This window comes from Colossoma macropomum, unplaced genomic scaffold, assembly GCF_904425465.1.
Source record: "Colossoma macropomum unplaced genomic scaffold, Colossoma_macropomum, whole genome shotgun sequence".
NCBI lineage: Eukaryota > Metazoa > Chordata > Actinopteri > Characiformes > Serrasalmidae > Colossoma > Colossoma macropomum.
In genome coordinates this window covers 3,862,829-3,923,106 of record NW_023494798.1, presented here as the reverse complement: position 1 = coordinate 3,923,106, position 60,278 = coordinate 3,862,829, and the positions used below count along the sequence as shown (strand labels likewise).

At 40.2% G+C, this 60,278-nt stretch overlaps 4 protein-coding genes and 4 pseudogenes across 4 annotated transcripts in view; all 8 read right to left on the bottom strand.

Annotated features, from left to right (window-relative positions):
• Positions 1 to 3,480: 3,480 nt before the first annotated feature.
• LOC118817942 lies at positions 3,481 to 6,530 on the bottom strand (annotated as a pseudogene).
• A 4,924-nt stretch (positions 6,531 to 11,454) lies between these two features.
• Positions 11,455 to 14,602, bottom strand: LOC118817943 (annotated as a pseudogene).
• Positions 14,603 to 19,065: 4,463 nt separating this feature from the next.
• Positions 19,066 to 22,317, bottom strand: LOC118818461 (annotated as a pseudogene).
• Positions 22,318 to 29,081: 6,764 nt separating this feature from the next.
• On the bottom strand, positions 29,082 to 32,539 carry LOC118818460 (annotated as a pseudogene).
• A 4,087-nt stretch (positions 32,540 to 36,626) lies between these two features.
• On the bottom strand, positions 36,627 to 40,010 carry LOC118818459 (extracellular calcium-sensing receptor-like). Its single transcript, XM_036585719.1, has 6 exons — positions 39,904 to 40,010; positions 39,423 to 39,723; positions 38,418 to 39,194; positions 38,009 to 38,233; positions 37,776 to 37,899; positions 36,627 to 37,540 (listed from the first exon to the last, which is right to left on the bottom strand). The coding sequence occupies exons 1-6, from the start codon at positions 40,008 to 40,010 to the stop codon at positions 36,627 to 36,629; spliced, it is 2,448 nt and encodes an 815-aa protein (XP_036441612.1).
• Positions 40,011 to 40,982: 972 nt separating this feature from the next.
• LOC118818458 (extracellular calcium-sensing receptor-like) lies at positions 40,983 to 44,717 on the bottom strand. Its single transcript, XM_036585718.1, has 4 exons — positions 44,274 to 44,717; positions 42,793 to 43,017; positions 41,965 to 42,088; positions 40,983 to 41,851 (listed from the first exon to the last, which is right to left on the bottom strand). The coding sequence occupies exons 1-4, from the start codon at positions 44,715 to 44,717 to the stop codon at positions 40,983 to 40,985; spliced, it is 1,662 nt and encodes a 553-aa protein (XP_036441611.1).
• Positions 44,718 to 50,129: 5,412 nt separating this feature from the next.
• LOC118818129 (extracellular calcium-sensing receptor-like) lies at positions 50,130 to 54,415 on the bottom strand. Its single transcript, XM_036585276.1, has 6 exons — positions 54,180 to 54,415; positions 53,711 to 54,011; positions 52,756 to 53,532; positions 52,403 to 52,627; positions 51,146 to 51,269; positions 50,130 to 51,043 (listed from the first exon to the last, which is right to left on the bottom strand). The coding sequence occupies exons 1-6, from the start codon at positions 54,413 to 54,415 to the stop codon at positions 50,130 to 50,132; spliced, it is 2,577 nt and encodes an 858-aa protein (XP_036441169.1).
• A 2,913-nt stretch (positions 54,416 to 57,328) lies between these two features.
• The window catches only part of LOC118818455 (extracellular calcium-sensing receptor-like), a 6,693-nt gene continuing 3,743 nt past the window's right edge, over positions 57,329 to 60,278 (bottom strand). The window contains exons 4-6 of the mRNA XM_036585716.1: positions 60,194 to 60,278; positions 59,190 to 60,077; positions 57,329 to 57,762 (exon numbers count right to left, since the gene is read on the bottom strand). The exon at positions 60,194 to 60,278 is cut by the window's right edge and continues 39 nt beyond it. Of these exons, the coding sequence (XP_036441609.1) occupies positions 57,329 to 57,762; positions 59,190 to 60,077; positions 60,194 to 60,278 (1,407 nt within the window). The remainder of the gene's footprint in view (positions 57,763 to 59,189; positions 60,078 to 60,193) is intronic.

Here is a 60,278-nt window from a genome sequence, read left to right as displayed (position 1 = left end):
GGTGCTTGATGTTTTTGTCTAAGGGCAGGTGCTAGGGAAGCCAGGACAAAAGGAGTTCCAAACAATGACCATGTCTTTATTAAATTTAGCACCACAATGTGTGCAATATTTACAAGTTACAAGAAAACAGAACAGGACATGTTACGAGGTCTGCAGGACTCTCACAAAGACACTAGTCTGTTCTGCCCATCCCCTCCCAGTCTCAAGCCTCCACTCTAATGTGAAGCTCTACCATTTTCATACAATGAATTCCTGCCAAACCCAAACAGGTTAAACCACTCAGTGGTGCCATATTTTGAGGTAAACACTGTTTCTTCTTTTACAGGTCTTTTGGGAAAGTTGTGGGAAAACCAAAGCCCCCCTTCATGAAAAGCAGGTGGTTTCTACCCCTACCTCATAGCATGACACACTTAATGTATGTGTGCCTTTGTGTATGTATGTGTGTACACTTTATTCATCATTTTTCCCCACATTTCTTTAGTTGCAGGGTTAGATGTATGCATATCCTGTAGCTCAACATGTTTTCATATGTCAGAGTACACGCTATGCACTCTCATATGGTCACTCTCTTTGTAGTGTTTGAACAGTTTGTTCTTCATTTTTTGAGAGCCAGCAGAAAGCACAGTTTTTTCTTTGAGAGTTCATGATATGTGGCATTGTGGCAAACATGCGGTGAACCTGCTGTAACAGTGGTGCTCATTAGGACTACTAAGGACAGTAGGATCGGGAGCCCCTTCGAGCTGCAGGCAGCCTATTGCTCCCTGCTCTTGCAGCCCCCTATGGTCTCTCTTTCTGCCAGCTACAAATGGACAATAATCTGATCAAAGTCATCATTTATTCCAAGAGATAGCTCTTCCCTTCTGATTTCCCACTCTACCAATAATTTGAGGACACCCATCCAGGTACCTGCATGCATACAGACATCAGGTTCGCCTCCACAGTTTGTTAGAGGTTGGTAGACAATGCAGGTCAGTGACATTTCACAATTATCTTCCTTTCTCGCTCCTGTAAGTCAGATGTCAGTGGACGAGGCTGAGAATATAGATAGACCATCAGACCACAATTACATTCTAATCCTGACTGACTATCCCATCTGTTGCCTGGAAACCATCAACTTAAAAAAGACTTCTGAAGAAATTATATGTTATTTTGTCCTACCTGAAGTGGGAACACCAAAGCACCTCTTGTTGATCCAGAGAATGCATTTTATTTAAAGTTCAGGTTTATGAAAACTATCTGCAAACCTTCTTCAGCTAAAATAGTTTTACTGGCACAATGAATGACAAGACAGTAAGGGGTTGAAAAAAGCCCATCTCATCAAACAGCACATAGGCCAAACATGCCAAATAAAACAGTTACATAGCTCTGACCTTAATCCGATTAATTAATTTTGGAATTAATTGGAATGCTGACTGCTAGGCAAGATCTGACCTTGCTACTAGTCTTTATGCTCAATAAAAGCAAATCCAAGCAGCCATGGTCCAAAACCTAGTAGAAAGCCTTCCCAGATGAGCAGAATTGAAACAGCAAACTGCAAAGTTCAACAGCAAATATTGGTTCAAAAAGGATATATATTATATATGCAATGCCTGGGTGTCCACATACTTAAGCCCATCTACTGTAATTATTAAAGTCACTATGCTCGTCATTCCCCTATAGCACTAAAATGACATGAAGACTTGATTTCGAAGAACAAAGCAGCTAGGGGTCAGTAAAGCTCTACATATCTGATGGATATAAAACATCGAATGGAATAACTGTCATTAATGTTTTTCTTGAGAAAAATGTGATAGATAAAAATGTCATGTGAGAAGAGCAACACAACAAAGCATCCACATCTGTGATTTATAATTGTTTGCACACTTTTAAAATAAAAGGGCTTTAAAAAGTAGATTGTTTTGGTTCCCTAAATAATGATGTTTAAAAAAAGAGATTTTGGGCGTGTAAATATAATATTTAAGTTGGTTCTTACTAGAACCTTTACATTATATGGAGGTTCTTTCAACTGCAAAAGAACGCTTCACAATCACACATCTCATTTATTTAAATTGGTTGCTATCTTCAGGGAAGTGGTTTTTGTAAACAATAAATAAATTGTAAGAGTGGATTCTTTTTACTAATGTCATGTATTTATTTGGCTGTCAGGTAAACGTTTTGAGTATAATTTATATATATATATATATATATATATATATATATATATATATATATATATATATATATATAAATGTGCTGTGTATATTCTGGAGTGCATTCCAAAGTTATATGAACAAATGCGTGTGCAGTATTCCTCTGGCTTCTCTCTCACTGACAAGAAATCACAATTTTCCAGTCTTAGGACTGTATATACACTGAACACATCTCTTTCTTGTAGTTATCAGTCTCCTCTGATACTGAAATACTGAACAATGTTTCTTTAAATAATGCATCAAACTACACAAGCGGGCCAAAAACAGAATTATTTATACACATTTCAAGTATGTCAGGGGTGTAAATTGTTATTAATTATAAAAATAAAATTATATTATAAAAATAAAATGATAAAAATGAAACAGCTACCATAGATAGACCTGGTAGACAGAGCTCTATGGCTAATATTTCATCGTGTAGTATTTCATTGTCCTTGTACACTGATTTCAATATTAGCAGTGATGATATTCATGTAATGTAAAATAAATAAATACATTTGATTTCTGTGAGAAACAGTGTGTGTACCCAGTTTTTCTCCTCTTTGATAGTGTGGTTGAGACAGATTCCCTTCCAATGGTTTGTTCTCCCACTTATCATATATGCTTCTTACAACTTTTTTAGCAGCCGCTTATGGACTGTAATTGGACTTTTCAGCTCACTGGATGAGAATAAAAATTACCAGTTCTTTACATAAGTGAATGTAATTAGCTGAATTAAAGTAATTAGAATAGCATTGAGTGATGTGGGAGAGAGAGAGAGGGCAATTCTAGCCGGCAAATCACAGATAGAAGCCTCACATTACTTGTTTAATATCACATGTAATAAGAAATACATTCTTAAAGCAACCATACAGGTTCCATGTTTATATAGAAGTATTACTTGAAAGTGCTAAAAGGCACTTATATTAACAATTATGTTTCATTTGGCTTTGGCCCATTTTTTATCTACAACAAAGTGCTAAGAAGGAATTTAAACTGTTTCAATAAATGTTATATAAGGTCTTGAACCACAGTGCCGCAAGTACAATTTGTGTGAGAATCTCAAGGAGACTTGGAAGGTGCTTTACCCATAAGGTGTTTCTTGGTATTTTGCTCTGGTCTAAACATGATTATGAAACACTTGGGAGCAAAAATGCAAACAATTAAACCAAAGCTTGAAGCCAGAATAGCAAATATCTCTACAGCTACAGTGAACTTTCCAGGAGAGCTGACATAAGCTGGGATAAAGGTGATCCACACTGCACAGAATATGAGCATGCTGAATGTGATGAACTTGGCTTCATTAAAGTTATCAGGCAGCTTCCGTGCTAGAAAAGCCAAAATAAAACATAAAAGAGCCAGAAATCCTATATAACCCAGCACAGCCCAGAATCCTATAGCTGAACCTAATCCACATTCTAAAATAATTCTTTCTTTGTAGTACTTTAGATTTTTAAAAGGAAAAGGAGGAGATATTGTCAACCAAAGAACACAAATTAGGACTTGTATGAGAGTGAAGGTGAGAACACTGAGTCTCTGCTGTGGAGGCCCAAACCATTTCATGGCATTACTGCCTGGAAGTGTAGCTCTGAAGGCCATTAACACCACTATTGTTTTCCCCAGAACACAGGAGATGCAGAGGACGAAGGTGATCCCAAACGCTGTGTGACGCAGCATACAGGACCACTCAGAGGGCTGACCAATGAAAGTGAGTGAACAGAGGAAACAGAGCGCCAATGAGAAGAGCAGCAGGAAGCTCAGCTCTGAGTTGTTGGCTCGGACGATTGGAGAGATTCTGTGTTTGTAGAAGACAGCAGTCACACATACAGATATGAATACCCCAGTGATTGAGAATCCTGTTAGGATGATGCTCAGAGTGTCGTCCCACGAGAGGAACTCCACAGGCTTGGGGAGGCAGCTATCATGCTGGGCATTGGGCCAGAACTCAGGAAGACAGTGTATGCAGTTCAAAGAGTCTGAGAGATTAGAAAAGCATTTTCAGATTCAGAAATTAGAAAATTAGTAATTAAATAAACAAATAAATAAATCATCACTGTCCCCGGTAAAAGTTTCCACTGTATAGTGATACCAAACCTGTCATGTTACTGATCTCTCCTTCTGCACATGGTATACAGTCATAGCAGCAGACTGGCTTTCCTTTCTGCACAGCCTTCCTGGTCCCTGGAGGACAGCTCTCACTGCACACAGACACTGGAACCTGAAAGACATTAGAAAAAGCAAATTATTCATAGTATGTAGTCCATTTATTCACAGGTTACTGTTTTTCTTGCTCTAGTAAAACAATATTTGAAGTGTTGCTGTGTACCTCGGTCTGTCCCCCCAGCCAGCTGATAGCGCTGCTCATACTTATCTCTTGTCCTCTTGGTTTGGATGAGTCATAACGGCCGACTGTGACAAAATCTATAGAGCCATCTTTTTTAACCTGCCAGTTTATGAGCTCATAGACGGCTATAGGATCACCGTTGGAGTCAAATGTGACCTGATAATCATTTTTTGTAGTGAAGTTCACTCTCTTGAGCTGGTTGAGTATCTGGAGTGGTGGAATTTGAAAAATTGCGAAGTGAACTGTAAACTATTATTTAAATACTATTAATGAACATCAATTCAGTATGGTGACTAACTGATTCAAATACTTGACATATATAATTTCAACTTATACAAAAATATTGTGCTTATTTCAAATTCAAAGGCAAGGTAGGGAGCTCTTTTTAAATGTAGTACATTCATACCTGCCATGGGGCGAATTTTGCACTCTTGTCACACTGCGTGTCATTACAGATAACACCGTGGATGGCATGCGCTATGGCATACGTAGCTTTGTATACCATGTTTGTGATGCGCAGCTGCGACGTGTCTGTATATGGGTTCTGCAGCGCGCGGATATCCTCGCTGCCGTCACATTCCCGCGCGCCCTCTGAAAAGCCTTTTAGCTTACAGCTGAACGAGCTCTCCCAAAACTCCGTTAGCAGAGCTGTTTTCGATGCTTGTGCTGGAGAGAGATCCAGAAGAAACTCACGAAGACCTGGAATCACTGAGCGGGGGATGCCAAATCCTATCGCCCCAGCGCACATGTTATATTTTAGAAAGTCTGGATAGGTGATCCAAGTTTCGCTGCCTATCCACTGAAGTGGAGGCGGCGGCTGTCTTGTCAATTCCTCCAACAGAAGCTTTAATTCGCTTTCGTGAATAAACGCTACTATTACCCGGGCTGTTGATCTGCGGATGACGTTTGCCACTCTCTCCAGTTTACTGCGCGGATCTGTTCTGTAAAACACCTCGGAGTACTCCACACAGATGCCCTCCTCCTGCGCAGCCTTTAGAAATGACGCCATTCCATAATTTCCGTAGTCTATATCGCTGCGCACTGCCCCAATCCATGTCCAGCCAAAATGCTTGACCATTCTTGCTAGTGCGGCCGCTTGGTGGTGGTCACTAGGCACGGTCCTGAAGAAGGTAGGATACTGACGCTTATCGCTCAGACATGCGCAGGTTGCGAAATGACTCACCTGTTATTCAGTACAGAAAAGAGGTGAAAACATTATTTAAGATGGCTGTTGGAATTCATGCGTTCATTTTAGGGATTTAATGTGGTTCTTCTATTACAACTAAACGCCTAAAGCACTGAACATAACTAAGTATGTTACACTATCATTGACTATATTTTAAAATCACTGTTCTCTCATAAATAATAACGAGCTAGATATCAATATTACACTAATCGGTGCAGCCTACAATCACCTGTGGAATTCCAAAAAGACCCAGCATTCTGGTCATGCTCATTGAGGGGGAGGAATTAGAATCTCCCACCACAGCAGGAACAGCGGCGGATGTAGATTTTGAACAGGAATCGGTGTCGTTGAAAAATGGTTCCATGCCGTTTGCAAACTGAAATGCAACTTTAATAGCCATCAGTACTGCAGCGCACGAGTCGTATATCTGGTATCCTAACGTGATTCCCGGCAGGAGATCTGTTCTGTTGTTGATCTCGTGGATGGTGAACTCCATGGAACGAGCGAAGCGCAGCTCTCTGAAATCCATACTGTTTAGAAACATAAGATGCGCAAAATTCAAACAAATTGAAAGTTTCTGTTGTTTCAGTTATTATTTGCAACTGTTGGTAATACAAATGAGGTACATGACTGCAAAAGGTGGCAGTTTGATTATTAAGATCACTTTGAAATGCTCTCTGCAACTCTTCACTCCAGACTCATAGACAGACCTCCCTGAGCACTGTGGCTGTAGTGGCTGTGTTGTGTAGGTGTTCTGCTCTGATCTCGTGTAGAAGTGAAAAGAAAAAATCCCTCCTATTATAAAGTCTCCATTCATGTAAAGACTAGGTAACTGAGGCTCGGCCCACAGCCTGCAGCTGACCGGGTCAGCTTTACATGCTGATGGACTGAGCCCAGTTACCCAAAGCATAGATACAAACATCATTAAATTTGAAGTGAACAGCATGATCTGTATTTCCCAGCCCTCTGAAGGCCAGGGTGGCTGCCTTTAAGTAGCCAGCTTGTTATGATGCCCTGTGGGTATGAGCTCAGATTCAGGAGGCGTGGTTATGTCTTGAATGATAACTGCAGGGATGGATATAACTTCTGTTTTTATTTGTCTCTGGTGTATTAAGAGGTGTCATTGAGGCTGAGCTGATGTAACTGCCCCGGCCTCATCATGTTCAGGAATCGCACACGTAGGACCGTTTGTGCAAACCTTGGGCTTGATTTACTCAGCCGCTTTGCTCACTTTGTATTTTCATGCATTTAATATCACTTAATATCACATATAAAAAGAAACACCTTCTGAAAAGATAAGGATTTTAATATAGAAGTGTAATCCGAAATTACTGGAAGGCCTTTTTTATGGAAAATTTAGTTTAATCAGCCTGATACATGATTATTTAGTATCATTTAAATGGTAAAAATGTAAAAAACATATACATATTTACACAATACAATGCAGTTATAATTAAATATATTTATGTACACATAAGCCTAATAATAAATCAGCACTTTTATATAAGCTGCTGAACTACAGTCCTACATGTAGAGTTTGTGTGAAAGTCTCAAAGATGTCAGTAAATTTAAGGTGGAAGTAAATTTAAGATAACCACTGAACATAATTGAAGGTGGCAGTAAATTTAAATATGGAGGGAAATTAAATGCAGCACTGATTTTAAGGTGGCAGTGAATTTAACATATCAGTAAAGTTAAAGTGGCACTAAATTTAAAGTAACACTGAATTTAAAGTAGCAATGCATTTAACGTAGCCACAACTTTAAGAAAGCATTGATTTTAAGGTATTAATGGTATTAAGGGAACTCTGGTTTTAATGTAGGAGTGTATTTAGGGTAGCAAAAAAATTAGGTAGCAATGTAGCAGATGATTTAAAGTGGCACTGATTTTAATGTAACAGTAAATTTCAGATATCAGTGAAATTAAGGTGGTAGTGCATTTAAGGTAGTATGAGATTTAAGGGGGCAAGGAATGTAAAGTATCAGTAAATGTAAGACAGCACTGAATTTTTGTATGATGTTATGACATTGCAGTAGCTGACATAACATTTTAGCATTATATTGACAGGCTGGGGTTCCGTTTCATGAAGAATGTGAACCAGTCAAGCCCTTTCATCTGCTTCTCATCCCTTGTTTGTGGGTGCTTGATGTTTTTGTCTAAGGGCAGGTGCTAGGGAAGCCAGGACAAAAGGAGTTCTAAACAATGACCATGTCTTTATTAAATTTAAAACACCACAATGTGTGCAATATTTACAAGTTACAAGAAAACAGAACAGGACATGTTACGAGGTCTGCAGGACTCTCACAAAGACACTAGTCTGTTCTGCCCATCCCCTCCCAGTCTCAAGCCTCCACTCTAATGTGAAGCTCTACCATTTTCATACAGTGAATTCCTGCCAAACCCAAACAGGTTAAATCACTCAGTGGTGCCATATTTTGAGGTGAACACTGTTTCTTCTTTCACAGGTCTGTTGGGAGAGCTGTGGGAAAACCAAAGCCCCCCTACATGAAAAGCAGGCGGTTTCTACCCTTACTTCATAGCATGACACACTTAATGTATGTGTGCCTTTTTATTTCCTTCCCCAAGGATTCCCAAGATAATTGTACACTTTCTTAATCATTTTTCCCCACATTTCTTTAGTTGCAGGGTTAGATGTATGCATATCCTGTAGCTCAATGTGTTTTCATATGTCAAAGTACACGCTATGCACTCTCATATGGTCGCTCTCTTTGCAGTGTTTGAACAGTTTGTTCTTCATTTTTTGAGAGCCAGCAGAAAGCACAGTTTTTTCTTTGAGAGTTCTTGATATAGCATGTTAAAATCAGACGTCATCACAGTCTCATTGTGGAAAACATGGGGAGACCCCGCTGTAACCGTGGTCATCATTAGGACTACTAAGGACAGTAGGATCGGGAGCCCCTCCGAGCTGCAGGCAGCCTATTGCTCCCTGCTCTTGCAGCCCCCTATGGTCTCTCTTTCTTGGCAGCTACAAATGGACAATAATCTGATCAAAGATCATCATTTATTCCAAGAGGAAGCTCTTCCCTTCTGATTTCCCACTCTATCAATAGTTTGAGGACACCCATCCAGGTACCTGCATGCATACAGTCATCAGATAGGCCTCCACAGTTTGTTAGAGGTTGGTAGACAATGCAGGTCAGTGACATTTCACAATTATCTTCCTTTCTCGCTCCTGTAAGTCAGATGTCAGCAGAGGATGCTGAGAATATAGATAGACCATCAGACCACAATTATATTTTAATTCTGACTGACTATGCCATCTGTTACCTGGAACCCATCAACTTAAATATGCTTCTAATGCAATTATAGCTTACCTTGTCCTACTTGAGGTGGGAACACCAAAGCACCTCTTGTTGATCCAAAGGATGTGTTTTATTTAAAGTTCAGGTTTATAAAAACTATCTGCAAACCTCCTTCAGCTAAAATAGCTTTACTGGCACAATGAATGACCTGGTGGAGTAGTTAAATCATTCCCTGGCACTCCTGTGGAGTTTTACTGGAACATGGGTGTTCATGGGACTTCCTACATCTACATGTGCTTTTTAAGGCACATGAGGTGCACTTTGACCAGTTTTTGTCTATTCAAACCATTATGTATCCAGAACAGCAAAATATTGCCAAAGAGACTTTAAAGAAACTGTTCCCCCCCTCTGAGCTGTCATACATTCAAGACAGTAAGGGGTTGAAAAAAGCTCATCTCATCAAACAGCACATAGGCCCAACATGCCAAGTAAAACAATTAAATAGCTTTGACCTTAACCCAATTAATCAACTTTGGAATTAATTGGAATGCTGACTGCTAGGCAAGATCTGACCTTGCTACTAGTCTTTATGCTCAATAGAATCAAATCCAAGAATCCATGGTCCAAAACCTAGTAGAAAGCCTTCCCAGATGAGCAGAATTTAAACAGCAAACTGCAAAGTTCAACAGCAAATATTGGTTCAAAAAGCGTATATATTATATATGCAATGCCTGTGTGTCCACATACTTAAGCCCATCTACTGTAATGATTAGAGTAATTAAGCTCATCATTCCCCTATAGCACTAAAACAGACATGAAGGCTTGATTTCTATGAACAAAGCAGCTAGGGGTCAGTAAAGCTCTACATATCTAATGGATATAAAACATCAAATGGAATAACTGTCATTATTTTTTTCTTGAGAAAAATGTGATAGATAAAAATGTCATGTGAGAAGAGCAACACAACAAAGCATCCACATTTGTGATTTATAATTGTTTGCACGCTTTTAAAATAAAAGGGCTTTAAAAAGTAGATTGCTTTGGTTCCCTAAATAATGATGTTTAAAAAAGAGATTTTGGGAGTGTAAATCTAATATTTATGATGGTTCTTACTAGAACCTTTACATTGTATGGAGGTTCTTTCGACTATAAAAGAACGCTTCATAATCACACATCTCATTTATTTAAATGGTTTGCTAAAAAAAAAACATCTTCAGGGAAGTGGTTTTTATAAAAAATAATAATAAATAAAATAGCACATTGTAAGAGTGGACTGCATTCTTTTTACTAATGTCATGTATTTATTTGGCTGTCAGGTAAATGTTTTGAGTATAATTTATATATATATATATATATATATATATATATATATATATATATATATATATATATATATATATATACACATCTGCCTTATAGTTCACCGTCTCCTCTGATACTGAAATACTAAACAATGTTTCTTTAAATAATGCATCAAACTACACAAGCGGGCCAAAAACAGAATTATTTCTACACATTTCAAGTATGTCAGGGGTACAAAATGTTTGTTTTTCATTATAAAAATGTGAAACAGCCATAGATAGACCTGGTAGACAGAGCTCTATGTTGAATATTGTATTGTGTAGTATTTCATTGTCCTTGTACACTGATTTCAATATTAGCAGTGATGATATTCATTTAATGTAAAATAAATAAATAAATTTGATTTCTGTGAGAAACAGTGTGTGTACCCAGTTTTTCTCCTCTTTGATAGTGTGGTTGAGACAGATTCCCTTCCAAAGGTTTTTCTCCCACTTATCATATATGCTTCTTACGACTTTTTTAGCAGCCGCTAACGCACTGTAATTGGACTTTTCAACTCAAAGGATGAGAATAAAATTTACCAGTTCTTTTACATAAGTGAATGTAATTAGCTGAATTAAAGTAATTAGAATAGCATTGAGTGATGTGGGAGAGAGAGAGAGGGCAATCCTAGCCAGCAAATCACAGACAGGAGCCTCACATTACTTGTTTAATATCACATGTAATAAGAAATACATTCTTAAAGCAACCATACAGGTTCCATGTTTATATAGAAGTATTACTTAAAAGTGCTAAAAGGCACTTATATTAACAATTATGTTTCATTTGGCTTTGCCCATTTTTATCTACAACAAAGTGCTAAGAAGGAATTTAAACTGTTTCAATAAATTTTATATAAGGTCTTGAACCACAGTGCCGCAAGGACAATTTGTGTGAGAATCTCAAGGAGACTTGGAGGGCAATTTACCCATAAGGTGTTTCTTGGTATTCTGCTCTGGTCTAAACATGATTATGAAACACTTGGGAGCAAAAATGCAAACAATTAAACCAAAGCTTGAAGCCAGAATAGCAAATATCTCTACAGCTACAGTGAACTTTCCAGGAGAGCTGACATAAGCTGGGATAAAGGTAACCCAAACTGCACAGAATATGAGCATGCTGAATGTGATGAACTTGGCTTCATTAAAGTTATCAGGCAGCTTCCGTGCTAGAAAAGCCAAAATAAAACATAAAAGAGCCAGAAATCCTATATAACCCAACACAGCCCAGAAACCTACAGTTGAACCTAATCCACATTCTAAGATAATCCTTTCCTTGTAGTGCTTTAGATTTTTAAAAGGAAAAGGGGGTGAAATTGTCAACCAAAGAACACAAATTAGGACCTGTATGAGAGTGAAAGCAAGAACACTGAGTCTCTGCTGTGGAGGCCCAAACCATTTCATGACATTACTGCCTGGAAGTGTCGCTCTGAAGGCCATTAACACCACTATTGTTTTCCCCAGAACACAGGAGATGCAGAGGACGAAGGTGATCCCAAACGCTGTGTGACGCAGCATACAGGACCACTCAGAGGGCTGACCAATGAAAGTAAGTGAGCAGAGGAAACACAGAGTTAGTGAGAAGAGCAGCAGGAAGCTCAGCTCTGAGTTGTTGGCTCGCACAATGGGGGAGATTCTGTGTTTGTAGAAGACAGCAGCCACACATACAGCTATGAAGGCCCCAGTGATGGAGAATGCTGTCAGAATGATGCTCAGAGTGTCGTCCCAGGACAGGAACTCCACAGGCTTGGGGAGGCAGCTGTCACGCTGACTGTTGGGCCAGAACTCAGGAGGACAGGGTATGCAGTTCAAAGAGTCTGAGAGATTAGACAAACATTCAGAATTTTAAATTAAATAGAACAAAAAGCGGATAATAAAAAACAAACAACTCAAATCCATAAAAAAAGTGAATTTTGTACTATGATACACGACCTGTGATACACAGGAAATGCATATAACCTCATATTAGACAGAACCACAAAGGAGTAAAAAAAAACAAAAAACAAATCATGACTGTCCCCAATAAAACTGCCCACTATATAGTGATACACAACCTGTCTTGTTACTGATCTCTCTTTCTGCACATGGTACACAGTCATAGCAGCAGACTGGCTTTCCTTTCTGCACAGCCTTCCTGGTCCCTGGAGGACAGCTCTCACTGCACACAGACACTGGAACCTGAAAGACATTAGACAAATGGAAATTATTCATAGTATTTATGATCCATTTATGCACAGACTCATTTTTTTGCTCTAGTAAAACAATATTTGAAGTGTTGCTGTGTACCTCGGTCTGTCCCCCCAGCCAGCTGATAGCGCTGCTCATACTTATCTCTTGTCCTCTTGGTTTGGATGAGTCATAACGGCCGACTGTGACAAAATCTATAGAGCCATCTTTTTTTACCTGCCAGTTTATGAGCTCATAGACGGCTATAGGATCACCGTTGGAGTCAAATGTGACCTGATAATCATTTTTTGTAGTGAAGTTCACTCTCTTGAGCTGGTCGAGTATCTGGATTGGTGGAATTTGAAAAATTGCGAAGTGAACTGTAAACTATTATTTAAATACTATTAATGAACATCAATTCAACATGGTGACTAACTGATTCATATACTTGACATATTATTTCAACTTATACAAAAAAATTATATGCTTATTTCAACTTCTAAGGCAAGGTAGGGAGCTTTTTTTAAATGTAGTACTTTCATACCTGCCATGGGGAGAATTTTGCGCTCTTGTCACACTGCGTGTCATTACAGATAACACCGTGGATGGCATGCGCTATGGCATACGTAGCTTTGTATACCATGTTAGTGATGCGCAGCTGCGACGTGTCTGTATATGGATTCTGCAGCGCGCGGATATCCTCGCTGCCGTCACATTCCCGCGCGCCTTCTGAAGAGCCTTTTAGGCTACAGCTGAACGAGCTCTCCCAAAACTCCGTTAGCAGAGGTGATTTCAGTGCTTGTTCTGGAGAGAGATCCAGAAGAAACTCACGAAGACCTGGAATCACTGAGCGGGGGATGCCAAATCCTATCGCCCCAGCGCACATGTTATATTTTCGAAAATCTGGATAGGTGATCCACGCTTCGCTGCCGATCCACTGAAGGGGAGGCGGCGGCTGTCTTGTCAGCTCCTCCAACAGAAGCTTTAATTCGCCTTCGTGAAGAAACGCTACTATTACCCGGGCTGTTGATCTGCGGATGACGTTTGCCACTCTCTCCAGTTTACTGCGCGGATCTGTTCTGTAAAACACCTCGGAGTACTCCACACAGATGCCCTCCTCCTGCGCAGCCTTTAGAAACGACGCCATTCCATAATTTCCGTAGTCTATATCGCTGCGCACTGCCCCAATCCATGTCCAGCCAAAATGCTTGACCATTCTTGCTAGTGCGGCTGCTTGGTGGTGGTCACTAGGTATGGCCCTGAAGAAGGCAGGATACTGACGCTTATCGCTCAGACATGCGCAGGTTGCGTAGTGACTCACCTGTTATTCAGTATAGAAAAGGGGTGAAAACATTATTTAAGATGGCTGTTTGAAGGATTTAATGTAGTTCTTCTACTACTAAACGCCTAAAGCACTGGACATAACTAAGTATGTTACACTATCATTGACTATATTTTGAAATCACTGTCCTCTCATAAATAATAACGAACTAGATTTTAATACTACACTAATCGGTGCAGCCTACAGTCACCTGTGGAATTCCAAAAAGACCCAGCATTCTGGTCATGCTCATTGAGGGGGAGGAATTAGAATCTCCCACGACAGCAGGAACAGCGGCGGCTGTAGATTTTGAACAGGAATCAGTATCATTGTAAAATGGTTCCATGCCGTTTGCAAACTGAAATGCAACTTTAACAGCCATCGGTACTTCCGCGCACGAGTCGTATATCTGGTATCCTAACGTGATTCCCGGCAGGAGATCCGTTCTGTTGTTGATCTCTTGGATGGTGAACTCCATGGCACGAGCGAAGCGCAGCTCTCTGAATTCCATACTGTTAAGAAACATAAGATACACAAAATTCAAACAAAATGAAAGTTTCTGTTGTTTCAGTTTGTATTTGCAACTGTCGGTAATACAAATAAGGTACATGACTGCAAAAGGTGGCAGTTTGATTATAAAGATCACTTTGAAATGCTCTCTGCAACTCTTCACTCCACACTCATACACAGACCTCCCTGAGCACTGCGGCTGTAGTGGCTGTGTGGTGTAGGTGTTCTGATCTGATCTCGTGTAGAAATGAAAAGAAAAAATCCCTCCTATTATAAAGTCTCCGTTCATGTAAAGACTAGGTAACTGAGGCTCGGCCCACAGCCTGCAGCTGACCGGGTCAGCTTTACATGCTGATGGACTGAGCCCAGTTACCCAAAGCATAGATACAAACATCATTGAAGGGAACCACATGATCTGTATTGCCCAGCCCTCTGAAGGCCAGGGTTGCTGCCTTTAAGTAGACACCTTGTTATGATGCCCTGTGGGTATGAGCTCAGATTCAGGAGGCGTGGTTATGTCTTGAATAATAACTGCAGGGATGGATATAACTTCTGTTTTTATTTGTCTCTGGTGTATTAAGAGGCGTCATTGAGGCTGAGCTGACGTAACTCCCCCGGCCTCATCATATTCAGGAATCGCGCACTTAGGACCGTTTGCGAAAAACATGGGCTTCATTTACTCAGCCGCTTTGCTCACTTTGAATTTTAATGCATTTGTCTTGGTAATATCCAAAAGCTGTATTAGGTTCAGTCTTCAATACAAACAAACGTGATTACATGCAAAGTAAGATTAGTATCAAATAAATAAAAATGACATCGTGAAGTATGTAATCATTGGCCGTTGAGAATCATGAGGTGGAGCGCAAAACGAGGGAATTCGGTCTTCTCTTCAGACTCTGAACTTAATATCACATATAAAAAGAAATACCTTCTCTAAGGATAAGGATTTTAATATAGAAGTGTAATCCGAAATTACTGGAAGGCACTTTTTATGGAAAAAAAAATAGTTTAATCAGCCTGATAGATGAATATTAAGTATCATTTAAGTGGTCCATGTGAAAAATCTATACACATTTACACAATACAATGCATTCTAATTAAGTATATTTATGAGTGAAGCTATTCCGTGCACATAAGCCTAGTAATAAATCAGCACTTTTATATAAGGTGCTGAACTACAGCGCTACATGTAGAGTTTGTGTGAAAGTCTCAAAGATGTCAGTAAATTCGAGGTGGCAGTAAATTTAAGATAACAACTGAACATAACTGAAGGTGGCAGTAAATTTAAATGTGGAGGGAAATTGAAGGTAGCACTGCATTTTAAGGTGGCAGTGAATTTAACATATCAGTAAATTTAAAGTGGCACTAAATTTAAGGTAACACTGAATTTAAAGTAGCAATGCATTTAAGGTAGCCACAACTTTAAGAAAGCATTGATTTTAAGGTATTAATGATATTAAGGGAACTCTGGTTTTAATGTTGCAGTGTATTTAGGGTAGCAACAATTTAGGTAACAAGGTAGCAGATGATTTAAAGTGGCACTGAATTTAATGTAACAGTAAATGTCAGATATCAGTAAAATAAAGGTGGCAGTGCATTTAAGGTAGCAGGTGATTTAAGGTGGCAAGGAATGTAAGGTATCAGTAAACTTAAGGCAGCATTGAATTTAAGGTGGCAGTGGATTCAAGGTAGCAACAAATTTAAGGTATCAGTAAATTTATTGTGTAAGGGGATTAAAGGTGTCAATAAATTTGAACTTGCAGTGAATTTAAGGAAGCAGTGGATTGAAGATTCCAGTGTATTTGATAACATAGGAGCCACTTTGCAACATCTTAGCAACAACCTGGAACACCATAGATCTGCATAGCGACATCTAAGCAACACTTTAGCACCGATCAGCGGTCTTTAATGTTTTGAAGCAATTAGCTGGCTTTTTCAAGCCAACTTACAGTTCATTCACAATCTTTCCCTTTCTAGTTATATTTATTCTACGCTCACAAAAAATATTTTTTTTTCCTGTCCCACAGTTTTTGAGCTATAATTACAAAACGTTGCAGGATCATAAGACATTTACCTGATTAGGTTGCTTGTGCTTTTCTTACCAATCCAATGTACAGTTTTCGTAAAACGACTGTTCAAAGATGATATTTTTCCCATTGCCAATAAATTGTCAGAATCTTCGGGACATTTAAATCTAACTGCCACAAATAATGTCACAATGCACATCTCACACAGACAGTCATACACAGTACACACAGACTCACATGCTTACAGCCTAATCCACAGCAATATCAACATGAATAATGTATTTAAGGTGGAACTGAATTTAAGAAAGCACTGAATTTAATGTGGCTGTGAATTTAATGTATCAGTGAATTTACAATGGCAGTGAATTTAAGGTAGCATTGCATTTAAAGTGGCAATATATTTTATGTATCTGTAAATTTAAGGTGGCAGGCGATGTAAGTTATAAAATGAAATAGTAATTTGATATTTAGTTTTGAGTATTTTGGTCTCTTCTCATCCAAAGAGTGAGAGGAGTCTGGTCTTATGTGGCTGGAAAATAGTTTTTGGCAAAAATAACTATCAAGTGAACAAAATTTCAGGTAGGGTCTTTGGCAGCACACACAATACTGATGATTAGGTTTAGGTGTTTAACTTGTGTGCTGTGTTGATTTTCATCTCATCTGTCTGATTTTAACCTAATAATGATGTCATCTTCTGTGGGCACAAGTTGTGCCTGTGGTTAAAGTATGTTTCATACTGAAGTGTGTTGTTGATTATTGAAGTGAAGGATTGTGTGTGTTTATGTGAATCCAGCATTCTGGTTGATGTCAGTTGACACAATCTTGCTATTGTTTTCTATCAGAGCTGAAGCTTTGGGAAAGACCAGTAATGAGTTTGAGCACATGTTGACTGCACTACTGTCAGCATTTTGTATAGCATGATGTTATGACATTGCAGTAGCTGACATAACATTTTAGCATTATATTGACAGACCATTTTCATACAGTGAATTCCTGCCAAACCCAAACAGGTTAAACCATTCAGTGGTGCCATATTTTGAGGTAAACTCTTTCTTCTTTTACAGGTCTGTTGGGAGAGCTGTGGGAAAACCAAAGCCCCCCTTCATGAAAAGCAGGTGGTTTCTACCCTTACTTCATAGCATGACACTTAATGTATGTGTGCCTTTTTATTTCCTTCCCCGAGGATTCCAAAGATAAGTGTAGACTTTATTCATCACACTTCTTTAGATGCAGGGTTAGATGTATGCATATCCTGTAGCTCAAAGTGTTTTCATATGTCAAAGTACACGCTATGCACTCTGATATGGTCACTCTCTTTGCAGTGTTTGACCAGTTTGTTCTTCATTTTTTGAAAGCCAGCAGAAATTCAATGATTTGAATGGCTGAGTGAATATTTTTGGCAATATAGTGTAGATGGGAAACCTGGGTGTCCACAGACTTAAGCTCATCTACTGTAATTATTGAAGTACTTATGCTTATCATTCCCCTATAGCACTAAAATGACATGAAGGCTTGTTTTCCATAAACAAAGCAGCCAGGGGTCAGTCATGCTCTACATATCTAAAAGAGATAAAACATAAAATAAATAACTGTTATTAATTTTTCTTGAGAACAATGTAATAGATAAAAATGTCATGTGAGAGGAGCAACATCAGAAAGCAAAAAATTTCACACATTCACACATGGTTCTTTTAAATAATGCATCAAACTACACAAGTGGGCCAAAAACAGAATTATTTATACACATTTCAAGTATGTCAGGGGTGTAAATAGTTTGTTATTCATTATAAAAATGAGAAGCAGCCACCATAGATAGACCTGGTAGACAGAGCTCTATGGCTAATATTTCATTGTGTAGTATTTCATTGTCCTTGTGCACTGATTTCAATATTAGCAGTGATGATATTCATATAATGTAAAATGAAAAAAATCCATTTAATTTCTGTGAGAAACAGTGTGTGTACCCAGTTGTTCTCCTTTTTGATAGTGTGGTTGAGGCTAATTCCCTTCCAATAGCTTGTTCTCCCACTTATCATATATGTTTCTTTGGAATTTTAGCAGCCGCTTATGCACCATAATTGGACTTTTCAACTCACAGGATGAAAATAAAAATTGCCAGTTCTTTTACATGAGTGAATGTAATTAGCTGAATTAGCAAATCACAGATAGGAGCCTCCCATTACTTGTTTAATATCACATGTAATGAGAAATACATTCTTAAAACAAGCATACAGGTTCCATGTTTATATAGAAGTATTACTTAAAAGGGCTATAAGGCACTTATATTAAAAATTTTGTTTCATTTGGCTTTGCACATTATTATCTACCATCAATTAAGTGCTAAAAAGGAATTTAAACTGCTTAAATAAAAAAATCTATTAAGAAAGTTGTGATTTATAATAATGTTATAAAACTTATCATGAATCAGGAAATTTATAAAAGCTCTTCAACGACAGTGCTGCAAGTACAATTTCTTGAGAAGTGAAAATCTCAAGGAGACTTGAAGGGTGTTTTACTCATAAGGTGTTTCTTGGTATTCTGCTCTGGCCTAAACATGATTATGAAACACTTGGGAGCAAAAATGCAAATAATCAAACCAAAGCTTGAGGCCAGAATAGCAAATATCTCTACAGCTACAGTGAACTTTCCAGGAGAGCTGACATAAGCTGGGATAAAGGTAACCCAGACTGCACAGAATATGAGCATGCTGAATGTGATGAACTTGGCTTCATTAAAGTTATCAGGCAGCTTCCGAGCTAGAAAAGCCAAAATAAAACACAAAAGAGCCAGAAAACCTATATAACCAAGCACAGCCCAGAAGCCTGTGAGTGAACCGAATCCACATTCCAGTATTATCCTTTCTTTATATTGTTTTAGATTTTTGAAGGGGAGAGGAGGAGATATTGTCAACCAAAGAACACAAATTAGGACCTGTATGAGAGTGAAAACAAGAACACTGAGTCTCTGCTGTGGAGGCCCAAACCATTTCATGGCATTACTGCCTGGAAGTGTAGCTCTGAAGGCCATTAACACCACTAGCGTTTTCCCCAGAACACAGGAGATGCAGAGGACGAAGGTGATCCCAAACGCTGTGTGGCGCAGCATACAGGACCACTCAGAGGGCTGACCAATGAAAGTAAGTGAGCAGAGGAAACACAGAGTCAGTGAGAAGAGCAGCAGGAAGCTCAGCTCTGAGTTGTTGGCTCGGACGATGGGGGAGATTCTGTGTTTATAGAAGACAGCAGCCACATATACAGCTATGAAGGCCCCAGTGATGGAGAATGCTGTCAGAATGATGCTCAGAGTGTCGTCCCAGGACAAGAACTCCACAGGCTTGGGGAGGCAGCGATCATGCTGGGCGTTGGGCCAGAACTCAGGAGGACAGTGTATGCAGTTCAAAGAGTCTGAGAGATTAGAAAAACATATTCAGAATCTTAAATTAAATAGAACAAAAAGCAGATAATAAAAAACAAACAAACAAGCAACTCAAATCTATAACAAAAGTGAATTTTGTACTATGATAAACAACCTGTGATACACAGAAAATGCATATAACCTTATATTAGACAGAACCACAAGGGAGTAAAAAACAAAAAACAAAAAAAAACAAAACAAATCATCACTCTCCCCAGTAAAAGTTTCCACTCTATTGTGATGCACAACCTGTGTTGTTACTGATCTCTCCTTCTGCACATGGTATACAGTCATAGCAGCAGACTGGCTTTCCTTTCTGCACAGCCTTCCTGGTCCCTGGAGGACAGCTCTCACTGCACACAGACACTGGAACCTGAAAGACATTAGACAAAAGGAAATTATTCATAGTATGTAGTCCATTTATGCACAGGTTACTCTTTTTCTTGCTCTAGTAAAACAATATTTGAAGTGTTGCTGTGTACCTCGGTCTGTCCCCCCAGCCAGCTGATAGCGCTGCTCATACTTATCTCTTGTCCTCTTGGTTTGGATGAGTCATAACGGCCGACTGTGACAAAATCTATAGAGCCATCTTTTTTTACCTGCCAGTTTATGAGCTCATAGACGGCTATAGGATCACCGTTGGAGTCAAATGTGACCTGATAATCATTTTTTGTAGTGAAGTTCACTCTCTTGAGCTGGTCGAGTATCTGGAGTGGTGGAATTTGAAAAATTGCGAAGGGAACTGTGAACTATTATTTAAATACTATTAATGAGCATCAATTCAATATGGTGACTAACCGATATCATATATTATACAAAAAAAAGATATTGTGCTTATTTCAACTTCTAAAGCAAGGTAGGGAGCTCTTTTTAAATGTAGTACTTTCATACCTGCCATGAGGCGAATTTTGCGCTCTTGTCGCACTGCGTGTCATTGCAGATTACACCGTGGATGGCATGCGCTATGGCATACGTAGCTTTGTATACCATGTTAGTGATGCGCAGCTGCGAAGTGTCTGTATATGGGTTCTGCAGCGCGCGGATATCCTCGCTGCCGTTACATTTCCGTGCGCCCCCTGAGGAGCCTTTTAGGCTACAGCTGAACGAGCTCTCCCAAAACTCCGTCAGCAGAGCTGTTTTCGATGCTTGTTCTGGAGAGAGATCCAGAAGAAACTCACGAAGACCTGGAATCACTGAGCGGGGGATGCCAAATCCTATCGCCCCAGCGCACATGTTAAATTTTCGAAAATCTGGATGGGTGATCCACGTCTCGCTGCCTATCCACTGAATGGGAGGCGGCGGCTGTCTTGTCAGCTCCTCCAACAGAAGGTTCATTTCGCCTTCGTGAAGAAACGCTACTATTACCCGGGCTGTTGATCTGCGGATGACGTTTGCCACTCTCTCCAGTTTACTGCGCGGATCTGTTCTGTAGTAAGACTCGGAGTACTCCACACAGATGCCCTCCTCCTGCGCAGCCTTTAGAAATGACGCCATTCCATTATTTCCGTAGTCTGTGTCGCTGCGCACTGCCCCAATCCATGTCCAACCAAAATGCTTGACTAGTCTTGCTAGTGCGGCCGCTTGGTGGTGGTCACTAGGTATGGTCCTGAAGAAGGCAGGATACTGACGCTTATCGCTCAGACATGCGCAGGTTGCGTAGTGACTCACCTGTTATTCAGTATAGAAAAGAGGTGAAAACATTATTTAAGACGGCTGTTTGAATTCATGCATTCATTTTAGGGATTTAATGTGGTTCTTCTACTACTAAACGCCTAAAGCACTGGACATAACTAAGTATGTTACACTATCATTGGCTACATTTTAAAATCACTGTCCTCTCATAAATAATAACGAGCTAGATTTTAATACTACACTGTTCGGTCTAGCCTACAGTCACCTCTGGAATTCCAAAAAGACCCAGCATTCTGGTCATGCTCATTGAGGGGGAGGAATTAGACTCTCCCACCACAGCCAGAACAGCAGCGGCTGTAGATTTTGAACAGGAATCAGTATCATTGAAAAATGGTTCCATGCCGTTTACAAACTGAAATGCAACTTTAATAGCCATCGGTACTTCCGCGCACGAGTCGTATATCTGGTATCCTAACGTGATTCCCGGCAGGAGATCTGTTCTGTTGTTGATCTCTTGGATGGTGAACTCCATGGAACGAGCGAAGCGCAGATCTCTGAAATCCATACTGTTTAGAAACAAAAGATACACAAAATTCAAACAAAATGAGAGTTTCTGTTGTTTCAGTTATTATTTGCAACTGTCACTAATACAAATGAGGTACATGACTGCAAAAGGTGGCAGTTTGATTATTAAGATCACTTTGAAATGCTCTCTGCAACTCTTCACTCCACACTCATAGACAGACCTCCCTGTGCACTGCGGCTGTAGTGGCTGTGTGGTGTAGGTGTTCTGCTCTGATCTCGTGTAGAAATGAAAAGAAAAAATCCCTCCTATTATAAAGTCTCCATTCATGTAAAGACTAGGTAACTGAGGCTGAGCCCACAGCCTGCAGCTGACCGGGTCAGCTTTACATGCTGATGGACTGAGACCAGTTACCCAAAGCATAGATACAAACATTAAATTTGAAGTGAGCCGCATGCTCTCTATTTCCCAGCCCTCTGAAGCCCAGGGTGGCTGCCTTTAAGTAGCCACCTTATTATGATGCCCTGAGGGCATGTGCTTAGATTCAGGAGGCGTGGTTATGTCTTGAATAATTAATGCAGGGGTGGACATAACTGCGTCATTTAATAGCAATATCAAATAAATACAACATCATGAAGTATGTAATCATTGGCAGTTGACAATCATGAGGTGGAGCGCGAAACGGGGGATTTCTGTTCAGACTCTGAACTTAATATCACATATAAAAAGAAATACCTTCTCAAAAGATAAGGATTTTAATATAGAAGTGCAATCTGAAATTACTGGAAGGCCTTTTTTCGTGGAAAAATTAGTTTGCTCACCATGATACATGATTATTAAGTATCATTTAAGTGGTACATGTGAAAAACCTATACACATTTGCACAATACAATGCAGTTTAATTAAATATATTTGTTAATGAGGCTATTATGTACACATAAGCCTAATAATAAATCAGCACTTTTATATAAGGTGCTGAACTACAGCGCTACATGTAGAGTTTGTGTGAAAGTCTCAAAGCATGTCAGTAAATTCAAGGTGGCAGTAAATTTAATGTGGAGAGAAACTGAAGGTAGCACTGATTTTAAGGTGGTAGTGAATTTAACATATCAGTAAACTTAAGGTGGCACTACATTTAAGGTAACACTGAATTTAAAATAGCAGTGCATTTAAGGTAGCCACAACTTTAAGAAAGAATTGATTTTAAGGTATTAGTGGTATTAAGGGAGCACTGGTTTTACGGTAGAAGTGTATTTAGGGCAGCAACAATTTAAGGTAGCAGTGCATTTAAAGTGGCACTGAATTTAAGGTAACAGTATATTTCAGATACCAGTAAAATTAAGGTGGCAGTGCATTTAAAAGTAGCATGAGATTTAAGGTAGCAATGAATTTAAGGTTTCAGTAAACTTAAAGTAACGGTCAATATAAGCCAGCATTTAATTTAAGGTGGCAGTGGATTCAAGGTAGCAACAAGGTTAAATTATCAGTAAATTTACGGTGCAAGAGGACTAAGGATATCAATAAATTTGAGGTGGCAGTGAAATTTAAGGAAGCAGTGGATTTAAGATTCCAGTGTATTTGATTACATAGGAGCCACTTTGCAACACCTTAGCAACAACCTGGAACACCATAGATCTGCACTAGCGACATCTAAGCAACACTTTAGCACCGATCAGCGGTCTTTAATGTTTTGAAGCAATTAGCTGGCTTTTTCAAGCCAACTTATAGTTCATTCACAATTTTTCCCTTTCTAGTTACATTTATTCTACGCTCAATAAATGCATTTTTTCCTGTCCCATACTTTTTTAACCTAGAACTACAAAACGTTGCAGGATCATAAGACCTTTACCTGATTAGGTTGCTTGTGCTTTTCTTAGCAATCGAATGTGTGGTTTTCGTAAAACAGCTGTTCAAAGATATATTTTTTTCCCATTGCCAATAAATTGTCAGAATGTTCGGGACATTCAAATCTAACTGCCACAAATGATGTCACAATGCACATTTCTCACACAGACAGTCATACACAGTACACACAGACTCACACGCTTACAGCCGAATCCACAGCAATATCAACACGAATAATGTATTCAAGGTGGAACTGCATTTAAGAAAGCACTGAATTTAATGTGGCTGTGAATTTAAGGTATCAGTAATTTTAAAATGTCAGTGGATTTAAGGTAGCATTGTATTTATAATAATATTATAAATATATAAATATAAATATTATAAATAAATATTAATATTTTTTATGTATCTGTAAATTTAAGGTGGCAGGCGATATAAGGTATAAAATGAAATAGTAATTTGATATTTAGTTTTGAGTATTTTGGTCTCAACCAAAGAGTGAGAGGAGTCTGGTCTTATGTGGCTGGAAATGAGTTTTTTGGCAAAAATAACCATCAAGTGAACAAAATTTCAGGTAGGGTCTTTGGCAGCACATACAATACTGATGATTAGGTTTAGGTGTTTAACTTGTGTGCTGTGTTGATTTTCATCTCATCTGTCTGATTTTAACCTAATAATGATGTCATCTTCTGTGGGCACAAGTTGTGCCTGTGGTGAAAGCACATTTCATACTGAAGTGTGTTGTTGATTATTGAAGTGAAGGATTGTGTGTGTTTATGTGAATCCAGCATTCTGGTTGATGTCAGTTGACACAATCTTGCTATTGTTTTCTATCAGAGCTGAAGCTTTGGGAAAGACTAGTAATGAGTTTGAGCACATGTTGACTGCACTACTGTCAGCATTTTGTATGGCATTATGTTATGACATTGCAGTAGCTGACATAAGATGCATTATATTGACAGGCTGGGGTTCCATTTCAGAATGTGAACCAGTCAAGCCCTTTCATCTGCTTCTCATCCCTTGTTTGTGGGTGCTTGATGTTTTTGTCTAAGGGCAGGTGCTAGGGAAGCCAGGACAAAAGGAGTTCTAAACAATGACCATGTCTTTATTAAATTAAAAAAAAAAAAGCACCACAATGTGTGCAATATTTACAAGTTACAAGAAAACAAAACAAAAAATGTTACGAGGTCTGCAGGACTCTCACAAAGACACTAGTCTGTTCTGCCCATCCCCTCCCAGTCTCAAGCCTCCACTCTAATGTGAAGCTCTACCATTTTCATACAATGAATTCCTGCCAAACCCAAACAGGTTAAACCATTCAGTGGTGCCATATTTTGAGGTAAACACTGTTTTTTCTTTTACAGGTCTGTTTGGGAGAGCTGTGGGAAAACCAAAGCCCCCCTTCATGAAAAGCAGGTGGTTTCTACCCCTACCTCATAGCATGACACACTTAATGTATGTGTGCCTTTTTTTTTCTTTCCCCGAGGATTTCAAAGATAAGTGTACACTTTATTCATCATTTTTCCCCACACTTCTTTAGATGCAGGGTTAGATGTATGCATATCCTGTAGCTCAATGTGTTTTCATATGTCAAAGTACACGCTGTGCACTCTGATATGGTCACTCTCTTTGCAGTGTTTGAACAGTTTGTTCTTCATTTTTTGAGAGCCAGCAGAAAGCACAGTTTTTTCTTTGAGAGTTCATGATATAGCATGTTAAAATCAGACGTCATCACAGTCTCATTGTGGCAAACATGGGGTGGACCTGCTGTAACCGTGGTCCTCATTAAGATTACTAAGGACAGTAGCATTGGGAGCCCCTCCGAGGTGCAGGCAGCCTATTGCTCCCTGCTCTTGCAGCCCCCTATGGTCTCTCTTTCTTGGCAGCTACAATTGGACATAATCTGATCAAAGTCATCATTTATTCCAAGATGAACTTCTTCCCTTCTGATTTCCCACTCTATCAATAGTTTGAGGACACCCATCCAGGTACCTGCATGCATACAGTCATCAGGTAGGCCTCCACAGTTTGTTAGAGGTTGGTAGACAATGCAGGTCAGTGACATTTCACAATTATCTTCCTTTCTCACTCCTGTAAGTCAAATGTCAGCGGAGGATGCTGAGAATATGGATATACCATCAGACCACAATTATATTCTAATCCTGACTGACTATGCCATCTGTTACCTGGAACCCATCAACTTAAAAAAGGCTTCTAGAGCAATTATACCTTATCTTGTACTACTTGAAGTCGGAACACCAAAGCACCTCTTGTTGATCCAAAGGATGCATTTTATTTAAAGTTCTGCAAACCTCCTTCAGCTAAAATAGCTTTACTGGTACAACTAATGACCTGGTGAGCAGTTAAATCATTCCCTGGCACTCCTGTGGAGTTTTACTGGAACATGAGTGTTCATGGGACTTCCTACATCTATGTCTGCTTTTTAAGGCACATGAGGTGCTCTTTGACCAGTTTTGTCTATTCAAACTATCATGTATCCAGAACATATCATCAAACAGCACATATGCCCAACAATCCAAATAAAACACTTACATAGCTCTGACCTCAACCCCATTAATCAAATTTTGGAATTAATTGGAATGCTGACTGCTAGGCAAGTTCTGACCTTGCTACTAGTCTTTATGCTCAACAAAAGCAAATGCAAGCACCCATGGTCCAAAACCTACTAGAAAGCCTTCCCAGATGAGTGAAAACAATTTTGCCAACAGCGAAGTTCAACAGCAAATATTGGTTCAAAAAGCATATATACACTATATTGCCAAAAGTATTCACTCGTCTGCCTTCACAAGCATGTGAACTTGTTTGACATCCCATTCTTAATCCATAGGGTCTAATATGATGTCGGCCCACCCTTCGCAGCTTTAACAGCTTCAACTTTTCTGGGAAGGCTTTCCACAATGTTGAGTGTATTCATGAAAATTGTTGAGCATTCTTCCAGAAGCGCATTTGTGAGGTCAGACACTCATGTTAGACGAGAAGACCTGGCTCACATTCTCTGTTCTAATTCATCCCAAAGGTGTTCTATCTGTTCCCACAAAATTGGGAACATGAAACTGTCCAAAATCTCTTGGTCTGCTGAAGCATTAAGAGTTTCTTTCACTGGAACTAAGGGGCCGAGCCCAACTAAGGGGCCGAGCCCAACTGAAAAACATCCCCACACCATAATTCCCCCTCCACCAAACTTTACACTTGGCACAATGCAGTCAGACAAGTACCATTCTCCTGGCGACCACCAAACCCAGACTCGTTCATTGGATTAAGTGATTTGTCACTCCAGAGAACACGTCTCCACTGCTCTAGAGTCTAGTGGCGGCACTTTACACCACTGCATTCGACGCTTTGCATTGCGCTTGGTGACGTAAGGCTTGGATGCAGCTGCTCAGCCATGGAAACCCATTCCATGAAGCTCTCTATGCACTGTTTTTGAGCTAATCTGAAGGCCACATGAAGTTTGGAGGTCTGTAGCGATTGACTCTGCAGAAAGTCGGCGACCTCTGTGCAGTATGCGCCTCAGCATCCGCTGACCCCGCTCTGTCATTTTGCGTGGCCCACCACTTCGTGGCTGAGTTGCTGTCATTCCCAATCGCTTCCACTTTGTTATAATACCACTGACAGTTGACTGTGGAATATTTAGTAGCAAGGAAATTTCACTACTGGACTTGATGCACAGGTGGCATCCTATCACGGTACCACACTGGAATTCACTGAGCTCCTGAGAGCGACACATTCTTTCACTAATGTTTATAGAAGCAGTCTGCAGGCCTAGGTGCTTGGTTTTATACACCTGTGGCCATGGAAGTGATTGAAACACCTGAATTCAATGATTTGGATGGCTGAGTGAATATTTTTGGCAATATAGTGTAGATGCGACGCCTGGGTGTCCACAGACTTAAGCCCATCTACTGTAATTATTAAAGTAATTATGCTCATCATTCCCCTATAGCACTGAATGACATGAAGGCTTGTTTTCCATAAACAAAGCAGCCAGGGGTCAGTGATGCTCTACATATCTAATAGAGATGAAACATAAAACAAATGACTGTCATTATTTTTTCTTGAGAAAAATGTGATAGATAAAAATGTCATGTGAGAAGAGCAACACAACAAAGCATCCACAATATTTATTTATAGGTGTTTTTACACTCTTAAAATGAAAGGGCTTAAAAAAGTGATTTTTTGGTTCCCTAAAGAATGATGTTTAAAAAGATTTTGGGAGTGTAAATGTAATATTTACATTATCTGGAGGTTCTTTCAACTATAAAACTCTTCACAATCACACATCTCATTTATTTAAATGGTTTGCTAAAGAACCAGCTGTTTTCAGGGAAGTGGTTTTTGTGTGGCATTACGCCTAAAAAAAATATATATACATATACAAATATATATATATATATATATATATATATATATATATATATATATATATATATATATATATATATAGTTCACCATCTTCTCTGATACTGAACAATGGTTCTTTTAAATAATGCATCAAACTACACAAGTGGGCCAAAAACAGAATTATTTATACACATTTCAAGTATGTCAAGGGGTGTAAATTGTTTGTTATTAATTATAAAAATGAGAAGCAGCCACCATAGATAGACCTGGAACACAAAGCTCTATATCTAATATTTCATTGTGTAGTACTTCATTGTCCTTGTACACTGATTTCAATATTAGCAGTGATGATATTCATATAATGTAAACTGAAAAAATCCATTTATGTGAAAGACACTGTGTGTACCTAGTTTTTCTCCTTTTTGATAGTGTGGTTCAGGCTAATTCCCTTCCAATAGCTTGGTCTCTAACTTATCATAAATGTTTCTTCCGAATTGTAGAAGCAGCTTATGCACCATAATTGGACTTTTCAACTCAATGGATGAAAATAAAAATTGCCAGTTCATTTACATAAGGGAATGTAATTAGCTGAATTAAAGAAATTAGAATATTATTGCACTGAGTGATGTGGAAGAGAGAGAGAGAGAGGGAAATCCTAGCCAGCAAATCACAGATAGGAGCGTCACATTACTTGTTTAATATCACATGTAATAAGTAATACATTCTTAAAGCAACCATACAGGTTCCATGTTTATATAGAAGTATTACTTAAAACTAAGGCACTTGTATTAACAATTACGTTTCATTTGGCATTGTACATTAGTATCTACTAAGTGCTAAAAAGGAATTTAAACTGCTTAAATAAATAATGTATTAAGAAAGTTGTTATATATAAAAATGTTATAAAACTAATCATGAATCATGAAATTTTATATAACTTCTTGAACGACAGTGCTGCAAGTACAATTTGTGTGAAAATCTCAAGGACACTTGGAAGGTGCTTTACCCATAAGGTGTTTCTTGGTATTCTGCTCTGGTCTAAACATGATTATGAAACACTTGGGAGCAAAAATGCAAGTAATCAAACCAAAGCTTGAGGCCAGAATTGCAAATATCTCTACAGCTACAGTGAACTTTCCAGGAGAGCTGACATAAGCTGGGATAAAGGTGATCCACACTGCACAGAATATGAGCATGCTGAATGTGATGAACTTGGCTTCATTAAAGTTATCAGGCAGCTTCCGTGCTAGAAAAGCCAAAATGAAACACAAAAGAGCCAGAAATCCTATATAACCCAGCACAGCCCAGAAACCTATAGCTGAACCTAATCCACATTCTAAGATAATCCTTTCCTTGTATTGCCTTAGATTCTTGAAGGGGAGAGGAGGAGATATTGTCAACCAAAGAACACAAATAAGGACCTGTATTAGAGTGAAGGTGAGAACACTGAGTCTCTGCTGTGGAGGCCCAAACCATTTCATGGCATTACTGCCTGGAAGTGTAGCTCTGAAGGCCATTAACACCACTAGCGTTTTCCCCAGAACACAGGAGATGCAGAGGACGAAGGTGATCCCAAATGCTGTGTGGCGCAGCATACAGGACCACTCAGAGGGCTGACCAATGAAGGTGAGTGAACAGAGGAAACACAGAGTCAGTGAGAAGAGCAGCAGGAAGCTCAGCTCTGAGTTGTTGGCTCGGACAATGGGGGAGATTCTGTGTTTGTAGAAAACAGCAGCCACATATACAGCTATGAAGGCCCCAGTGATGGAGAATGCTGTCAGGATGATGCTCAGAGTGTCGTCCCAGGACAGGAAACTCCACAGGCTTGGGGAAGCAGCTGTCACGCTGACTGTTGGGCCAGAACTCAGCAGGACAGTGTATGCAGTTCAAAGAGTCTGAGAGATTAGAAAAACACATTCAGAATCTTAAATTAGATTGAACAAAAGCAGATAATAAAAAAAACAAACAACTCAAATCCACAACAAAAGTGAATTTTGTACTATGATACACAACCTGTGATACACAGGAAATGCATATAACCTCATATTAGACAACCACAAGGGAGTAAAAAAAACAAAAAAAAACAAAAAACAAATCATCACTCTCCCCAGTAAACGTTTCCACTGTATAATGATAACGTAACCTGTCTCGCTACTGATCTCTCCCTCTGCGCATGGTATACAGTCATAGCAGCAGACTGGCTTTCCTTTCTGCACAGCCTTCCTGGTCCCTGGAGGACAGCTCTCACTGCACACAGAAACTGGAACCTGAAAGACATTAGACAAAAGCTAATTATTCATAGTATGTAGTCCATTTATGCACAGGTTACTGTTTTTCTTGCTCTAGTAAAACAATATTTGAAGTGTTGCTGTGTACCTCGGTCTGTCCCCCCAGCCAGCTGATAGCACTGCTCATACTTATCTCTTGACCTCTTGGTTTGGATGCGTCATAAAGGCCGACTGTGACAAAATCTATAGAGCCGTCTTTTTTAACCTGCCAGTTTATGAGCTCATAGACGGCTATAGGATCACCGTTGGAGTCGAATGTGACCTGATAATCATTTTCTGTAGTGAAGTTCACTCTCTTGAGCTGGTCGAGTATCTGGAGTGGTGGAATTTGAAAGATTTCGAAGAAAACTGTGAACTATTATTTAAATACTATTAATGAACATCAATTCAGTATGGTGACTAACCGATATCATATATTATTTCATCTTCTAAAGCACGGTAGGGAGCTTTTTTAAATGTAGTACTTTTATACCTGCCATGGTGCGAATTTTGCGCTCTTGTCGCACTGCGTGTCATTACAGATAACACCGTGGATGGCATGCGCTATGGCATACGTAGCTTTGTACACCATGTTAGTCACGCGCAGCTGCGACGTGTCTGTATATGGGTTCTGCAGCGCGCGGATGTCCTCGCTGCCGTCACATTCCCGCGCGCCCTCTGAGGAGCCTTTTAGGCTACAGCTGAACGAGCTCTCCCAAAACTCCGTCAGCAGAGGCGATTTCAGTGCTTGTTCTGGAGAGAGTTCGAGAAGAAACTCACGAAGACCTGGAATCACTGAGCGGGGGATGCCAAATCCTATCGCCCCAGCGCACATGTTATATTTTCGAAAATCTGGATGGGTGATCCACGTCTCACTGCCGATCCACTGAAGGGGAGGCGGCGGCTGTCTTGTCAGCTCCTCCAACAGAAGCTTTAAATCGCCTTCGTGAAGAAACGCTACTATTACCCGGGCTGTTGATCTGCGGATGACGTTTGCCACTCTCTCCACTTTACTACGAGGATCTGTTCTGTAAAACACCTCGGAGTACTCAACACAGATGAGCTCGTCTTGCGCAGCCTTTAAAAACGACGTCATTCCATTATTTCCGTAGTCGGTGTCGCTGCGCACTGCCCCAATCCATGTCCAACCAAAATGCTTGACCATTCTTGCTAGTGCGGCCGCTTGGTGGTGGTCACTAGGTATGGTCCTGAAGAAGGCAGGATACTGACGCTTATCGCTCAGACATGCGCAGGTGGCGAAATGACTCACCTGTTATTCAGTACAGAAAAGGGGTGAAAACATTATTTAAGACGGCTGTTTGAATCATGCATTCATTTTAGGGATTTAATGTGGTTCTTCTACTACTAAACGCCTAAATCACGGGACATAACTAAGTATGTTACACTATCATTGACTACATTTTAAAATCACTGTCCTCTCATAAATAATAACGAACTAGATTTTAACACTGTTCGGTGCAGCCTACAGTCACCTGTGGAATTCCAAAAAGACCCAGCATTCTGGTCATGCTCATTGAGGGGGAGGAATAAGAATCTCCCACCACAGCCAGAACAGCTGCGGCTGTAGATTTAGAACAGGAATCAGTATCATTGTAAAAATGGTTCCATGCCGTTTGCAAACTGAAATGCAACTTTAACAGCCATCGGCACTTCAGCGCACGAGTCGTGTATCTGGTATCCTAACGTGATTCCCGGCAGGAGATCTGCTCTGTTATTGATCTCGTGGATGGTGAACTCCATGGCACGAGCGAAGCGCAGATCTCTGAAATCCATACTGTTTAGACACATAATATGCACAACATTTAAACAAAATGAGTTATTGTTGTTCGTTATTATTTGCAACTGTCAGTAATGCAAATGAGGTACATGACTGCAAAAAGTGGCAGTTTGATTATAAAGATCACTTTGAAATGCTCTCTGCAACTCTTCACTCCACACTCATACACAGACCTCCCTGAGCACTGCGGCTGCAGTGGCTGTGTGGTGTAGGTGTTCTGCTCTGATCTCGTGTAGAAATGAAAAGAAAAAATCCCTCCTATTATAAAGTCTCCATTCATGTAAAAACTAGGTAACTGAGGCTCAGCCCACAGCCTGCAGCTGACCGGGTCAGCTTTACATGCTGATGGACTGAGCCCAGTTACCCAAAGCATAGATACAAACATCATTAAATTTGAAGTGAGCCGCATGATCTGTATTGCCCAGCCCTCTGAAGGCCAGGGTGGCTGCCTTTAAGTAGCCACCTTGTTATGATGTCCTGTGGGCATGAGCTCAGATTCAGGAGGCGTGGTTATGTCTTGAATAATAACTGCAGGGATGGATATAACTTCTGTTTTTATTTGTCTCTGGTGTATTGAGAGGCGTCATTGAGGCTGATCTAAAGTAACTCCCCCGGCCTCATCATGTTCACGAAACGCGCACTTAGGACCGTTTGCGCAAAACATGGGCTTGATTTACTCAGCCGCGGTGCACACATTTGAATTTTCGTGCATGTTTCTTGGTAATATCCAAAAGCTGTAAGTCCAGTGCCACAGTTTAACCTTTTGTACTACACAGCATTTCAAATTGAAACTTCTGTTTAGCCAATATTAAATACAACCAGACATCATTACATGCAACTTAAGATCGATATTAAATATATAAAAATGACATCGTGAAGTATGTAATCATTGGCCGTTGAGAATCATGAGGTGGAGCGCGAAACGTGGGACTCAGTATTCTATTCAGACTCTGAACTTAATATCACATATAAAAAGAAATACCTTCTCAAAAGATAAGGATTTTAACATAGAAGTGTATTCCTAAATTACTGGAAGGCCTTTAATGGAAAAATTAGTTTAATTAGCATGATACATCATTATTAAGTATCATTTAAGTTGTACATGTGAAAAACCTATACACATTTGCACAATACAATGCAGTTTAATTAAATATATTGTTATTGAGGCTATTACGTACACATAAGCCTAATAATAAATCAACACTTTTATATAAGGTGCTGAACTACAGCGCTACATGTAATGTTTGTGTCAGTAAATTTAAGATAACAACTGAACCTATTTGAAGGTGGCAGTAAATTTAATATGGAGAGAAATTGAAGGTAGCACTGATTTTAAGGTGGCAGTGAATTTAGCATATCAGTAAACTTCAGGTGGCACTAAATTTAAGGTAACACTGAATTTAAAATAGCAGTGCAGTTAAGGTCGCCACAACTTTAAGAAAGAATTGATTTTAAGGTATTAATGGTATTAAAATAGCGCTGGTTTTAAAGTAGAAGAGTATTTCGGGTAGCAACAATTTAAGGTAGCAGATGATTTAAAGTGGCACTGATTTTAATGTAACAGTATATTTCAGATATCAGTAAAATAAAGGTGGCAGTGCATTTAAGGTAGCAGGAGATTTAAGGTAGCAACAAGTTTAAGGTATCAGTAAATTTGTGGTGCAAGGGGTTTAAGGATATCAATAAATTTGAGGTTGCAGTGAATTTAAGGAAGCAGTGGATTTAAGATTCCAGTGTATTTGATTACATAGGAGCCGCTTTGCAACACCTTAGCAACAACCTGGAACACCATAGATTTGCATAGCGACATCTAAGCAACACTTTAGCAACCATCAACGGTCTTTAATATTTTGAACTAATTAGCTGGCTTTTTCAAGCCAACTTATAGTTCATTCACAATCTTTCCCTTTCTTGTTATGTTTATTCTATGCTCAATAAATATTTTTTTTTCCCTGTTCCATACTTTTTTTGAGCTAGAACTACAAAACTTTGCAGTATCATAAGACCTTTACCTGATTAGGTTGCTTGTGCTTTTCTTACCAATCCCATGTGCGGTTTTTGTAAAACAGAAAAGATATTTTTCCCATTGCCAATAATTTGTCAGAATGTTTGTGAGATTTAAATCTAATTGCTACAAGTGATGTCACAATGCACATTTCTAACACAGACAGTCATACACAGTACACATATGCTCACAGGCTTACAGCAATATCAAAGCAAATAATGTATTTAAGGTGGAACTGCATTTAAGAAAGCACTGAATTTAATGTGGCTGTGAATCTAAGGTATCATTAATTTTAAAATGGCAGTGGATTTAAGGTAGCATTGTATTTAAGATGGCAATATATTTCATGTGTCTGTAAATTTAAGGTGGCATGCCATATAAGGTATAAAATGAAATAGTAATTTGATATTTAGTTTTGAGTATTTTGGTCTCTTCTCATCCAACGAGTGAGAGGAGCCTCGTCGTATGTGGCTGAAAATGAGTTTTTGGCAAAAATAGCCACCAAGTGAACAAAATTTCAGGTAGGGTCACACACAATACTGATGATTAGGTTTAGGTGTTTAACTTGTGTGCTGTGTTGATTTTCCTTGTCTAGGTTGTCTGGGTAAGTTGGCGACCTCTGCGCATTATGCACCTCAGCATCCACTGACCCCGTTCTGTCATTTTACGTGGCCCACCACTTCGTGGCTGAGTTGCTGTCGTTCCCAATCGCTTCCACTTTGTTATAATACCACTGACAGTTGACTGTGGAATATTTAGTAGCGAGGAAATTTCACTACTGGACTTGATGCACAGGTGGCATCCGATCACGGTACCACGCTGGAATTCACTGAGCTCCTGAGAGCGACCCATTCTTTCACAAATGTTTGTAGAAGCAGTCTGCAGGCCTAGGTGCTTGGTTTTTATACACCTGTGGCCATGGAAGTGATTGAAACACCTGAATTCAATGATTTGGATGGCTAAGTGAATATTTTTGGCAATATAGTGTAGATGCGACGCCTAGGTGTCCACAGACTTAAGCCCATCTACTGTAATTATTAAAGTAATTATGCTCATCATTCCCCTATAGCACTAAATGACATGAAGGCTTGTTTTCCATAAACAAAGCAGCCAGGGGTCAGTGATGCTCTACATATCTAATAGAAATAAAACATAAAACAAATGACTGTCATTATTTTTTTCTTGAGAAAAATGTGATAGATAAAAATGTCATGTGAGAAGAGCAACATCACAAAGCATCCACAATATTTATTTATAGGTGTTTTTACACTCTTAAAATGAAAGGGCTTAAAAAAGTGATTTTTTGGTTCCCTAAAGAATGATGTTTAAAAAGATTTTGGGAGTGTAAATGTAATATTTACATTATCTTGAGGTTCTTTCAACTATAAAACTCTTCACAATCACACATCTCATTTATTTACATCTGTTTTCAGGGAAGTGGTTTTGTATGGCATTACGCAAAAACCAAAAAAACCAGTATATATGTGTGTGTGTGTGTGTGTGTGTGTGTGTGTGTGTGTGTGTGTGTGTGTGTGTGTGTGTATATATATATATATATAAATGTAACTATACTTATAGTTCACCATCTCCTCTGATACTGATCAAAGGTTCTTTTAAATAATGCATCAAACTACACAAGCGGGCCAAAAACAGAATTATTTATATACATTTCAAGTATGTCAGGGGTGTAAATAGTTTGTTATTAATTATTAAAATGAGAAGCAGCCATCATAGATAGACCTGGTAGACAGAGCTCTATGTCTAATATTTCATTGTGTAGTATTTCATTGTCCTTGTACACTGATTTCAATATTAGCAGTGATGATATTCATATAATGTAAAATGAAAAAAATACATTTAATTTCTGTGAAAACACTGTGTGTACCCAGTTTTTCTCCTCTTTGATAGTGTGGTTGAGGCTAATTCCCTTCCAATAGCTTGGTCTCCCACTTATCAAATATGTTCCTTCCGAATTTTAGCAGCCACTTATGCACCATAATTGGACTTTTCAACAAACTGGATGAGAATAAAAATTGCCAGTTGTTTCACATAAGGGAATGTAATTAGGTGAATTAAAGTACTTAGAATAGCATTGTACTGAGTGATGTGGGAGAGAGAGAGAGGGGCAATCCTAGCCAGCAAATCACAGATAGGAGCCTCACATTACTTGTTTAATATCACATGTAATAAGAAATACATTCTTAAAGCAACCATAGTGGTTCCATGTTTATATAGAAGTATTAAAAGGCACTTATATTAACAATTATGCTTCATTTGGCATTGCACATTATTATCTACCATCAATTAAGTGCTAAAAAGGAATTTAAACTGCTTAAATAAAACATGTATTAAGAAAGTTGTTATATATAAAAATGTTAAAAAACTGACCATGAATCATGGAATTTTATATATGGTCTTGAACGACAGTGCTGCAAGTACAATAAGTGTGAGAATCTTAAGGAGACTTGGAGGGCAATTTACCCATAAGGTGTTTTTTGGTATTCTGCTCTGGTCTAAACATGATTATCAAACACTTTGGAGCAAAAATACAAATAAACAAACCAAAGCTTGAAGCCAGAATAGCAAATATCTCTACAGCTACAGTGAACTTTCCAGGAGAGCTGACATAAGCTGGGATAAATGTGATCCAGACTGCACAGAATATGAGCATGCTGAATGTGATGAACTTGGCTTCATTAAAGTTATCAGGCAGCTTCCGAGCTAGAAAAGCCAAAATAAAACACAAAAAAGCCAGAAATCCTATATAACCCAGCACAGCCCAGAAACCTACAGATGAACCTAATTCACATTCTAAAATAATCCTTTCTTTGTAGTACTTTAGATTTTTAAATGGAAAAGGAGGCGATATTGTCAACCAAAGAACACAAATAAGGACCTGTATGAGAGTGAAGGTGAGAACACTGAGTCTCTGCTGTGGAGGCCCAAACCATTTCATGATGTTACTGCCTGGAAGTGTAGCTCTGAAGGCCATTAACACCACTATTGTTTTCCCCAGAACACAGGAGATGCAGAGGACAAAGGTGATCCCAAACGCTGTGTGGCGCAGCATACAGGACCACTCAGAGGGCCGACCAATGAAGGTAAGTGAGCAGAGGAAACACAGAGTCAGTGAGAAGAGCAGCAGGAAGCTCAGCTCTGAGTTGTTGGCTCGGACAATGGGTGAGATTCTGTGTTTGTAGAAGACAGCAGCCACACATACAGCTATGAAGGCCCCAGTGATGGAGAATGCTGTCAGGATGACGCTCAGAGTGTCGTCCCAGGACAGGAACTCCACAGGCTTGGGGAGGCAGCTATCACGCTTGGCGTTGGGCCAGAACTCAGGAAGACAGTGTATGCAGTTCAAAGAGTCTGAGAGATTAGAAAAACATATTCAGAATCTTCAATTAGATCGAATAAAAAGCGGATAATAAAAAACAAACAAGCAACTCAAATTTGTAACAAAAGTGAATTTTGTGCTATGAGACAAAACCTGTGATACAGAGGAAATGCGTATAAAATCATATTAGACAAAAAAAACAAAAACAAAAAAAAAAAAATCATGACTGTCCCCAATAAAGGTTTCCACTGTATTGTGATACCCAACCTGTCTTGTTACTGATCTCTCCTTCTGCACATGGGATACAGTCATAGCAGCAGACTGGCTTTCCTTTCTGCACAGCCTTCCTGGTCCCTGGAGGACAGCTCTCACTGCACACAGACACTGGAACCTGAAAGACATTAGACAAAAGCAAATTATTCATAGTATGTAGTCCATTTATGCACAGATGACTCTTTTTCTTGCTCTAGTAAAACAATATTTGAAGTGTTGCTGTGTACCTCGGTCTGTCCCCCCAGCCAGCTGATAGCGCTGCTCATACTTATCTCTTGTCCTCTTGGTTTGGATGCGTCATAAAGGCCGACTGTGACAAAATCTATAGAGCCATCTTTTTTAACCTGCCAGTTTATGAGCTCATAGACGGCTATAGGATCACCGTTGGAGTCAAATGAGACCTGATAACCATTTTTTGTAGTGAAGTTCACTTTCTTGAGCTGGTCGAGTATCTGGAGTGGTGGAATTTGAAAAATTACGAACAGAACTATTATTTAAATACTATTAATGAACATCAATTCAGTATGGTGACTATATGATGTCATATATTATTTCAACTTATACACAAAAAATATTGTGCTTATTTCAACTTCTAAGGCAAGGTAGGGAGCTTTTTTAAATGTAGTACATTCATACCTGCCATGAGGCGAATTTTGCACTCTTGTCACACTGCGCGTCATTACAGATAACACCGTGGATGGCATGCGCTATGGCATACGTAGCTTTGTACACCATGTTAGTGATGCGCAGCTGCGACGTGTCTGTATATGGGTTCTGCAGCGCGCGGATATCCTCGCTGCCGTTACATTTCCGCGCGCCATCTGAGGAGCCTTTTAGTCGACAGATAAACGAGCTCTCCCAAAACTCCGTCAGCAGAGCTGTTTTCGATGCTTGTTCTGGAGAGAGATCCAGAAGAAACTCACGAAGACCTGGAATCTCTGAGCGGGGGATTCCAAATCCTATCGCCCCAGCGCACATGTTATATTTTCGAAAATCTGGATGGGTGATCCAAGTTTCGCTGCCTATCCACTGAAGGGGAAGCGGCGGCTGTCTTGCCAGAATTTCCAAGAGAACTCTCATTTCGCTTGCGTTAATAAACGCTACTATTACTCGGGCTGTTGATCTGCGGATGACGTTTGCCACTCTCTCCAGTTTACTGCGAGGATCTGTTCTGTAAAACACCTCGGAGTACTCCACACAGATGCCCTCCTCTTGCGCAGCCTTTAGAAACGACGCCATTCCATAATTTCCGTAGTCTGTATCGCTGCGCACTGCCCCAATCCATGTCCAGCCAAAATGCTTGACCATTCTTGCTAGTGCGGCCGCTTGGTGGTGGTCACTAGGTATGGTCCTGAAGAAGGTAGGATACTGACGCTTATCGCTCAGACATGCGCAGGTTGCGTAGTGACTCACCTGTTATTCAGTATAGAAAAGAGGTGAAAACATTATTTAAGACGGCTGTTTGAATTCATGCGTTCATTTTACGGATTTAATGTGGTTCTTCTACTACTAAACGCCTAAAGTACTGGACATAACTTAGCATATTAAACTATCTTTTACAACATTTTAAAGTCATTGTCCTCTCATAAATGATAACGAGTTGATTTTAATACTACACTGTTCGGTGCAGCCTACAATCACCTGTGGAATTCCAAAAAGACCCAGCATTCTGGTCATGCTCATTGAGGGGGAGGAATTAGACTCCCCCACGAGAGCAGGAACAGCGGCGGCTGTAGATTTCGAACAGGAATCGGTGTCGTTGAAAAATGGTTCCATGCCGTTTGCAAACTGAAATGCAACTTTAACAGCCATCGGCACTGCAGCGCACGAGTCGTGTATCTGGTATCCTAACGTGATTCCCGGCAGGAGATCTGTTCTGTTGTTGATCTCTTGGATGGTGAACTCCATGGCACGAGCGAAGCGCAGCTCCCTGAAATCCATACTGTCAAGAAACAAAAGATGCACAAAATTCAAACAAAATGAAAGTTTCTGTTGTTTCAGTTATTATTTGCAACTGTCGGTAATACAAATGAGGTACGTGACTGCAAAAGGTGGCAGTTTGATTATTAAGATCACTTTGAAATGCTCTCTGCAACTCTTCACTCCACACTCATACACAGACCTCCCTGAGCACTGTGGCTGTAGTGGCTGTGTGGTGTAGGTGTTCTGATCTGATCTCGTGTAGAAATGAAAAGAAAAAATCCCTCCTATTATAAAGTCTCCATTCATGTAAAGACTAGGTAACTGAGGCTCAGTCCAAAGCCTGCAGCTGACCAGGTCAGCTTTACATGCTGATGGACTGAGCCCAGTTACCCAAAGCATAGATACAAACATCATTAAATTTGAAGTGAGCCGCATGCTCTGTATTGCCCAGCCCTCTGAAGCCCAGGGTGGCTGCCGTTAAGTCGCCACCTTGCTATGATGCCCTGAGGGCACGTGCTTAGATTCAGGAGGCGTGGTTATGTCTTGAATAATAACTGCAGGGATGGATTTAACTTCTGTTTTTATTTGCCTCTGGTGTATTGAGAGGCGTCATTGACGCTGAGCTGACGTAACTCCCACTGGCCTCATCATATTCAGGAATTGCACACTTAGGACCGTTTGCGCAAAACATGGGCTTGATTTACTCAGCCGCGGTGCACACTTTGAATTTTCGTGCCTGTGTTTTGGTAAAATCCAAAAGCTGTAAGTCCAGTGCCACAGTTTAACCTTTTGTAATACACAGCATTTCAAACTATAGGCTTTATTTAGCCAATATTAAATACAAACAAACATGATTGCATGCAATTTAAGATTAATATTAAATGTATAAAAATTACATCGTGAAGTTTGCAATCATTGGCTGTTGAGAATCATGAGGTGGAGCGCGAAACGGGGGACTCAGTCTTCTATTCAGGCTCTGAACTTAATATCACATATAAAAAGAAATACCTTCTCAAAAGATAAGGATTTTAATATAGCAGAATAATCCGGAATTACTGGAAGGCCTTTTTTGTGGAAAAATCAGCATGATACATCATTATTAATTATCATTTAAGTGGTACATGTGAAAAACCTGTACACATTAGCACAACAACATACAATGCAGTTTAATTACATATAATCGTTAGTGAAGGTATTATGTACACAAAAGCCTAATAATAAATCCGCACTATTATATAATGTGCTGAACTACAGTGCTACGTGTAGAGTGTGAAAGTCTCAAAGAGACTTGGAGGGCAATTTACCCATAAGGTGTTTCTTGGTATTCTGCTCTGGTCTAAACATGATTATGAAACATTTGGGAGCAAAAATACAAGCAATCAAACCAAAGCTTGAGGCCAGAATAGCAAATATCTCTACAGCTACAGTGAACTTTCCAGGAGAGCTGACATAAGCTGGGATAAAGGTAACCCAGACTGCACAGAATATGAGCATGCTGAATGTGATGAACAAAATAAAACACAAAAGAGCCAGAAATCCTATATAACCCAGCACAGCCCAGAAACTTATAGCTGAACCTAATCCACATTCCAGTATTATCCTTTCTTTGTAGTGCTTTAGATTTTTGAAGGGGAGAGGAGGAGATGTTGTCAACCAAAGAACACAAATAAGGACCTGTATGAGAGTGAAGGTGAGAACACTGAGTCTCTGCTGTGGAGGCCCAAACCATTTCATGGCATTACTACCTGGAAGTGTAGCTCTGAAGGCCATTAACACCACTATTGTTTTCCCCAGAACACAGGAGATGCAGAGGACGAAGGTGATCCCAAACGCTGTGTGGCGCAGCATACAGGACCACTCAGAGGGCTGACCAATGAAGGTAAGTGAGCAGAGGAAACACAGAGTCAGTGAGAAGAGCAGCAGGAAGCTCAGCTCTGAGTTGTTGGCTCGGACGATGGGAGAAGTTCTGTGTTTGTAGAAGACAGCAGCCACACATACAGCTATGAAGGCCCCAGTGATGGAGAACACTGTCAGGATGATGCTCAGAGTGTCGTTCCAGGACAGGAACTCCACAGGCTTGGGAAGGCAGCTGTCTCGCTTGGTGTTGGGCCAGAACTCAGGAGGGCAGCGAATACAGTTCAAAGAGTCTGAGACATTTGAAAAGTAGATTTTAAAAAATTAGACAGAACCGCAAGGAGGTTATAAATACAAACCATGTATGTTCCCAGTAAAAGTTTCCCACTGTATTGTGATACACAACCTGTCTTGTTGCTGATCTCTCCTTCTGCACATGGTATACAGTCATAGCAGCAGACTGGCTTTCCTTTCTGCACAGCCTTCCTGGTTCCTGGAGGACAGCTCTCACTGCACACAGATCTTGGAACCTGAAAGACATTAGACAAATGCAAATCATTCATAGTTTTTACCCCAAAGTTAAAATTCATTGATTGGATTGGGTGATGAAAGTGTAACATATTCAATAGTTGCCAACATATTGACTCTTTTAATACATTTATTTTTTTTTCCTTTTTTTGGTTCAAGAAATTAGTAACTTACAATTTAGTAGAGTTGTTTTTGGAGTTTTAAGTAAAGAGAACTGTGCTTCATAGATTAATTGACACCTGAATGATATCTGAATGAATTTTCCTTCTGATGTCATATTTGTATACAGAAACTATTTGAACCCCTTAAAATCCCAGGCTTATCACTTATCCTCACGCTTATTATTCAATAACCACAGGGACTTCAATGCAGATTTGCTGAGCCATTGTTAGATTATAGAAATGTACAATAAAACTTGGAGCCTGCCAGTGAGCCCTGGCCATTAGGGGTTAACTGGTTTGCTTGCATCTGTTAATTAGATTAGATACTTTTCTCAAACCTTTACATCATATGAAATTTAAATATATGTATAACTAACTATGTATAACTTCAACGTTTTTTTATTTTTATTTTTTTTAAACTACCTTTTTAAACCTTTTTGGCTACAATTAACGCAACTGATTGCCATGTTTTCCCCTAATTTTTTTTAATTTCTGCTAATTTATCTCAATTTACAGTCAAAGAGTTGTGAAAGCGCTTGTTGTACCTCGGTCTGTCCTCCCACCCAGATGATAGCTCTGCTTATACTGAACTCTTGGCTTCTTGGTTTGGATGAATCATAGTAGCCCACAGTCACAAAGTCCAAACCACCATATTTCTTTAACTGCCAGTTTATGAGCTCGTAGGTGGCCACAGGCTCACCTTTGGAATCAAACGAGACTTGAAATCCATTCTTTGTAGTGAAGTTCACTCTCTTGAGCTGGTTGAGTATCTGCAGTGACACACACAATTTGAAAATCTGTGAATGACACTGTGATTTTGAACTGTGAACTCTGGTGAATTATTTCAAGGCATCACTATATATATATATACGATTTTTTGGTTGATGAAAATTGGCATAGTGTTTTTTTGTGAATGAGTATAAGGGCCATTCCACCATTCTGGTAGCAAATTGAATCTCACATCTTTGAAATCATGAAAACGAACTCAAAATAATAATTAACCTCAGAAAATGGTCTGTTTATTTTTTTAATTCCTAAAGTAATGAGCCTATGATAATTCTCATTTCAGAATTTTTTTTTTATTTTTGTGACTTTTGTCATGTTCTGAATGAAAGAAATTACATCACAAAAGCTCCACCAACGATCAGTGAAGTGAGGGTGCTGAGGAGGCTTCAGCGCCCTCCCAATGTCAGAAATTGAACTATTGAAAATATTAATATTAATAAAACTTTCTTAACTTTATTATAATTTGAGAATGTTTCTGGTTGTTTTGGAATGGAGTTCTTATTTTGTTCATGTATTTATATTTTTATGAAATTTGCCGCTTTGGTGGCGTCGATCAACCACACGTAGGTTTATATGTCAGTTATATTTATGTGTCATCATCATCTTTCGCCTCAGTATAGCAATGGGTGACATGCTCGGTTTGATGTAAATTAGAAATAATAATAATAATAATAATAATAATAATAATAATAATAATAATAATTAAAGGCAAATCAATGCACGACGCCATAGGTCACACCACGTATACGCTGCGTAAAATTTCAGCACTGCCAACATAAAACATCTGGACTTCACAGATGCTGAAGTAATACCTTTCTTAGAACTTCATCAGATTAAATTGTAAAAAATGCATGACAATTATTCTATTCTAATCTATCGTAAGTCAAAATTATTGTAAATAGGTAAAATAATTTCTCATAATAAATATTTTCCCAACATTTGTGCCAGAAATGTCATTACAGGAAAACAAGAAAGCATTTTTAAGACTTCTTTCAAAGATATCTTGGAGGGAGAAACACGACCTCTAATACGTCTACGGTTAGAAACGTTTGTTTTTATATTTCTGAAAAAATTGGCTACAACACTGAAACCGTCTTGCCTGTCATTTGTATTAGTCATAAAATAAAAAATAATTAAACATATTAAACTAAAATAAAACAAAAACGCGCCCGTCTGCCACCGAATGCAAATGCAAATAATAAAGCAGGCCAGGGGGCTGTTTTTTAAATGAGTTTTATACCTGCCATGGTGTGAATTTAGCGCTCTTGTCACACTGCGTGTCATTACAGATAACACCGTGGATGGCATGAGCTGTGGCATACGTAGCTTTGTATACCATGTTAGTCGCGCGCAGCTGTGACGTGTCTGTATATGGATTCTGCAGCGCGCGGATATCCTCGCTGCCGTCACATTCCCGCGCGCCCTCTGAGGAGCCTTTCAGGCTACAGCTGAACGAGCTCTCCCAAAACTCCGTTAGCGGAGGCGATTTCAGTGCTTGTTCTGGAGAGAGATCCAGAAGAAACTCACGAAGACCTGGAATCACTGAGCGGGGGATCCCAAAACCTATCGCCCCAGCGCACATGTTAAAGCGCAGGATTTCAGGATCTATGATCCACGCTTCGCTGCCGATCCACTGAAGGGGAGGCGGCGGCTGTCTTTTCAGTTCCGCCAACAGAAACTTCATGTCGCCTGAAGCAAGAAACGCTACTATAACCCGGGCTGTTGATTTGCGGATGACGTTCGCCACTCTCTCCAGTTTACTGCGCGGTTGTGTTCTGTAGTAGGACTCGGAGTACTCCACACAGATGCCCTCCTCCTGCGCAGCCTTTAGAAACGACGCCATTCCATTATTTCCATAGTCTGAGTCGCTGCGCACTGCCCCAATCCATGTCCAGCCAAAATGCTTGACCATTCTTGCTAGTGCGGCCGCTTGGTGATGGTCACTAGGCACGGTCCTGAGAAAAGCAGGATACTGACGCTTATCGCTCAGACATGCACAGGTTGCGTAGTGACTCACCTGTAAATCAGTATAGAAAAGGAAAAAGATACATCATTTGGGAAACCTGATCCAATTCCTTATGGGATTTAGTACAGTTTTCCGGCATTTTATAAACACAAATACTACCATACTAGATTTTTTAATTTTAAATTATTTGGTGCAGCCTGCTATGACCTGTGGAATTCCAAAAAGACCCAGTATTCTGGCCATGCTGATTGAGGGGGTGGAAGCAGAATCTCCAACGACAGCAGGAACAGCGGCAGCTGCAGATTTTGAACAGGAATCGGTATCATTGAAAAATGGTTCCATGCCGTTTGCAAACTGAAATGCAACTTTAACAGCCATCGGCACTGCAGCGCACGAGTCGTATATCTGGTATCCTAACGTGATTCCAGGCAGGAGATCTGTTCTGTTGTTGATCTCGTGGATGGCGAACTCCATGGCACGAGCGAAGCGCAGCTCTCTGAAATTCATACTATTTAGAAAACAGTTAAACTTTTTATTTTTATCCATTAATATTTTGAGATGAAAATAATGCATGACTGCAAGAAATGGCAGCTGGATTATCGTTTCTCTGGAATGCTCTCTACAACTGTTCACTACACACTCACAGACAGACCTCCCAGAGCACTGTGGCTGCAGTGGCTTTCTGATGTAGGTGTTCTGTTCTGAACTCATGTAGATATGAATAGAAAAAGTTCCCCCGATTATAAAGTCTCCATTCATAGAAAAAGCAGGCGTTTGAGGCTCTGTCCACAGCCTGCAGCTGACCAGGTCAGCTTTACAATCTGCTGGACCGAAACCAATTATCCAAAGCAATGTTACAAACATCATTTAAACTGAAGTGAGCTGCACAGCATGCTAGGTAGTTCCCAGCCCTCTGACGGCCAGGGTGGCTGCCTTTAAATAGCCACTCTTTCATCATGCCCTGTGGGTGTGAGCTCAGAGTAAGGAGGCGTGGTTATGTCTTGAACAGCGACCGCAATGATTAACAACACGTTTGTTTTTTTGAGTGTCTCTGTTGTATTGAATTGTGATTTACTGAAGTAAGCAATTATGGGCTGTAATTGTGCAGTTCGGAGATGAAACTGAAACTGCGCACAACTGTACTCACTCAGTTTCGAGCATAAGGTTGAGTTTGAACAAAACAGCGTCGTGTTTCAGTCATTTGCGATTCAGACAGTGAACGTGAGCTGTATTATGTCCAGCGCCATTTTTTGACCAATTCTTGTGACCAAAATCAGACTGCCACACATTTCAATCTAGGGTCAGCACTAGTACCAGGTCCCCGCTAAGGACCAGAACGAGGGTTAAATTGATGTTTTCAGTTGAAGTTATGGTTGCGGTAATTGTAATGACATTCAATAATAATGCCCATAGATTACGAATAAGATTTTCAACAACTGCATATCGTGATGTTTGATTTTCTTCCTAGTTTTTTTTTGTTTTTTTTTGTTTTTTTTTGTTTAACTGCCAATTCCCATGCACTAGCTAGGGACGAACAATATTTAAAAAAGCATCCATGAGATAATGTATAGATATTGTATTAAATTTATTTAACTGTCTTTACTCTAAGTACTACTTCAGACCAATGTACCAAAGTATAGAATGTAAAATAAATTGACTCGTAACAAGGTAATACTGTAAGTTCCATCTATTTACAATGTTCCAATCAATAATTTACACAAAGCCTTTTGTTAATCTTCACAGACTTGTCATTCTAGACAAATTGTGCTTGTAAACCTATAAAGGTTACATTAAAGATGCTTCACTGAAAACAAAGCAGGTCATATATTTTAAAATCCAATTGTATATTTGTAAAGTATGAAAAATGCATGGCTAATAAACTGACAAATACAGATCACAGTACAGCATCGCTTAGCTGGTCCAAAAAGACTCCTTAGTAGCAGGGAAATGTCTCTCTCATTGCTGCACCCATAATAATTTTTCTGACAAATAAACAAAATTCATAGTGATAACATTTTTGACAATGATTACACCTGGCTTTACCAAAAACATGTTTTTTCAAGACTATATTGGTATGCCAATCGCATGCAAATATTAATAACTTTTAAGGGTAAAATGTATGCCTTTATTGCTTCTTTGAGCACAAGAGATGTAGTCCCTCAGCTGCTCTACGCTTCTTCCACCATAGCGGCAACAGCAACAGTGCTACCTCTGCCGCCAACTGTGCTGTAAACACCAGCATGAATCTGACGCTTGGCTTTGACCAACCACACTGGTTGACCAACCTCACATGTCTTCGGCCTCACTGAGCTGCACTGAGCTGTGCCGGCCTCACCATTGAGCTTCCTCGCATCAGCCCCATCATGAGGCCCTTCCACACCAGCTCCAGCCTCCAGCCATGCCACTCTGGCCTCACCATCAGGCCTCCTCACACCAGTCTGCCAGCTGCCATGAAGGCATCCTCTCGTTGGGAACATCAGTGAGCATTCACTCCATCACCCACTCGAACATTATGTATTGTGAAGACCCTTACTGTAAACTGCCACAACCTGCCATACAACATAAATGCCATATTTTCTTTTCACATCCTGAGTGAGTGCTACCAGATATCTGCTCTGCGGCTCCACTGAGCTAAACCACATGGAGCTGTTGAGCTGACCCAAGGGTTGTCCAAGGGCAGGAGAAGATAAAAGCTGAGCTTTGTGGCAAGCTGCCAATAGTCCACACAGAAATGCCAGCTGTTATCCTTTTTTCTATACTAACACCACTCTTGGGTTTCTTGATCGCTAAGTGACTCCTGCCACTGACATTTCTTTATTTTCTGCTCTGTAGCCTCTTTCTTGGCCAATGGAAGCTGTATAAAAATTGTGGTGCCCTCAACCTGACAGTGGACCCCACCTCTGGGGTTCCATTCACCAGCTTTGAGACTGCATGTTCATCTCCTCCAATGCTGGTGGCTTCCCCCACCAACGACGAGGGCTACACAGCCAGGAAGCCCTTGACTCTCTGCTTCTCTAGATCCATTATTTCCTTTCCTTTTTTAACAAAGTATGCAGAGAAAGAGATGAAATACATTCTGTAATTTCAGTTGGTCATAATTTTATGCCTGATCGGTGTACATACAGAATATGACAATATTAGAAAACCTTTGTCTATAATTGTGTTTTCATACCTCCCCCCCAACCCTTGCAGTCTAGTCTAGTCCACCACATCACTAATTTCATTAATATGAAATATTTAAGTTGTCAGATGTGAATATAAAATGAGACAGTAATTGGACTCTGCCAATATGAAAAACAAATAAAATATTCTTCCCTACTACAGTTACACTGCACCAATATATTGGTGGGTGTCACCATTTTCAATAAATATGGACAAAAACAAAGAGTTAATTAAAGTGTTGATAAGTCTACTTGCAGGCAATGCTTTCACAAAGTAATTACAAGAAGGATGGATGCAGATAGGCCTTGGAGGTGAGCAGCTAGACAATGTGCTTGTTTATCTTTAAAACAAAGATGGCTTAAACACAGGTCAAAGGGCGATCATCCTGGTAATCAAATAAATGCTGGCCTTTTAAAGCAATTCTACAGAATAACAGAGGCCAGAGCATAAGATAATACATATTAATAAAATCATTAATGCATGCAAAGGCATTAATGTCATACTTCAATTATTTGTTTTTTTTAATGTATATATATATATATATATTTTTTATTTTTTTTTATTTTTTTTTTTTTACATGTATTTGCAATACTTGCAATTTTTATTTTACTTTGTTGTTTATTATTTTATTCCTTTTTCATATTAGCAGACACTGTCCTCCACAGTGTTTGTGGGTGTGTGTGTTTGTTTGAGGATTGTGCGGTTAGAACGTCTCTAAGGTTGGAAATTTCTGGGCATTGGACAATTTTTTGAGCCACATTTGTGGACACTTCAAGCTTTGGATCCAGATTTTTATTGAATCTGAATTGAGTAACTTACATTTTTAGGTTGGTGAGGATTCCTAGATTTGGTTGGATAGTTGGTTGTTTTATTAATTCTGTCTGAATTAAGATTTCTAATGAAAAACGTGTATATGTGGTCATGTTCATACTTGTGTGAAATTTAACGTTCAATGATAATGACTGATAAACATATCATGTCTAACCATCAAAATGTTGAAGAAACGTTTACATATGTTGGCATATGTAGAGACGTACATTTATAGTCCTAATGACCCTACTGCAGCCAAACCCACACTTAGCCCATTTAAAAGGCGCTAAGTGTGAGTTGTCTGCATATAGTGTGAAATGCTGGGTGCATGTGGGTCTCAATATTGGCAGGTTATCCCAGCAGTGGGCCAAAAATGTGGTTCCAAATTTTGGGCCCCAGTCGGTCATCAAACCACATTAAGCCCTCATAGCCCACCACTCAAATGTGCCCCCAGTTTCACAACTGACTGATATTTTAGCCCACAGCGGCCCCACACACAACGTCCCTGCTGAAAAAAACTCATAGAAACCATTAAGTATGTCTGTTGGTACCTGATGGTTTTGTAATGTGGTCTGACTTTTTTGAGGGGTTGATATTATTATGTTAAGGATTGTAATGGTTTAACAGGTGACCAAGACTGATGCTAAATGCATTTGATTCCCAATGGGATATAAAAGTGTTCTACAGGAATTACAATGGTAATAAATGGTAACAATTAAGTCAATTTCAATTACAAAAAAAGACAACACAAACTGCCATTTCTGTTTTATCAGCTAAAGTGATGAGGAGAGATTAGTCTCCATTAGAAAGGAGTTTCCCATTACTTGTTTAATATTTGCTCATAAAAGTTAATACATTCTCAAAATATTCATGAGAATTACATTTTGATATTGAAGTACCATCTGAAAGTGCTAAAAGGCAGATTTGTGAAAAAATCATTTTAATTTCTCATTACGCATAATGACCTATTACCATTTCATTGTTATCTGTCAAAAGATTTCTTATATATATTTTCACATTAAAACATGGAATGCAGTTCAATTAAAAAGATGTATTGATGAATTTGCTGCAGCAGGTACATATAAACCTAATCATGAATCAGCAAATTCAATATAAGCTGCTAAACCATTGCGCTACTTTTACAATTTATGCAAGGGTTTAATGAGACTTGGAGGGTCCTTTGGCCATAAGGTGTTTTTTAGTATTCTGCTCCGGCCTAAACATGATTATGAAACATTTGGGAGCAAAAATGCAGATAACTAAACCAAAGCTTGAGGACAGAATAGCAAATATCTCTACAGCTACAGTGAACTTTCCAGGAGAGCTGACATAAGCTGGGATAAAGGTAACCCAAACTGCACAGAATATGAGCATGCTGAATGTGATGAACTTGGCCTCATTAAAGTTATCAGGCAGCTTCCGTGCTAGAAAAGCCAAAATAAAACACAAAAGAGCCAGAAATCCTATATAACCCAGCACAGCCCAGAAACCTATAGCTGAACCTAATCCACATTCCAGGATTATTCTTTCCTTGTAGTGATTCAGATTTTTGAAGGGGAGAGGAGGAGATATTGTCAACCAAAGAACACAAATAAGGACCTGAATGAGAGCAAAAAAAAGAACACTGAGTCTCTGCTGTGGAGGCCCAAACCATTTCATGGCATTACTGCCTGGAAGTGTAGCTCTGAAGGCCATTAACACCACTAGCGTTTTCCCCAGAACACAGGAGATGCAGAGGACGAAGGTGATCCCAAACGCTGTGTGACGCAGCATACAGGACCACTCAGAGGGCTGACCAATGAAGGTGAGTGAACAGAGGAAACACAGAGTCAGTGAGAAGAGCAGCAGGAAGCTCAGCTCTGAGTTGTTGGCTCGAACGATGGGAGAAGTTCTGTGTTTGTAGAAAATGGCAGCCACACATACAGCTATGAAGGCCCCAGAGATGGAGAATACTGTCAGGATGATGCTCAGAGTGTCGTCCCAGGACAGGAACTCCACAGGTTTGGGGAGGCAGCTGTCTTGCTTGATGTTGGGCCAGAACTCAGAAGGGCAGTGCACACAGTTCAATGAATCTGTGAGATTACAAAAGCATATTCAGAACCTTAAATTAGACATAAAGGCATGAAAAAATGACTGTTCCCAACAAAAGTGCCTCATGTATTGTGATACCCAACCTGTCTTGTTACTTATCTCTCCTTCTGCGCATGGTATGCAGTCAAAGCAGCAGACTGGCTTTCCTTTCTGCACAGCCTTCCTGGTTCCTGGAGGACAGCTCTCACTGCATACAGATCTTGGCACCTGAAAGGCAATGGACAAATGAAATGGTTTGTACAAAAAAATAATAATAATAATAATAATAATAATAATATAAAAAAAAAAAATCTCTATATCACAATGCTGAAAAAAAATTCTACGTAGTTTGGTCAAGCCCAATGCCCATCCATTGGCTATGAGATAACTTTACTTGGACAGCCCCCAATGGATGATATGTTCTTGTTTAATTTATTACAAAAGTATTTTTTTTTTAAAGTCAGTTGATTCTAAAAGGTATTAGTACCAAGTTTAGTCTTAGACCCAGAGTGAAGGAGAGATTTTCTGTGGAAATTAAAGTTGTGGTTATGGTTAGGACAAGATTGGTGATTTTAGAGGATAATTATAAGAATCCAGGCCAAATATACAGTAAATTTTTCTGAAGCATTAACAGTTTGTTGTTTAAATAATATTACCCTATGTACTACCACCCTTCACCCAATCAGCAATTCGACTGAGTCAAGGAAATATATTCAACAATCATAATTAAGTACACATATTGAGAATTGTTTCTTTTCTTTTTTTCTGAGTTTGTAAATTTGGGTAAATTTGTAAATTTTGGTAGATTTGTATTTGCTGTTTTAGGTAAATATAACAGTACATGATAAACTGACCCTTGAGTGATATGTGAACGAATTTTACATCTTATGTCATATTAGTTGACAGAAAGCAGCTTAAGCTGCTTGTTTCCTTTAATATTATGTTATTTTTCTTTTTTTCAATGTGTATTATGAAATTATGTTAACATCTGAAATCTGTTATTGATTGTTTTGTACTGATTTGTTTTTTTTATTTATGCAGCAGCCCAGTAAGAGTGTTTTGATGCCAGTGTGCATGCAGTACTGTCATTATCCGAGTGTTTATAGCAAAGTACAGAAACTAATGTAACTTTACTACTCAGTGGTACCAGTTCAGAAAATCAGTTGTCAGACAAGATTTGAGTACTTAACTTTTAACTGTACTGTAACTTTTAACTTTTGATATTACTAACTTTATGAAAATCTTTAAAATATTTTAATGTCAGTTTAGGAAATAATTGATGCTGATTGTCTCGATTAATTTGAATTCTGTGAAAATATCCAGGCTTACAGTCAAATAGTGATGGAAGTGTTGAACTGTACCTCAGTCTGCCCTCTCATCCAGCTGATAGCTCTGCTCATACTGAACTCCTGGCCTCTTGGTCTGGAGGAGTCATAGTGGCCCACAGTGATGAAATCTAGTGTACCGTCCTTCTTAACCTGCCAGTTTATGAGCTCATAGACGGCCACAGGATCACCACTGGAATCAAACGTGACTTGCAAACCATTGTTTGTAGTGAAGTTCACTCTCTTGAGCTGGTTGAGTATCTGCAGTGGCACATATAATTTGATAACATGCATCATAAATATATACACACATACACACACAAATATACACACACAAACAAATATAATTAGCAAGCTAGGGTCTGTTTTCAAATGTATCAGTTTTTTACCTGCCATGATGTGAATTTAGCGCTCTTGTCGCACTGAGTGTCATTACAGATAACACCGTGGATGGCATGCGCTATGGCATACGTAGCTTTGTACACCATGTTAGTGATGCGCAGCTGCGACGTGTCTGTATATGAGTTTTGCAGCGCGCGGATATCCTCGCTGCCGTTACATTCTCGCGCTCCCTCTGAGGAGCCTTTTAGGCTACAGCTGAACGAGCTCTCCCAAAACTCCGTTAGCAGAGGCGATTTCAGTGCTTGTTCTGGAGAGAGATCCAGAAGAAACTCACGAAGACCTGGAATCTCTGAGCGGGGTATCCCAAATCCTATCGCCCCAGCGCACATGTTAAAGCGCAGAAGTTCTGGATCTATGATCCACCCTTCGGTGCCGATCCACTGAAGAGGAGGCGGCGGCTGTCTTGCCAGTTCCTCCAGAAGAAACCTCATGTCCCCTGTGGCAAGGAACGCTACTATTACCCGGGCTGTTGATCTGCGGATGACGTTTGCCACTCTCTCCAGTTTACTGCGCGGTTGTGTTCTGTAGTAGGACTCGGAGTACTCCACACAGATGCCCTCCTCCTGCGCAGCCTTTAGAAATGACGCCATTCCATTATTTCCATAGTCTGAGTCGCTGCGCACTGCCCCGATCCATGTCCAGCCAAAATGCTTGACCATTTTTGCTAGTGCGGCCGCTTGGTGATGGTCACTAGGCACGGTCCTGAGAAAAGCAGGATACTGACGCTTATCGCTCAGACATGCGCAGGTTGCGTAGTGACTCACCTGTTACTTCGAAAATAAAAGGAAAAAGAAGTGTTATTTAAGAAGCATACTGCATTGAGCAAAAATAAGCCTATGGGTTTACAAGTCATTGATGCCATACAAAAGTCATAATTTTGTCACAAAAATAGATATAACTGTATTTTTTTAGGTTGCACCCTTTGATGTTTCCTACAATCACCTGTGGAATTCCAAAAAGACCCAGTATTCTGGCCATACTAATTGAGGGAGTGGAATTAGAATCTCCCACGAGAGCAGGAACAGCTGCGGAGGCAGATTTAGAACAGGAATCGGTATCACTGAAAAATGGTTCCATGCCGTTTGCAAACTGAAATGCAACTTTAACAGCCATCGACACTGCAGAGCACGAGTCGTGTATCTGGTATCCTAACGTGATTCCCGGTAGGAGATCTGTTCTGTTGTTGATTTCGTGGATGGTGAACTCCATGGCACGGGCGAAGCGCAACACCCTGAAAATCATACTGTTTACAAACATAAGTTACATATAAAAATACACAAAATCTGTTTTACCAAATACTCTTTGACATCACTAATTCAACAAATAGCACATGACTGCAAAAAGCAATTTGATTATTATAATTTCTCTGTAATGCTCTCTGTAATTGTTCACTCTACACTCATACACAGACCTCCCAGAGCACTGTGGCTGGAGTGGTTGTCTGGTGTAGGTGTTCTGCTCTGATCTCGTGTAGATATGAATAGAAAAAGCCCCTCCAATTATAAAATCTCCATTCATAGAAAAAACAGGCATCTGAGGCTCAGCCCACAGTCTGCAGCTGACCAGGTCAGTTTTGCAAGAGGCTGGACTGAGCCCAGTTATCCATAGCACTGTCACAAACATCATTAAAATTGAAGTGAGCTTCATGGCATTCTCAGTAGTTCTCAGCACTCTGAAGGCTAGGGTGACTGCCTTTATGTAGTCGCTTTGTTATGATGCCCTTTGGGAGTGAGCTCAGACTCAGGAGGCGTGGTTATGTCTTGAGTACTATTTGCAATGATGAAAAACTCTTTTGCATGTGTGTGTATAATTTATTGTGACACACAGTGGGAATTGTGGTATTTTGTATGCAATGGGGTGGGGGGGGGCAGTGAGGAGATAATACTGATTGCGTACAACTGTCCTTCATCAGTTAAGCACAATTCAGCACAATATTTAGTTAGTAATATTTCTCGCTACCCTTACTATCCAAAATAAGGTGTTATCCTTACTACTCTCCCACCCTCATTGCTAGTATGTTTCTGCCACCCATGAAACAATGTCTTTTCTCATTACTCATAACAAGAGGAGAACAATTACTACAAAATATGTTATCTGATGTTGTATGGCTGGAGGTGGCCTTCCTCGTTGTTCTTGCAGTGATTTAGTGGCCTGTTCTGCTTTCATCAATAAAACATAATTTTTCTTTAGCACAAAATTCTCTGGTTCTTCTCCTGTGTCGATGCTACAGAAGTGTCAGAAGTGAGATTTTGTCAATAGTAAGTAATCGACCTACAGCTCAATGAATTCACTGGCAGACAGCAAAAAGACTCTAGTGAAACAGGGTACCAGTTGCTATGCCTACACTCTCTCGGATGGGTCAAGCCAGCCAAAAGCGAGATGTTTAGCCAGCCACAAGAGGATGACATAAGAGGAGATGGCAAAAGGGACAACTTGGTGAGGACCAGCAGTGGAGCCCGTTGAGAACGAGACATGGCGTACATCCTCCTACCATGCTACAACTGCTAAAGCTTCAAGTAGTCACTCAGCATCACAGCTGGATGGTTGCAATCAGGACCATACAGCTGTGTCTGGCACTGGAGGGAAAAACACTACAGGTGCTTGTGGACCTGCTGACTTAGCAACATGACAACCTAGTGGCATGACCACAGCTCTTCAGCAGTGTTTTGGTTAGGTGCCAGCAACACTGTCAGTCAGAATACTGGTTCTGGACAGACAGAGGCAAAAGGCAGAGCGGATAAGCATGCTGTTGGCGGCGCTTAGCATGATGGTTTGGCAGGCATATCCAGTGTTTGAGAAGGAGGCACAGGAGGACTTGGTGCTGAGACATTTACTGAACAAGCTTCTGCTGGAGGGACTGAGACAGTACTTGCAGCTCACCACACTGACTAGCATTCAAGTAGCCACCACTGAGGCAGAGAGGGCTGAACTCATCCTCAGTGAAAAGACACTGAGGTGAATAATCCCAGTACTACATGACTAAGGAGTTTGAGGAGGAAATAGCATGACTAGTGACTAGTGTGCTGGGAGGGTGGAAATAGTCCCTGGACAGAACAACCTTCAGTGTCAATGCCACCTCTGAGAAGGTTGGCTGCCGCTGTGGGCTTTGAATTGAGTGCAGCATAGATGGGAAACAGATCACTGCTGTCATTGACACAGGTTCGTCAGTGTCTCCAACCAGGCATGCTCCCATTCATAAGAACAGAGCACCTGATGGCTGGGAGGTCTAGCTTGCACTCTTAAAGTGCATTAGGCCTGACGCTTGCATACTCAGTTTGGATTTTCTGGCAGCAGCTGGGGAAATGGTGAATCTAGAGAGGCAGAGAGATAGGGGCTTTCTGGCAGTGTAGCATTTTCTGTGGGGGAAGCCACCAGCACTGGAGGAGATGAACATGCAGTGCCAAAGCTGGTCAATGGATCTCCAGTGGCGGGACACACTGGCAGGTTGAGGACACCACATATTTTTGTAGGTGAAGCTGCTGATACGGACAGAGCTGAACACACAGCACCAATGTCAGTGGATGGATCCCCATGGGTCATGGGAGGTGCACATGAGATGCTTCCTTATTGCCATTGACAGCTCAACAAACAATGGAGGAAGGTGGAGGCATGGAGGACAGCAGCAACAAGTAAGGAGGAGGTTTGCATGAGATTGCAACTGGTGTGCAAGCAATGGCAGCATAATGTGCTGGGCTTAACAGGGAAAACAGTGGCTGTGGGAGCTTCTGTGCCATTACAGCGACATCTTCATGCCTACAGAGAAAGACTTTACATGGACAGACTTACTGAAACATAGCACCAACATTGGCAGAGCAAATCTAATTCAGTTCCACCTCAATCAGCTTCCATTGGCTAAGAAAAAGGACACAGAGCAGAAAATAAAGAGGTGGCAGTGGCAGGAGTCATAGAGCCATTGAGTAGTCCAAGAGTGGTGCTAGCGTAGAAAAAGGATAATGGCTGGCATTTCTGTGCGGATTATTGGCAGCATGACACTGTCACAAAGCCCAACTTGTATCTGCTCCTGCTCACTGACAATCCCTTGGATCAGTTTACTGGCTCTGCATGGTTCAACATATATCAGCAGGTAACACTCACTCTGGATGTTCAAGAAAAGATGGCATGTGTGCTGCGTGGTAGGCTACGGCAGTTTACAGTAATGGTCTTCAGACTACGGGTGATGGGTTAAATGGGTGATGGAGTGAGTACTTGCCGGTGTTCCCACAGACTGATGTATCACCTACCATAAAAACGTACCAGTCCATTGGCTTTGTGCTACTGAGATTTCATTTGTGGGTTTATTGATAATGAAAAATTATGGTGGGTGGTGAGTTTGCTGTGGACACAGACTCCAGCAATAAGGGCATTGGTGCTGTCCTTTCATAGGTAGAGGACAACACTGAAAGAGTTATCACATATAAGGGCCTGGCCACAACTACTGTGTGATGAGCAGAGCTGTTGGCAATCATGTTCGGGCTGCACCATTTCAATCATTACGGGTTTGGTCCTACACACTTATCAGACCTTGCTGACCTGACTCAGGCCATTAAAATAGCATAAGCATCAGGTCATGAGTTGGATCACAGCATTGCAAGAGTACCACTTACCACCATTTGAGACCATGCTGGGCACCTCCTTGGCAATGTCTATGTCCTGTCCCGCTCCCTGTGTGCTGCTGAGGAGTGACAGTTTTGAGTGAAGACAGTTGAGAGGAGCACTGGTTCTGCTGCTGTCGCTTCCAGTGGCACTAGACTTGATGCTGTGAGCCCCGAGGAAGAGGACACAGAATTCTCTTGGGCATGTGGTTGGCTCCAGGTGGGGCAGAAACTGGATTGGATGGGTGTGACACTGTACAGGCCCCCTGTAAGGTGCTTTGCACCAGCTGGAACAGCCTCCTGATGTATGATGAGAAGCTATATGTGTGTGGGTGGGGCCAGTGTCGGGCAAGGGCATTTGGCAGTTGCTGGTGCTGCGCAGACTGACAATGTTGCTGAACACTGTGCATGGAGCAGCACTTTGATGTAGACAAGATGCTGAAATGGTTATGGCAGAAGTTCTACAGGTTGGGCTGCCACATGGACATGGAGCTGAACGTGCATTGCTGTGATCTGTACACAGCAAAAAAGGAAACTGCTGTGTCTGACTGCTGTGGTCACATGGACATCCTAGGCCCTGTCCTCACCAATGTCATAACTTGGGTCTATAACCGGCAGGACATTTAGAAGACTTGGACTAACTTGCCACTCCACCCTCAAAGAGATGGCCTGTTAAGCATTTTAACTAGGTGCTCACCACTCAGCTCAGCATTGTCACTGCCCAACATCAGCATGACTAGTAGCTACACCCACCTCTGGTCCTGCTGGCATACTTGAACGGGTTCACCCCAGCTGTTCTTATGATCAGACATTACCTTATGATGCCCACTGAATTGGTGTGCAGCTGCCTGTTGTTGTGGGAGGAGAACAGCACACCCAGAGTGGTGTATGCCAAGGAGCCCTGTCACTGTCTCCAGACCATTCATCAGCTTGCTAGGAACCACCAGGGCAAGGCCAGCACTTGCCAAAAATGGAAATAAGACTCATGCTGCTAGGGAAAGCTGGTTTCGCCTGGGAAGAGGTATTTTGCAGGTTACCCCCTCTGTTCAGTAGGACATTCATTGTGCCTTCCCAACTGCTATTGCTGTGATTTAGTGGCCTTACTGCTGTGTTCAATTAAAGAGCACTTTCCTTGAGTAAAAATGCCATTCGCTGGTTCTTCTTGTGTACCAAAGCTAAAATATTAATGCCCATGGATTTAGAATTAAATGTTCAAAAAAACAAACAAACAAACAAACAAAAAAAAACAAAACAAACAACTATGACATTCAGGTGTGTCCATTTTTTTCTCCCTTTAGTCTGAGACACACATAGCTGAGTCATTTATAACAGATGCTAACATCATGGGACAGTTCAACACATGCCAGGAGAATGCAAATTGCCAGTTCTGTTATGAATGCCCTCAAAAGCTACAAAGTCCAGGATCACATTGGGAGATGGAGAGAGAGGGACCAAGTCTTGAATATGTAGGAGCCTTTCATTACTTGTTTAATATTGCATGTAAAAAAGGCAAATCATTCTCATATCACTCATAAGGACTGCATATTGATACAGAGTACTGGAAAGTTTTATGAGCAACTCAGTTTAATTGGACACTATAATTAACTATCAATTGTCATTTTAGTGCTATACATATGTAAAGCTTCCTTATACATATTTGCACTTAAAAAACAAAAAAAATCAGTTTAATTTAAAGAAGGACAAAGCTGTTGTACTATGTACTTATAAAGCTAATCATTAATTAGCACATTTTACATAATGTGTTGAACCACAGTGCTTCATTTACAATTTGTGTGAGGGGTTCAAAGAGCCTTGGAGGGTCCCTTTACCCATAAGGTGTTTCTTGGTATTCTGATCAGGTCTAAACATTATTATGAAACACTTGGGAGCAAAAATACAAGTAATCAAACCAAAGCTTGAGGACAGAATAGCAAATATCTCTACAGCTACAGTGAACTTTCCGGGTGAGCTGACATAAGCTGGGATAAAGGTAACCCACACTGCGCAGAATATGAGCATGCTGAATGTGATGAACTTGGCTTCATTAAAGTTATCAGGCAGCTTCCGTGCTAGAAAAGCTAAAATAAAACACAAAAGAGCCAGAAATCCTATATAAACAAGCACAGCCCAGAAACCTATAGCTGAACCTAATCCACATTCCAGGATTATCCTTTCCTTGTAGTGCTTTAGATTTTTTAAAGGAAAAGGTGGTGCTATTATTAACCAAAGAACACAAATTAGGACCTGAATGAGAGTGAAGGCAAGAACACTGAGTCTCTGTTGTGGGGGCCCAAACCATTTCATGGCATTACTGCCTGGAAGTGTAGCTCTGAAGGCCATTAACACCACTATTGTTTTCCCCAGAACACAGGAGATGCAGAGGACGAAGGTGATCCCAAACGCTGTGTGACGCAGCATACAGGACCAATCAGAGGGCTGACCAATGAAAGTAAGCGAACAGAGGAAACACAGAGTCAGTGAGAAGAGCAGCAGGAAGCTCAGCTCTGAGTTGTTGGCTCGGACGATGGGAGAAGTTCTGTGTTTGTAGAAAATGGCAGCCACACATACAGCTATGAAGGCCCCAGTGATGGAGAACACTGTCAGGATGATGCTCAGAGTGTCGTCCCAGGACAGGAACTCCACAGTCTTGGGGAGGCAGCTGTCTCGCTGAATGTTTGGCCAGAACTCAGAAGGGCAGCGCACACAGTTCAAAGAATCTAAGAGATTAGAAAAGAATATTTAGAAACTTATTTTAGAAAGAACCACAAGGAAGTGAATAAACTAAACTATGATTGTCCACAGTGAAATTTCCCACTGTATTGTGATACCCAACCTGTCTTGTTACTGATCTCTCCTTCTGCACATGGTATACAGTCATAGCAGCAGACTGGTTTTCCTTTCTGCACAACCTTCCTGGT

Bases quoted from the DNA above. Each gene is read 5' to 3' on its own strand.
- LOC118818458 (XM_036585718.1), bottom strand. From the start codon at position 44,717: ATGAAGTTTCTGTTGGCGGAACTGAAAAGACAGCCGCCGCCTCCCCTT. The intron at 42,089-42,792 runs GTACAACAAGCG...AATGTCTTTCAG, and splicing joins GGGTGGGAGGACAGACCGAG to GTTCCAAGATCTGTGTGCAG. The intron at 41,852-41,964 runs GTTGTGTATCAC...CAAATGTCTCAG, and splicing joins AGAGATCAGCAACAAGACAG to ACTCTTTGAACTGTATTCGC.
- LOC118818129 (XM_036585276.1), bottom strand. From the start codon at position 54,415: ATGAAGCTCACTTCAATTTTAATGATGTTTGTGACAGTGCTATGGATA. The intron at 54,012-54,179 runs GTCTGTGTATGA...GTTTGTAAACAG, and splicing joins CAGCCACAGTGCTCTGGGAG to TATGATTTTCAGGGTGTTGC. The intron at 51,270-52,402 runs GTACAGTTCAAC...ATTGCCTTTCAG, and splicing joins GGATGAGAGGGCAGACTGAG to GTGCCAAGATCTGTATGCAG.
- LOC118818459 (XM_036585719.1), bottom strand. From the start codon at position 40,010: ATGAATGGAGACTTTATAATAGGAGGGATTTTTTCTTTTCATTTCTAC. The intron at 38,234-38,417 runs GTATGAATGTAC...CCACCACTCCAG, and splicing joins CAAAATTCGCCTCATGGCAG to ATACTCGACCAGCTCAAGAA. The intron at 37,541-37,775 runs GTTGGGTATCAC...CTAATCTCTCAG, and splicing joins AGAGATCAGTAACAAGACAG to ACTCTTTGAACTGCATACAC.